The 72,089-nt window shown below is 44.5% G+C and overlaps 1 protein-coding gene across 3 annotated transcripts; it reads left to right on the top strand.

The window, feature by feature from the left end:
* Positions 1 to 23,442: 23,442 nt before the first annotated feature.
* LOC142590676 (uncharacterized) lies at positions 23,443 to 32,563 on the top strand. 3 transcript variants are annotated; one of them, XM_075703085.1, is made up of 4 exons: positions 23,443 to 23,525; positions 26,898 to 26,966; positions 28,021 to 28,101; positions 30,412 to 32,563. In XM_075703085.1, the coding sequence occupies exons 1-4, from the start codon at positions 23,449 to 23,451 to the stop codon at positions 30,440 to 30,442; spliced, it is 258 nt and encodes an 85-aa protein (XP_075559200.1). In that variant the 5' UTR covers positions 23,443 to 23,448; the 3' UTR covers positions 30,443 to 32,563. The 3 variants fall into 3 exon arrangements, 2 of the variants coding, with proteins under 2 accessions (XP_075559200.1, XP_075559198.1); XM_075703083.1 differs by lacking the exon at positions 23,443 to 23,525 and adding an exon at positions 25,464 to 25,939; XR_012830214.1 differs by lacking the exons at positions 23,443 to 23,525; positions 28,021 to 28,101 and having other exon boundaries at positions 26,133 to 26,966.
* The last annotated feature ends 39,526 nt before the right edge of the window (positions 32,564 to 72,089 follow it).

The following is a 72,089-nucleotide window of genomic DNA, read 5'->3' on the forward strand; positions in this document are numbered from 1 at the left end:
GTGGATTTCTACGAAACCACGTGCCCAGCACGCCCATGCTGCTCTTTTCAGCACAAGCGCATCGATTTGTGGTAAACCACTTGTTAAGCATGCACGTGCATCTTCCCGTATACGCGCACGTTGTTTTCCGACAAAACCACAAGTTGAGCATGCACATGCTGCTTTTGGCAGAGCGCGCATGTGGATTTCCACCAAACCACGTGCTAAGGCCGCCCATGCTGCTCTTTTCAGCAAACGCGCTTCGATTTGTGCTAAACAACTTGTTAAGTATGCACATGCATGTTTTCGTAGACGCGGACGTTGTTTTCTGCCCAACCACAAGCTAAGCGTGCACATGCAGCCTTTGGCAGAGCGCGCACGTGGATTTTTACCAAACGACGTGCTAAGCACGGCCATGCTGCTCTTTTCAGCACACGCGCATCGATTTGAGCCAAACCACTTGTTAAGCATGCACATGCATCTTTCCGTAGACGCGCACGTTGTTTTCTGCCTAACCACAAGTTATGCATGCACATGCTGCTTTTGGCAGAGCGCGCACGTGGATTTTTACCAAACGACGTGCTAAGCACGTCCACGCTGCTCTTTTCAGCACACGCGCATCGATTTGTGCCAAACCACTTCTTAAGCATGCACGTGCATCTTTCCGTAGACGCGCACGTTGTTTTCTGCCAAACCACAAGTTATGCATGCACACGCTGCTTTTGGCAGAGCGCGCATGTGGATTTCTGCCAAATAACGTGCTAAGCACGCCCTTGCTGCTCTTTTCAGCACATGCGCCTCGATTTGTGGTAAACCACTTGTTAAGCATGCGCATGCATCTTTCCGTAGACGCGCACGTTGTTTTCGGCCAAACCACAAGTTATGCATACACAAGCTGCTTTTGGTCGAGCGCTCATGTTGATTTCTACGAAACCACGTGCCCAGCACACCCATGCTGCTCTTTTCAGCACCCGCGCATCGATTTGTGGTAAAGCACTTGTTAAGCTTGCACGTGCATCTTCCCGTAGACGCGCACGTTCTTTTCTGACAAAACCACAAGTTGAGCATGCACATGCTGCTTTTGGCAGAGCGCGCATGCGGATTTCTACCAAACCACGTGCTAAGGCCGCCCATGCAGCTCTTTTCAGCAAACGCGCTTCGATTTGTGCTAAACAACTTGTTAAGTATGCACATGCATGTTTTCCTAGACGCGGACGTTGTTTTCTGCCCAACCACAAGCTAAGCGTGCACATGCAGATTTTGGCAAAGCGCGCACGTGGATTTCTACCAAACGACGTGCTAAGCACGCCCATGCTGCTCTTTTCAGCACACGCGCATCGATTTGTGCCAAACCACTTGTTAACCATGCACAACCATCTTTCCGTAGACGCGCACGTTGTTTTCTGCCAAACCACAACTTATGCATGCACACGCTGCTTTTGGCAGAGCGCGCAGGTGGATTTCTACCAAACCATGTGCCAAGCACGCCCATGCTGCTCTTTTCAGCACTCGCGCATCGATATGTGGTAAACCACTTGTTAAGCATGCACATGCATCTTTTGGCAGACGCGCACGTAGTTTTCTGCCAAACCACAAGTTATGCATGCAGATGCTGCTTTTGGTAGAGCGCGCATGTGGATTTCTACCAAACCAAGTGCTAATCACGCCCATGCTGCTCTTTTCAGCACACGCGCATGGATTTGTGGTAAACAACTTCTTGAGCATGCACATACTGCTTTTGCCAGATCGCGCTCGTGGATTTCTAGCAAACCACGTGCTAAGCACGCCCATGCTGCTATTTTCAACACACGCGCATTGATTTGTGGTAAACAACTTGCTAAGAATGCACATGCATCTTGTGGTAGACACGGACGTTGTTTTCTGCCCAACCACAAGCTAAGCGTGCACATGCAGATTTTGGCAAAGCGCGCACGTAGATTTCTACCAAACGACGTGCTAAGCACGCCCATGCTGCTCTTTTCAGCACACGCGCATCGATTTGTGCCAAACCACTTGTTAAACATGCACAACCATCTTTCCGTAGACGCGCACGTTGTTTTCTGCCAAACCACAACTTATGCATGCACATGCTGCTTTTGGCAGAGCGCTTGTGTATTTCTACCAAACCACGTGCCAAGCACGCCCATGCTGCTCTTTTCAGCACCCGCGCATCGATTTGTGGTAAACTACTTGTTAAGCATGCACATGCATCTTTTTGTAGACGCGCACGCAGTTTTCTGCCAAACCACAAGTTATGCATGCACATGCTGCTTTTGGGAGAGTGCGCATGTGGATTTCTACCAAACCACGTGCTAAGCACGCCCGTGCTGCTCTTTTCAGCACACGCGCATCGATTTGTGGTTAACAACTTGTTAAGCATGCACGTGCATCTTTCCGTAGACGCGCACGTTGTTTTCTGCCAAACCACAAGGTATGCATGCACACGCTGCTTTTGGCAGAGCGCGCATGTGGATTTCTGCCAAGTGAGGTGCTAAGCACGCCCTTGCTGCTCTTTTCAGCACATGCCCCTCGATTTGTGGTAAACCACTTGTTAAGCATGCGCATGCATCTTTCCGTAGACGCGCACGTTTTCTGCCAAACCAGAAGTTATGCATACACAAGCTGCTTTTGGCCGAGCGCTCATGTTGATTTCTACGAAACCACGTGCCCAGCACACCCATGCTGCTCTTTTCAGCACCCGCGCATCGATTTGTGATAAAGCACTTGTTAAGCTTGCACGTGCATCTTCCCGTAGACGCGCACGTTCTTTTCTGACAAAACCACAAGTTGAGCATGCACATGCTGCTTTTGGCAGAGCGCGCATGTGGATTTCTACCAAACCACGTGCTAAGCACGCCCATGCTGCTCTTTTCAGCACTCGCGCATCGATATGTGGTAAACCACTTGTTAAGCATGCACATGCATCTTTTGGCAGAAGCGCACGTTGTTTTCTGCAAAACCACAAGTTATGCATGCACATGCTGCTTTTGGCAGAGCGCGCATGTGGATTTCTGCCAAATGACGTGCTAAGCACGCCCTTGCTGCTCTTTTCAGCACATGCCCCTCGATTTGTGGTAAACCCCTTGTTAAGCATGCGCATGCATCTTTCCGTAGACGCGCACGTTGTTTTCTGCCAAACCAGAAGTTATGCATACACAAGCTGCTTTTGGCCGAGCGCTCATGTTGATTTCTACGAAACCACGTGCCCAGCACACCCATGCTGCTCTTTTCAGCACCCGCGCATCCATTTGTGGTAAAGCACTTGTTAAGCTTGCACGTGCATCTTCCCGTAGACGCGCACGTTCTTTTCTGACAAAACCACAAGTTGAGCATGCACATGCTGCTTTTGGCAGAGCGCGCATGTGGATTTCTACCAAACCACGTGCTAAGGCCGCCCATGCTGCTCTTTTCAGCAAACGCGCTTCGATTTGTGCTAAACAACTTGTTAAGTATGCACATGCATGTTTTCGTAGACGCGGACGTTGTTTTCTGCCCAACCACAAGCAAGCGTGCACATGCAGATTTTGGCAGATCGCGCACGTGGATTTCTACCAAACGACGTGCTAAGCACGCCCATGCTGCTCTTTTCAGCACACGCGCATCGATTTGTGCCAAACCACTTGTTAACCATGCACAACCATCTTTCCGTAGACGCGCACGTTGTTTTCTGCCAAACCACAACTTATGCTTGCACATGCTGCTTTTGGGAGAGCGCGTATGTGGATTTCTACCAAACCAAGTGCTAATCACGCCCATGCTGCTCTTTTCAGCACACGCGCATCGATATGTGGTTAACCACTTGTTAAGCATGTACATGCATCTTTTGGCAGACGCGCACGTTGTTTTCTGCAAAACCACAAGTTATGCATGCACATGCTGCTTTTGGCAGAGCGCGCATGTGGATTTCTACCAAACCACGTGCCAAGCACGCCCATGCTGCTCTTTTCAGCACCCGCGCATCGATTTGTGGTAAACCACTTGTTAAGCATGCACATGCATCTTTTAGTAGACGCGCACGCAGTTTTCTGCCAAACCACAAGTTATGCATGCACATGCTGCTTTTGGGAGAGTGCGCATGTGGATTTCTACCAAACCACGTGCTAAGCACGCCCGTGCTGCTCTTTTCAGCACACGCGCATCGATTTGTGGTAAACAACTTGTTAAGCATGCACGTGCATCTTTCCGTAGACGCGCACGTTGTTTTCTGCCAAACCACAACTTATGCTTGCACATGCTGCTTTCGGGAGAGCGCGTATGTGGATTTCTACCAAACCAAGTGCTAATCACGCCCATGCTGCTCTTTTCAGCACACGCGCATGGATTTGTGGTAAACAACTTGTTGAGCATGCACATTAAACTTTCGGTAGATGCTGACGTTGTTTTCTGCCAAACCACAAGTTAAGCATGCACATGCTGCTTTTGCCAGATCGCGCTCGTGGATTTCTAGCAAACCACGTGCTAAGCACGCCCATGCTGCTATTTTCAACACACGCGCATTGATTTGTGGTAAACAACTTGTTAAGAATGCACATGCATCTTGTGGTAGACACGGACGTTGTTTTCTGCCCAAACCACAAGTTAAGCATGCACATGCTGCTTTTATCAGAGCGCTCGCGTGGACTTCTGCCAAATGACGTGCTAAGCACGCCCATGCTGCTCTTTTCAGCACACGCGCATCGATTTGAGGTAAACAACTTGTTAGGCATGCACATGCATCTTTTGGAAGAAGCGGACGTTGTTTTCTGCCAAACCACAAGCTAAGCATGCACATGCAGCCTTTGGCAGAGCGCGCACGTGGATTTCTACCAAACGACGTGCTAAGCACGCCCATGCTGCTCTTTTCAGCACACGCGCATTGATTTGAGGTAAACAACTTGTTAAGCATGCACATGCATCTTTTGGTAGACGCGCACGTTGTTTTCTGCAGAATCCCAAGTTATGCATGCACATGCTACTTTTGGCAGAGCGCGCACGTAGATTTTTACCAAACGACGTGCTAAGCACGCCCAGGCTGCTCTTTTCAGCACACGCGCATCGATTTGTGCCAAACCACTTGTTAAGCATGCGCATGCATCTTACCGTAGACGCGCACGTTGTTTTCTGCCAAACCACAAGGTGTGCATTCACACGCTGCTTTTGGCAGAGCGCGCATGTAGATTTCTGCCAAGTGACGTGCTAAGCACGCCCTTGCTGCTCTTTTCAGCACTTGCGCATCGATTTGTGGTAAACCACTTGTTAAGCATGCGCATGCATCTTTCCGTAGACGCGCACGTTGTTTCCTGCCAAACCTCAAGTTATGCATGCACAAGCTGCTTTTGGCAGAGCGCGCATGTGGATTTCTACGAAACCACGTGCCCAGCACGCCCATGCTGCTCTTTTCAGCACCCGCGCATCGATTTGTGGTAAACCACTTGTTAAGCATTCACATGCATGTTTTGGTGGACGCGCACATAGTTTTCTGCCAAACCACAAGTTATGCATGCACATGCTGCTTTTCGGAGAGCGCGCATGTGGATTTCCACCAAACCACGTACTAAGCACGCCCATGCTGCTCTTTTCCGCACACGCGCATCGATTTGTGGTATGCAACTTGTTACGCATGCGCATGCATCTTTTGGTAGATGCGGACGTTGTTTTCTGCCAAACCACAAGTTAAGCATGCAGATGCAGCTTTTGGCAGAGCGCGCACGTGGATTTCTACCAAACGAGGTGCTAAGGACGCCCATGCTGCTCTTTTCAGCAAACGCGCACCGATTTGTGTTAAACAACTTGTTAAGTATGCACATGCATGCTTTTTTGTAGACGCGGACGTTGTTTTCTGCCAAACCTCAAGCTAAGCGTGCACATGCAGCCTTTGGCAGAGCGCGCACGTGGATTTTTACCAAACGACGTGCTAAGCACGGCCATGCTGCTCTTTTCAGCACACGCGCATCGATTTGAGCAAAACCACTTGTTAAGCATGCACATGCATCTTTCCGTTGACGCGCGCGTTGTTTTCTGCGTAACCACAAGTTATGCATGCACATGCTGCTTTTGGCAGAGCGCGCATGTGGATTTCTGCCAAATAACGTGCTAAGCACGCCCTTGCTTCTCTTTTCAGCACATGCGCCTCGATTTGTGGTAAACCACTTGTTAAGCATGCGCATGCATCTTTCCGTAGACGCGCACTTTGTTTTCTGCCAAACCACAAGTTATGCATACACAAGCTGCTTTTGGCCGAGCGCTCATGTTGATTTCTACGAAACCACGTGCCCAGCACACCCATGCTGCTCTTTTCAGCATGCGCGTATCGATTTGTGCCAAACCACTTGTTAAGCATGCACATGCATCTTTCCGTAGACGCGCACGTTGTTTTCTGCAAAACCACAAGTTATGCATGCACATGCTGCTTTTGGCAGAGCGCGCATGTGGATTTCTGCCAAGCCCCGTGCCAAGCACGCCCATGCTGCTCTTTTAAGCACCCGCGCATCGATTTGTGGTAAACCACTTGTTAAGCATGCACATGCATCTTTTTGTAGACGCGCACGCAGTTTTCTGACAAACCACAAGTTATGCATGCACATGCTGCTTTTGGGAGAGTGCGCATGTGGATTTCTACCAAACCACGTGCTAAGCACGCCCGTGCTGCTCTTTTCAGCACACGCTCATCGATTTGTGGTAAACAACTTGTTAAGCATGCACGTGCATCTTTCCGTAGACGCGCACGTTGTTTGCTGCCAAACCACAAGTTATGCATGCACACGCTGCTTTTGGCAGAGCGCGCATGTGGATTTCTGCCAAATGACGTGCTAAGCACGCCCTTGCTGCTCTTTTCAGCACATGCCCCTCGATTTGTGGTAAACCACTGGCTAAGCATGCGCATGCATCTTTCCGTAGACGCGCACGTTGTTTTCTGCCAAACCAGAAGTTATGCATACACAAGCTGCTTTTGGCCGAGCGCTCATGTTGATTTCTACGAAACCACGTGCCCAGCACACCCATGCTACTCTTTTCAGCACCCGCGCATCGATTTGTGGTAAAGCACTTGTTAAGCATTCACATGCATCTTTTGGTGGACGCGCACATAGTTTTCTGCCAAACCACAAGTTATGCATGCACATGCTGCTTTTCGGAGAGCGCGCATGTGGATTTCCACCAAACCACGTACTAAGCACGCCCATGCTGCTCTTTTCCGCACACGCGCATCGATTTGTGGTATACAACTTGTTACGCATGCGCATGCATCTTTTGGTAGATGCGGACGTTGTTTTCTGCCTAACCACAAGTTATGCATGCACATGCTGCTTTTGGCAGAGCGCGCACGTGGATTTTTACCAAACGACGTGCTAAGCACGTCCACGCTGCTCTTTTCAGCACACGCGCATCGATTTGTGCCAAACCACTTCTTAAGCATGCACGTGCATCTTTCCGTAGACGCGCACGTTGTTTTCTGCCAAACCACAACTTATGCATGCACATGCTGCTTTTGGGAGAGCGCGCATGTGGATTTCTACCAAACCAAGTGCTAATCACGCCCATGCTGCTCTTTTCAGCACACGCGCATGGATTTGTGGTAAACAACTTGTTGAGCATGCACATTAAACTTTCGGTAGACGCTGACGTTGTTTTCTGCCAAACCACAAGTTAAGCATGCACATGCTGCTTTTGCCAGATCGCGCTCGTGGATTTCTAGCAAACCACGTGCTAAGCACGCCCATGCTGCTATTTTCAACACACGCGCATTGATTTGTGGTAAACAACTTGTTAAGAATGCACATGCATCTTGTGGTAGACACGGACGTTGTTTTCTGCCCAAACCACAATTAAGCTTGCACATGCTGCTTTTGGCAGAGCGCACATGTGGATTTCTACCAAACCACGTGCCAAGCACGCCCATGCTGCTCTTTTCAGCATGCGCGTATCGATTTGTGCCAAACCACTTGTTAAGCATGCACATGCATCTTTCCGTAGACGCGCACGTTGTTTTCTGCAAAACCACATGTTATGCATGCACATGCTGCTTTTGGCAGAGCGCGCATGTGGATTTCTACCAAACCACGTGCCAAGCACGCCCATGCTGCTCTTTTCAGCACCCGCGCTTCGATTTGTGGTAAACCACTTGTTAAGCATGCACATGCATCTTTTTGTAGACGCGCACGCAGTTTTCTGCCAAACCACAAGTTATGCATGCACATGCTGCTTTTGGGAGAGTGCGCATGTGGATTTCTACCAAACCACGTGCTAAGCACGCCCGTGCTGCTCTTTTCAGCACACGCGCATCGATTTGTGGTAAACAACTTGTTAAGCATGCACGTGCATCTTTCCGTAGACGCGCACGTTGTTTTCTGCCAAACCACAAGTTATGCATGCACACGCTGCTTTTGGCAGAGCGCGCATGTGGATTTCTGCCAAATGACGTGCTAAGCACGCCCTTGCTGCTCTTTTCAGCACATGCCCCTCGATTTGTGGTAAACTGCTTGTTAAGCATGCGCATGCATCTTTCCGTAGACGCGCACGTTGTTTTCTGCCAAACCAGAAGTTATGCATACACAAGCTGCTTTTGGCCGAGCGCTCATGTTGATTTCTACGAAACCACGTGCCGAGCACAGCCATGCTGCTCTTTTCAGCACCCGCGCATCGATTTGTGGTAAAGCACTTGTTAAGCTTGCACGTGCATCTTCCCGTAGACGCGCACGTTCTTTTCTGACAAAACCACAAGTTGAGCATGCACATGCTGCTTTTGGCAGAGCGCGCATGTGGATTTCTACCAAACCACGTGCTAAGGCCGCCCATGCTGCTCTTTTCAGCAAACGCGCTTCGATTTGTGCTAAACAACTTGTTAAGTATGCACATGCATGTTTTCGTAGACGCGGACGTTGTTTTCTGCCCAACCACAAGCTAAGCGTGCACATGCAGATTTTGGCAGAGCGCACACGTGGATTTCTACCAAACGACGTGCTAAGCACGCCCATGCTGCTCTTTTCAGCACACGCGCATCGATTTGTGCCAAACCACTTGTTAACCATGCACAGCCATCTTTCCGTAGACGCGCACGTTGTTTTCTGCCAAACCATAACTTATGCATGCACATGCTGCTTTTGGCAGAGCGCGTATGTGGATTTCTACCAAACCAAGTGCTAATCACGCCCATGCTGCTCTTTTCAGCACACGCGCATGGATTTGTGGTAAACAACTTGTTGAGCATGCACATTAAACTTTCGGTAGACGCTGACGTTGTTTTCTGCCAAACCACAAGTTAAGCATGCAGATGCAGCTTTTGGCTGAGCGCGCACGTGGATTTCTACCAAACGAGGTGCTAAGGACGCCCATGCTGCTCTTTTCAGCAAACGCGCACCGATTTGTGCTAAACAACTTGTTAAGTATGCAAATGCATGCTTTTTTGTAGACGCGGACGTTGTTTTCTGCCAAACCTCAAGCTAAGCGTGCACATGCAGCCTTTGGCAGAGCGCGCACGTGGATTTTTACCAAACGACGTGCTAAGCACGGCCATGGTGCTCTTTTCAGCACACGCGCATCGATTTGAGCCAAACCACTTGTTAAGCATGCACATGCATCTTTCCGTAGACGCGCGCGTTGTTTTCTGCCTAACCACAAGTTATGCATGCACATGCTGCTTTTGGCAGAGCGCGCACGTGGATTTTTACCAAACGACGTGCTAAGCACGCCCATGCTGCTCTTTTCAGCAAACGCGCACCGATTTGTGCTAAACAACTTGTTAAGTATGCACATGCATGCTTTTTTGTAGACGCGGACGTTGTTTTCTGCCAAACCTCAAGCTAAGCGTGCACATGCAGCCTTTGGCAGAGCGCGCACGTGGATTTTTACCAAACGATGTGCTAAGCACGGCCATGCTGCTCTTTTCGGCACACGCGCATCGATTTGAGCCAAACCACTTGTTAAGCATGCACATGCATCTTTCCGTAGACGCGCGCGTTGTTTTCTGCCTAACCACATGTTATGCATGCACATGCTGCTTTTGCCAGATCGCGCTCGTGGATTTCTAGCAAACCACGTGCAAAGCACGCCCATGCTGCTATTTTTAACACACGCGCATTGATTTGTGGTAAACAACTTGTTAAGAATGCACATGCATCTTGTGGTAGACACGGACGTTGTTTTCTGCCCAAACCACAAGTTAAGCATGCACATGCTGCTTTTATCAGAGCGCTCGCGTGGACTTCTGCCAAATGACGTGCTAAGCACGCCCATGCTGCTCTTTTCAGCACACGCGCATCGATTTGAGGTAAACAACTTGTTAGGCATGCACATGCATCTTTTGGAAGACGCGGACGTTGTTTTCTGCCAAACCACAAGCTAAGCATGCACATGCAGCCTTTGGCAGAGCGCGCACGTGGATTTCTACCAAATGACGTGCTAAGCACGCCCATGCTGCTCTTTTCAGCACGCGCGCATCGATTTGTGGTAAACAACTTGTTAAGCATGCACATGCATCTTTTGGTAGACACGGACGTTGTTTTCTGCCAAACCACAAGTTATGCATGCACATGCTGCTTTTGGCAGAGCGCACATGTGGATTTCTACCAAACCCCGTGCCGAGCACGCCCATGCTGCTCTTTTCAGCATGCGCGTATCGATTTGTGCCAAACCACTTGTTAAGCATGCACATGCATCTTTCCGTAGACGCGCACGTTGTTTTCTGCAATACCACAAGTTATGCATGCACATGCTGCTTTTGGCAGAGCGCGCATGTGGATATCTACCAAACCACGTGCCAAGCACGCCCATGCTGCTCTTTTCAGCACCCGCGCATCGATTTGTGGTAAACCACTTGTTAAGCATGCACATGCATCTTTTTGTAGACGCGCACGCAGTTTTCTGCCAAACCACAAGTTATGCATGCACATGCTGCTTTTGGGAGAGCGCGCATGTGGATTTCTACCAAACCACGTGCTAAGCACGCCCGTGCTGCTCTTTTCAGCACACGCGCATCGATTTGTGATAAACAACTTGTTAAGCATGCACATGCATCTTTTGGTAGACGCGTGCGTTGTTTTCTGCCAAACCACAACTTAAGTATGCACATGCTGCTTTTGGCAGAGCGCGCATGTGGATTTTTGCCAAACGACGTGGTAAGCACGTCCATGCTGCTCTTTTAAGCACACGCGCATCGATTTGTGCCAAACGACTTGTTAAGCATGCACATGCGTCTTTCCGTAGACGCGCACTTTGTTTTCTGCCAAACCAAAAGGTATGCATGCACATGCTGCTTTTGGCAGAGCGCGCACATGGATTTCTGCCAAACGACGTGCTAAGCACGCCCATGCTGCTCTGCTCAGCACACGCGCATCGATTTGCGCCGCATCTGTCCATTGACTGATGCGTGAGACGGGTTCTAAGCTGCATGAGACGGCACCGCAATATATCTTCCAGGAGCTCCCCTGCTCCAAGCAGACCTTGACGGTGTACACGCTAACAATACTTGATCCGTCCACTGTGTCTAGCCATCTCGGCGCCCTTCAGTTGCGGACGAGGCGCATTGCCCTCCTTACAAAACCAGTCGCCGCGACAGCCATGGTAGCGTCGATGGGCTGGGGACTGATATCTGGTCGTCCTGTAGTGCCTAGTTTTTCTGCTGCATCCAGGAGGCGATAGGCGGCGAGGAGAAGCGACGGGCCTGGGGCGAACGAGACTGATGGCATTGATGTGAGGGCGAGTGGCTGTAGCGAAGGTTCGGAGGTGGGGCATCAGCGGCAGTGGGTTCTAGGCGGGTGGCATAGGGAACAGTAGGTCCAAAGGTGCAGGAATAAGCGCAGGCGTATGTCCGAGGAGGCGGTGGCCATTGGTTGCGGCAGTGACAAGCGACGTGGTCAATGCGACAGCAGTGGAAGCAGATCGGCTTGTCATCCGGGGTACACCATTTGGACGGGTTGCGATATGTGGCAGAAAAGGAGTGCCGGGGACAAGGAGGGCCGCTAGAGAACGGGGGAACGCTGGGTTGAGTCGTTGAACACACGGAGTTCAGACCCTTGTTCTCAAATTCCTGTCTGATGACGGCCTCAATCCTGGCAATTGTGGTTGCTGGCGGTTCGGGAGGTGTCGCGGAGAAGGCTGGCCAACAGGTGGCGTCGAGCTGGCGGCGAACAATACGGGTTAGGTCATCACAGGTGGTCGCCTGATGTGGTCAACCCTCGCATGTCGATGGCAGCAGCAGTGTTGGGTAGCTGCGTGATGCGGTGTGTGATACGGCGGCTCTTAGCTTGTTCAAGGCGACGGCATTCATTTATCATGGCGCCGATAGGAAAGACGTTGCCGAAAACAAGAAAATTGAAAGCGTCGTCGGCGATGCCTTTTAGCCACCTTATCTGCTTCAGACATAGTATGGTGTGCTTTGTGGCAAAAAGCCAAGACGTCTAGGATGTATCAAATGTATGGCTCTGTAGATGTCTGGTCACGAGGCGCAAGAGCCTTTCTCGCGGCAACCTTGCGCCCAAAGGGGTCGCTGAACAGTTCTCGTAGCTTTACTTTGAAACTGTCCCCGCTGATTATCTCGTCATACGTTTGGAGTCACATGCGTGGGGTGCCGCCGAGATAAAACATTACATTAGCAAGCATAATTGTTGGATTCCACCTGTTATTAGCACTGGCGCATTCATAGAGCTTGAGCCATTCATCAACGTCCTCTCCCTCCAGGCCACAGAAGAGACCAGGGTCACAATGTTGGGCAACCATGACGATAAGAGCAGTCGGACAAGCTGAAGCCGTTACAGATGCGGTCTCGTCACCGGGAGGCACGGTGACAAGCTCGATGTACCGACCACTTCGGGGTACCGTGACGAGGACGGGGATCGCTAACCTCCACCAGAATGTTGCACAGACACAGATGAAATACACAGGTGAAAGAGGCTATTTACATGCTATTTACACTGGAGCCAGACAGCCAGGCCGACACTCGCTCACGCCATGAGCCCAGACACACTTCATCTCTTCCTCGCGGCGGCCTGTACTACATAGTCTGGTGTGTAGTGTGTGACACTGCGAGGCAGCTGGAGAGAGACAAGAAGCCGACGAGAAAGAATGTGCGCGCAGAGGCGAATTCCGTACTGGATGGAAGACAACGCTGAAGAACGTCCGGCACGTGAGCACGCAGCACAAGAAAAAAATAAAAGGAAAATGCATCCAATCAGAAGAAAACACGGAGCATCCAGGGGCCAATCAGGAAAGGAGAAATCAACCAGAGCGGCAGAAAAGCGAGGTGCGCTGGCAGAAGAAGGGAGAGTTCTAGGAAGCGATGCCAAGGGAAGGTCGGCCACCGGACTGGGAGTTCAAGACCGGCCGGCAGGTTCCGGACCCGAGCCACCAGGACTTCACCCAACAGGGACCTCCTGCCCACCCGTTCCTGGGCTTCGCCACTCTACCCGATCGTGAGCTGCTGCTCGAAACCGGCGAGTTTCTGTGCCCATGGGCAGAACGAGAGCAGTCGGGCTATAGGCCCGTGTTCTACGCCCAGCTGCCTGGCCAGAACGCCATCACCATCTGCCGGCGCCTGCCTTCCCTCTTCAAACCGGATCCACCGCACTCTGGTCGCCTGTTCATCCACCAATCCCATCGACATTGTTGTGAGACATTACATATTTTTCTGTTTTCCAAATCCCCTTCAGCAATGAGAAATTTCGCAGCATCCCCCCTTCAAGTATTTATTGAAGAAAACTTTCAATCAAGAATTCATTCATGCTGATGTAATTATGCAATGAATTACAGAACTTCATTTAAGTTGCTTGAACAATGAATAAATTAAATGGAAACCATTAGTCGGTTGGACTACACCTTAACGTGCAACATAATTGGTGAATGTATATCCATAATTTATTTGCTTCCATGTCAGTTAATTTCATTGTTCTGAGAAATTTTCTAAATTTTTTTTGTGCTTGCATTACTATGACCACAGCTAAAGTAATGCAAGGCGGCAAATTATTCACTGCTGCCGAAAATCTAAATTTTTTTTGCCATTTTTCGGCAGCAATGCAAGTGGAAAACTGCTTAGCAAGATTTGTATCTAGCAAATACGTATGCACTTGGCATCTTCATAACAACAGAGGTGAATCATGCTACACTGAGGCTCAAGGGCTAACTGGACAAACCTAGCTGTGCTAGGCAAGGGTGGACCAGTGCAGGGCACTGGCTCGGGTCAGGCCAGGGAGAAGTGTTCATGCAGTGCTATACTTTTATGCACTGTTTTCAAGTACTGAAACTTCATCCTTAAAAAACTTCTAGGTATTGCAAGCATACTATGCTCTTCTATATTCATCACAGCTGCCTCTCATTTTCACAACTACCCAAGCTTTATAGCTCAAGATAGCTGTAAAAATAAGGTATACTGAAGCATACACTAATGTTTTGTTTACGTGTTCCTGTCGTATGTTGAAAGGCAGCGTTTTGGTTGCAAGGTGACTTTCAGTTGTGTTTTGCCTCGGCACCATGACAATGACGTATTGTTTTCAAAAATTCATTCAACAAGAGAGATAGCAGTTGATGCCACAACGTCACGCTTACCTGTTAAGTAGCCGGAACACTTTTTTACACAAAAGCCCAAGGCGCACAATCACCAGGTCACTACAGATATTGGCAAAGCACTATTTATTTCACACGACTGTTGCACCTTCCTTGCAACTGTTGCAACTTCCTTTCCTTAAATTCTTTTCTTTTTCACACGGAAGGGGTGGTTTGCATAAAATTAAAATTTCCGGATACACAAAAATACGGAGCAGTAAAGGTAAAGCGGCAGATGAGCAATATTCTCGCTCCAACGTTGTGACAAATGAGCTGCTGCAAATGCTTCTTAACAGTCATGCTTTAACGGTGCGAGTGGTGCCTGCATTATGTTTAGAAAAATTTACGATGCACTACCGAGGTTTTGCTTCGTTTAACATGTTAAAGGTAAAGAGCGGGACTCCGCTGTTATACTCTGCGTCGTCGCAAACTACTGAAAGGCGTCACAACGCATCTACAGCGCGTAAATGGATAAAATATGGCTTCAAAAGCTCACCTTAAATGCAAATCGGAGCGCCGAACCTACGCGTCCTGTTGGAAACACGAAGCGAGTGCTCTTCAAAACGCAATAAACAATGGCCACATATTGACTTATCAATAAAGATCGTTATAAAACGCTTCACTGTACTGGCGGTGCCAAAAATACAAACTGTTTGAAGAATTTAAACCATTTAAACTGGGACTGAATCCTTCAATGACACGGACGCCCTGCAACAAACCAATAGAATAACTTCCGAGCGCTGAGAACGAGATTAACGCTTACAAAAAAAAAAAAAGATTGGCATTGCTAGTTTCTGTTTCGGTTTCTAATGCATGAAGCGCCACCTGCTTCCTGCAAAAAGTGCCATGGCAGCTTCCTGTTTACTTTTCGAAGTTGGCGTAACTAACGCAGCTGAGTCTCGAAGCTTTCGTGTGCCGTTATGCATAACGCAATCTCATTGAATAGATGCTGTGAGTATTTGTGGAGCCTCTAGAAAGTTTTGCATCGATACGTGTGTGTCTTTGTATACGCGCCATCTCTGGAGGTAAGCAAACCCTCTCAGCCAGCTTGCGCCGACCTTCGTTGCAAGGGCAATATCTGTAATTTAACTACATGCTATACGGCTGCATCTGACAGCCACTTTCTTATAGGCCTGATGAAAAGTGGTATTGAAACCACTAAATGGGTACTACCGTAACCGTAATCTCTACCGTAATCTACCGTAATCTTAACCTGCGGTTTCGTTTCCTTCAGTTCTAGTTCGATTTCAAAACAAGATCCCATTTGTTGGTACTCATCGTTCATTATATGCTTAGCATGTTGGCTTCGCCCGATTTGTCCAGAATAATATATATATCATCGTCTTAAACAGACACGTCGGTATCGGAGAAGCTCGCAGGTGGGTGTGCCGTTCTCACTGCCTAAAGTACGTATGAACAACGTAGATAATGACACCTAGTGATTCATAAATAACTTGTAGTAAAGAAATGCTGTGTTGCTGCGAAATTTTAGTAATAACAAAGCAAAGATGCGCCTGAAATGTTTTTCAGTGAAGTATTTGTGCACATACTTGGGGACGTATTCTGAAACGTTCCACTTCGGCGATAGTTTGCCTAGGCAACAATTTCGCCTTCAGGCGCGCGCTGAGATGCTAAGATTGCATAACAAAATACAAATTGCATAGCAAAATACAGTGGTGACTACCAGCTGATGCTTTGTGCGGGAATTACAATATATGTAGCAATCAAAATGCAAGAAAAAGTAGCAACAGAAGAAAACAAATTAAACACCTGTGAGTTTATTCAACCATACACTTGTGCATATATATGTGCTCACAGGTAGTTCTATCTTTCTTTTATTGTGTCCGTGTTTTGCTGCACTACCCAGATACCATTCCATGATGACCGACCAATAAGCCTATATTGCCACCCTTGTCGATTTCATTTCTAGTACAACAGGCTTTTTTCAATATGTTCCTCGGAATTCCGGGCATACTGTTGCCCTCATTGCCACGGCTGCTAGCAGCACGTGTGTCCTAAGGTTCTGTATTCATAACAAGCAGCTTCCACAGGATATATAATCGTTGTTTACTGGTTTCGCATCATTCGGGTGTCAGTCACGGAAAAAGAATTTTGAAGATTGTACGTGCTAAACGACTTCAGCAGGCGTGTCTCCACAGAGATTACCTCAGCGTGCACATGTTTGATAAGTATAAGCCGTGCGTCGCAAGGAATCTTCTCTGGAGGCATCTGCACTTAGCTGATCAGGTCACCAAGTTCCTTTGGCAACCTCAAATAAGACTACTACGGGCTCACGTGAACAAGGATTGACAGAAAGCAACAAGTGATGTCTACGTTTCTGAAGGTTTCATCCTTCCCAACAGTGTGTGCAAATTTCTTGGCCTCGGTCTAAAATTTGCCCAAGCTACCAGCTGGACTAAACCGGAACTTCCCTGTCCGTCATAAGTAAAGTGTCCAGAAGAGCCCTGCAAAAAGATGGTGTGAGGATGAACTCGGAAGGTTCAGATACCCTGTTATGATGTAAGCCCCAACCTTCTAAGTTACCTGTAAAATGTGTAGCCTTACCTGAAGAATAATTCCTTGTGTGTCATACCAGCTGACAAAGAGGGTGGTTTTGCAGTTTTTTCCTTTAAATGTTTATTGGAAAAAGCCAGTCAAGCAATTTCTGCAGTGTTCAATGAGCGCAAGGATGTATCACTTATGAAAGCAGCAGCGAAACCAAGTGAAATTTACGGAAAGTTGAATCTCGATAAACTAAGGAAAAGTTCAGATATGTAATTTTTAGTAAGTGCACAAGGAGAATGTTCCTTTTCAGGTCATAATTTCCGAAAGGGGTACCTGGCAGAAGCAAGCTGCCCTGTACCAGGTTTCAAAGCTGAACGTTAGATTGATGACCAGTTTCTTGTAAAATGTTCTGACGAATCCTTGATTTTGTTAGGTTGAACGGCAAAAAGGGCTTCAAGGCCTTCTCAGCTAAGGTCAAAGAATTATATTTTATTTTTATTTATTCAATACTGCCGGCCGCCTTTTGGTAGCCAGGGCAGGAGTGGGTACATGACGCTTTTCATATTAATGGTCCATCAAGAAAACAACAACAGTAACAGTTACGACAGAGAACCACATAGGCACACAGAAGGTTACTGCGAAGCAAAGCAAACAAAATAAGATGCAAACGCGTTACATTGAAATCCAAAAAAGAAAGAAAAGAAAAAGAAAACGAGCTCACAAAGTTTATTGGCTAGAACTGATTCTATATTATTATTCTATCCTGCTCAATGACCTTATTCATTGTGTCGAGGATTGTATTGACAAATATGGCGCCGCAAGGTTTTCACAGGAAGCAGGTTGTTTCAGTAGAAGGGTATTTAGAATTATGGTGTTTTTACATGTCGTCAACCTTTGCACAGTGGAACAATAGGCTGCATCTGCAGAAGAAAGGCATTTGCATAGGGTTGTGTCTGGCTCCCGTCTTTAGCAACCTATATTTAGCACAAATAAATAGGCACATATATGACCACCTCACGGGACTAACAGTTTTTCAGCGAGCTTTTAGATTTGTCAACAATTTTTTAGTGTTCCTGGATTTCCCTAGTAATTGTTTTCTATAAAAATGTCCTGATGTCTAAGATTTTTCGCGAGTGTTTGAGACCTCTTGGAGTGACTTTTGAAGTGCAATACGTTTCAGTTTCGTGACTTTCAGTTCATCTCTACTGATAGTAGGACTTGCTGGGCTTACAGTCCATGAGCTAAGAAACACCTTCTCCAATTTCGTTAAGCCCATCTGAATTTTTCGAATAGAGGCATAACTAACTAATAGGGATGGCTTTCTGCCCACTGCTGCGCATGTGGATGTAGGCCGAAATTTAAAAAAAATGTTTTACCGTTGCAAAAACACGGAGACCGTGTTACACGAGAGATAATCAAAGCGGGAGAAATTCTACGTTTAAAGGATGGTTGAATCAGCACCCCTCTATCGCTCTCACTGATGAGGAGATCATATACCTCGGGCTATTACCATGTTGAATTTTGTGTGGCTTTGTCGTGGCGTTCTAAGCATGGTTGGTGGGCTATTGTGTGACTGTATAAATAGCGATGCTTTCTGAAAAGAAAATAAACAGTTGGAAGTTCAGCGCTCTGTTCTCTCTTCTATCCCTTTTGGTGGCTTTGCGCTGTTAACCTGACTTTGAAGCATAATTTATCAACAAGCCCAATCTTACACCCTTCATGTGTTTCAAAAACGTTCTAATGAAAATCATTTTCCAGCAACAGGCTGCAAATCTTAAGGAGGCCGGTTACCCTAACCATGTGTTGGTGTCAATGGCAGAAAGGCTGCTCAATGAGGAACGTTCGAGACGATGCCTCCGTGCAAATGCAAGAGCTGGCAGCCGTGACCAGGTGAAAACCGCTGTGATTCCGTATATACACCAGATATCACATAGCCTGAAAAAGATAGGAAGCCAAGGTAACGTGCGCGTGTTTTTTCAGCTCCAAATACGCTAAGCACCTTGTGTAAAACCACTAACCCAATGAGGACAAAAAAGCCGGTTTGTGGTAGAATCGCAAAGATGAGTTCGTCGGATGCGCTGTAGGAGTGGTCTATCATATTCCACTGTCATGCGGTAGATGCTACATAGGCCAAACCGGAAGATGCATTAATGAGCACTTAAGTGAGCACAGAAATATAGTGTATGAGGTGACGATTTTCTAGCTTTGTATTGCAATACATGTCAATGTCGCCGTCTTCTAAATGACACCGCTGTTATATACAGGGATAAGCACAAGTGCGCAAGATTAATAGTTGAAACTGGGCCAATCCTCTCGGCCGCTGACCACTGTATCAGCAAACTATCACTATCATTGTCCGTGAGAAAGTTAGATTATTTGCGCATGCCATGAAAGTTGACTGCAGTTGCAATGGATCATTTAGGTTTCTTGGTGTTTTCTTGTTGTGCCGGTTTTAGACAGTGGTGGCTCTACTCATGAGCCATATATACAGTCGACTTCAATTAATTTGATTACCTTTCTGGGGTTTCACTTGCCAAAACCAGTTCTGATTATGAGGCATGCCCGTTAATTCGATCCTGACGGGACCATTGAGAGTGGTTGAATTAAACAAAAGGCATAAAAGAACATTGAAGCATGCCATTGCTTCACTTTGCAGTATTTGCCTTTAAAATTAACTTTGGCCGCGTTTCAGTTTAGCGCTACACCTGCAACCATCAACAGCTACCAACTCGTCCAGTTTACTATTTTTCTTAATGTTAGCTTCACTGCAATACAGCCATGTTATGCATAGAACCATACCAAGCAGGGAAAGGTGCCATTGTTGCAAGACAGCATGTGTTCCCTAATTTACGTACAAGCACATATGCAGTTCACAGTATGAGCACCAAGACGCCTAATAGGTGTATGGGCAGGCCTTCAGAGTTTGATATATTCACACTCTTTTGTTGGCTTTTAACATCTCCTCGTCTTATCGCAGTTTTTTCAACTTACTGCCTTCCTTTTTGCTAGCTTTCCCAAAACACATGATTGTTTTCCACTTCTCTGTGCACGGCACATTTACTTAAAGAACACGTACTAGGCCTCATTAACGGTCTCATATACGAGACATGCATGGAAGGTGAAAAAAGGACTCAAATTACCACTGAAACGTAAGAAACAGCTATGAATGGCTGCCAGCATGCTTATTAGGTGGCTAGGTGCTCCTACTGTGACAGGAGACTGCATGCCTGTATAATCAAAGAGCACGTGCTATGTCTTGTGACAGTGGCCCTTTTCCATTCTTGGTATGCTTCACCAAGTAAGTTGCATATGCTTCAGCGCATGACACAGCTGTATTTGGGCAAATCGGACCAGGGAGGTTCGAATTATCCGACGAAGGCAAATTTTGAGATTGAAATAACAGAAGTTTGGGCTCACAGAAACGTATTTCATTAAATAAAAACAATCATCAGCAAACAACTTTATTTAAAAAGGGTGACTAACTACTTCTATATCATTAATATATATTAAACCTGACAAGAGGCCAAGCATGCTGCTTTGAGGAACACTGGAAGTAACTGGCACTTAATGGGAAGGGCAATCGCTTACGCTGACGAATTGTCTGTGCTTAGTTAAGTATGCAGAGATTCAGCCAATTAAGTATGGCAGAAGATTTGTGATTTCGAGCTTCTCAATTAGTTTAGAGTGTTAAACAAGCTCAAATGCTTTTCTGTCTGCAATACAGGAATATAACATCAATCTGGCCAAGTTTATCAAGAATGCTAGCAAATGCTTGCATGTATAAACCCGTGATCTAATTTCCAATAAATCGTTGAAAGTACCACTTGTGTGTATCTCTTCTCTCGTCTGTCTTGTCTATGGTTTCTGCGCTAAGCACTAAAAAATGTTGTACCAACAATGTTAAAAGTCCACCCTTGCAATGTAAAGTTTCTTTTTTTTCAAAAATATTCCACACTTCTCTGAAATGTGAACATATATGTTATTCAATATTCAATAGGTCAGTTTCGTCAAATATCCATATTTAATTCTATCCAGAAATATTAGAATATGAAAACCCCTACTACATACGGGCCTTGAGTGGAGCAGTATGGCCTTAAATGCGTGTAACCAATGCTACTTACAGGAAACACAAGAGGTGAGTCTGGGGTTTTATGTGCAAAAACCACGACATGATTATGAGACACACCATAGTGGGGGACTCTGGATTAATTTTGACCACCTGGAATTCTTCAATGTGCACTCAATGCATGGTAAACAGGTGTTCTTGCATTTCTTCCCCGTGGAAATGTAGCTGCTGCAGTCGGAATTTGATTCCGCGCCCTTGGGATTAGCAGCACAGAATGTTAAAGGCATTATGGCGGGTTTTGAAACTCTAGAGGTGGAAAAGAAACCGCGGAAAGCTTTAGAAGAGATGTTTTTTTAGATTGTTTGACACATGTAATGCCAGTCACAACCAGGCTTCTGGTCAACTGATAAGTTTGTAAATGAGAGTGACTGAAAGGCAATAGTATCTGCCGCACCTAGATGACATCAGGAACATGTTCACGTTGTCCAAATGATAATTTTTACAGCCTCAATTGAGAAAACAAATCCGTTGGCTGCATAAGGCGAGGCATCCTTACTGCGCGACTAGAAATTACTAAGCAAAGCAAAAAAGTACCTGCTCTATATGTCCGCTCAGGAACTGCAGTTCCCTTTGAGATTGGTCCCCACATGCACATGACTTTCTCCCTAAAGATTCCGGTATGTGTAATTATTGACAGAAAGAAAGATTTGATAACTTCTAATTGTGTGTTCTCCAATTGAATACAAGTCAAATGGTCAACAACTATTTGATTTACATTTGACATTTTGAACATTCGCACAGCACAAGCCATACTCGAGAAGAACACCATCAGTGCAGATTGTGAAACACCTGACGAGTAGGGAAAATAAAGCTTCGTTTTCAGGGCTCTGAAATTATTTTGAGTTTTGTGCAAGTGCACCGTCAGAAGCGTACCTACTGGATATCATGAAGGGTTCAGCATTTAATATATCTGCTCTTACCAACACTAACAACACGAGATATTCCTCTAACAATTCTTTCTTTCCTCAAATAAGCATTAATTGTCAATGTTTACTGCTCTTTTATGGTGATTAAACAATAAATTAAACCACCCCATATTAAAGCCTGCCGCACAACATTAACAATCAAGAGAGATATGAAGAAATATTTACTATCGACACTACTGGCTACAGACTCATTACTATGGACGTATATTATATACAAATTTATTTTACCACTTTCAGCGCTTCTGTATTTGCCTAATGTATCGCTTTTATTCTCTATATCCCATTGTATTTTCCATTTCCATTCTTTCCTTCCTTATTTTTAGAAATTTTAAGTTTTTTGTCGCACACTATATATTTCACTTGTACTTTGCATATTGTAAGCATATTTTTGTTTCTAATTATCTCGTACATTAACCTTGTGTTCTTTGATATGTGTCATCCCTATGTTTCCATAACGTGCCAATTACTACATTTTTATTTATTCATACGCAGCATCTATTTCATTTGCTTGTATTTGTAAGCACCTTCCTTGTATTTGATTACTTGCTTCATTAACTTCGTGTATTCTGATGTGTATCACTGCTATGTTGCCATAATGTATTAATTACAATATTAACTACTAATAGGTCCCACTGACAGTTTTTGTACCTCCGGGACCTCCTTCTGTACCAATGATGAATGATGAAATAAAATTTAGGTATTCTGCATCAATTGTGTAATTATTAGGTATTAAACATCACCATTGCTAGATGTCACAGCGGCACCACTCCCCAGGTTTTGAGCCACCTCTAGCAGAACGAACAAGCGATCTTTTTTCATGAAGTGGATTGGCTTCCAACATGACATCATTAAGAATACACAAAGCAAGCCTCCTCATTAAGCTTATTTCTACACTCTAAAAACTAGGAAGGGTATCGCAGGAGTGAAGCTGCCGGTTCACTCTTCAAAGCGTCGTTTTACTCTCGCAAAATGTCGAGGAGAGTGAAATGCATTGTTCACTCTGTCACCAAGGAGAGAGTGAAACGTTCTTTTCACTCTCCCCTTCAGAGAGAGAGAGTGAAAAGACTCTTGCGACATTAGAAAAGAGAGACTCTTGCGGCAATAGAAAACAAAACGTAGCGTAATCTTCTGCTTCAACTGTAGGTGGCTGGCCCCGAACATGGCAATGTATCATTCGTGCACGCTGAGCAAAGAACACATCATTTTGCTTCTAAGAGAACAGGCCGCCGCAGTTCAACGGAACGCGTAGCGAGCGCTCTACTTTTTCACTCGGAGTTGCTCCACCGCGCGCGCGCGCGCTCAAGGTCGCGGAACAACACAGCACCGGAGAAAGATGACCGTCCGCCGAGCAGCACTGCTGCAGCCAATGCATTTCAGCAGCAAAGGCCAGCCAAGGGAGATCGTATGTTAGCCATCTCGCGTCGCCACGAAAACACGACTGTCGTTCGTCATGCCTTGGATATAACAGCAAATCCTCCACGGTAAGTGAATTCTAACTTAGGTGCACATTGTCCGTATATGTCATGCTATCGCCAGGAAGTCGTCGCTGCGCTTAGCCGACGCGATTGACAAAGGACTAGGCATACGCGCTGTGTCTCTCGATGTCAATCGGAAAAGCCAGTCGTCGCGATAACTGCATGTGATTTTACCACTTTGCCGTTGTCCGTAAGAGCTTTAAAAATCGCAAACGCTGTCAGAACTATGGTATGTTCAATAAGACGCCAGGCGAGAGGACGCTTAAAATGGTTAGTTCACCAGCCCGTGATTCCGAGCCTATGCGGAGCGTGATTAGCGTGCGTTTTGTGTGTTTGAATTTATTCAATTTGGCAGTCTACTGTGTACGGAACGCTGTTGAACTAAGGAATCACATAACAGAAAACGTAATTTTGCTGGCAGCATGCTTTATTTTTATAAATAAACCGCGCGCTTGACGGTGTCTCGCGCAGGGGGAATCTGCGACCACTGAAGTTACGTGCAGCACCAGTGCTAGTTAGAAACTTTGCCGCAGGCATTCAGCTGCATGCTGCAAGAGGTCAGTTGGGCGCGTTATCTTGAACTTACTGAAAACGCATGAGGAATCCATGTTTTATGCTGAAAAAAGTATAAACCCCATATAAGCGATCTTGCGCGCGGCAGCTACAAGCGACGCGACGGAGATGGCTGTCGCGTTCGCTCGTCGCCTACAAGTCGTACTCCGTGCGAGCGACGATTTTGAGCGACGCCTCCCCGGTGTTGCCGGCATGAGGGCTGCAGTCACGCGTGACGCGTGCTTTAGTAATTTACGTTGATGTATTTTACTATAAAAAGTAGCATAAAATATTTCCGGAGGTCTTGCAGTACGTTCTTATCCTTGCACGTATAAAAATTGAATCATTTGCTCGTTCCGCGCGACAATCGGTAGTATTTGAGCGATGTATGTACATCCAGTTCCGGCTTCGCGCTATTGGCTAGTCGCTTATAGCACTTCTGGGCGACGAGAGACGATTTCTAGATTTCCAGAACCGAGCCATCTGTTCAAGCGACGGCCCGTTTTGTCGCTCGAAGCCGTCGCTCGTCGCCGTCGTGCACTAAATCGCTCTCACAGTGTTTATCCCTAAGACTGAACTGTTTTTGCTCATGTTGAAATGGTGTGATTATAGGTCTGGTTTTGTCTCCTGTTGCGGTTTTCGTGCACGGTGCGAAACTGAAAGGATGCTTATGTCTACGAACTCGGTGAATTGTCGAGCAGCTAGTTACGCATCGGCATCGAATATAACGGCTGCTGTGTGGAAAAACAATTGCAGGGGCGCTTTGCATACGCTTATTGTTTGGACATGCCTGTGCATTTGCTAATATGAGTTGGCGTGTGAGAGTTATGTCATATGAACAGCTAAATCAGCCTTCCTCTGGGGGTTACAAGCGTAATGTGTGCATTTTGCTATAGCATGGCAGATCAAGATGTGTTTATCGCTTGAATATTTTTAGTAAAGAAATAAAATATCAAAATAAAATGTTGCTTTAATTCCGTGTTACCAGTCTGTCGTACACAGAACAATAGGTTGGTGTAATAAACTAATAACTGCGGTTTAACTGCAACTTTTACATGCCTACAAGAATCTAAAATGCTAGATTTAAAACTGCAGCAGTAGTCGGGTCTGTCAAAAATGAGCTCCACAGCGCACCTCATGCATGAAAATAAGTTCATGCCTTTTAGTAAGCTTAGATGCAGGCTGCAGTGAACTTGTTATTATTGAAATGTGGGTAAGCTTGCCATAACAAGCCTTGTTGCCCTTTTTTATAGGCACATCCATATATCCATTGAGCTGAAGGACAATATTTTCATCCCTATTGAGCATCATGTTTGCAGCTATAATCCTCAAATTATGGCTTCAGCAGTGGCACAACAAGGGATGGTGCGGGGGGGGGGGGGCCACACTGGGCACGTGCTTAGGATGTGTCACAAGTGGTGTTTGCGATACACCAGACTCATGACAGACCTATGACGTCTGAAAATGACCAATATTCTATTCATTAGCAGGAGTATTCTAACATTCATGAAAAACAAGGATGAACTGTGGTTTATTTGTTTTTTTTGCTTAAATCTAAAAATTGAAGTTAGTTTAGCAGTTGACTGTTGCAGTCACTTGAATGTTTTGCATGCATTTCACTAGGAAGACTAAGAGCTAAGACTTTTTTATTGCCATGGCCTTGACTGTCTTGATGTTGTTTTGCACCATGCCCTTGTGTTGACTTTTGCATACGATATTTTTCAGGCACTCGCTTTATATAACGCAAGAAGGCAGCTGCAGGGACACGAGGATGTGAAAGAGCCAGTGCAGCGCGACTTCACGTAGTGCAGAGGAGCCAATGCCAAAAAATCAACATACATTGGCATGTTATTTGGACAAGAAAACTAGTATGTGGGTATATTGGGTGTACCATTTGACCAAATTTCAACAAAATCAAGATACAGTATGTTACACGAAGATGAAAATTCTCACGTGCTCCAGGCAGTCATCTTAACATGGTATATTTATGTAATGTCTCTGATTGGAAAGTCAAATCAAGTATGCTCTCTGGAGGCAAACACATAGCAGCAAGTGTCATTGAAAAGTTAAAAATGTGTTTTAAGAAAGCTGATTAGTTCTGAGAAGTGACTGCTTTTTGTCTTGCCTCAACAGATATATCCATGTGATAAAAAAATAGTGGTACAATGAAATTGCATATTTGCTTAGCGACATGATACATACTTGCAATGAGCACGGTGCCTGTGTTTACTATAAAAAGCAACAGCCCATGCTTGGTTAGGTTAGGCCCACTACAACATGCAGGCATGGGTGATTGGCGCTTTTTTTATTTCTGTATCGGGAGGTTTATTGACGTGCGTATAGGTGCAGTGGCACGCAGTATGGCTAGTACAAAAAAGGGGGGGGGGGCAGATATATGTAGCTCACTGTACACGACACAGGGCTAAGGAAATCCGTGTTCAGCAACTATGTTAAATGCCATGTACGTAAATTTTACAACACTACTCGTTCGAAGCGCGCACAGGTGCATATTGAAGAAAAGTTTCCAGGGTAGATAATTTAGTTCGTAATTTACACTAATTTTGCTCTAACCACGAGACATAATAATTTGAATATACTGCACGGAAAAACCTAGAGCGAATTGTGTGTCAGTTTCGTGTGTATACATATAATCTTTCCTATGCATCAGGTCTTTTGCGTAATGCATTAACAGTTGACAGCCTATCTTATGATGTGTACTCTGTTTACATTACAGTTGTTTATTAGTTTACTCGTTTGTTTTGCGACTGATGAAATGCCGGCATATATATATTTTCAACATTTGACATAACCCTGTATGTTTTGCAGGGACAACCCAGGACGTGCATTTCTCAGCACCCAGTCAACTGCCAAAAGTGACTCAAACACAGGCCACCAGTAAGTGGACATCAGTTGCAATTTCACATTATGCAGTTGGCGGCTGCCTTGTACGGAGGCTTTTTTTTTTAATGAGATTGCGATGTCGTTCTAATGTGCATTTTGACCACAAAGGTGCGATCATGTCTCACAGAGGCATATATGGTTGCTATTCTCTGCGAGGGACGTGTTCTCGTGTTCGTGAAGCATTTGTGTTTGGCAGTATTGTCGCCCAATGAGTCGGATATAAACACTAACTCGCCATTGCCGGCAAGTAGTTGCGAGAAACGCATTGTGACGCTGTAAAGTTATTTCATTAATTCGAAGGAAAGTTTTGCAGTAGGAAAAAAGGTTGCTATTCCAGGTAAACATGTCTTTTTCTCACAGGTTATTCAGCCAAACTGTGGATGCATGAAATTCGTGACTTATGAATAGATTTTAATTTATTCTTTAGTAATGCTTCTAAAAGAGACTAGAAATAGCATGTGACTACCTCTGCAATCAGCAGACCATACATTTACAGTCATAAGTGGCAGTTCCATGCAGTCTCGCACTTTATATAACCTTTCCTTTCAGCAACATTGGAACTGGTGGCTGCGTTTTCAGAAGGAGAAGTGCACTTGACACTGTATATGTATGTGTGAATTCGGTTTTCTTCGTATGTGTCGGCTCACTGACAAACAGTGCAAAAATCTGTTGTACCATGAGCCTGACGACGCCTTCTGCTGCTAGAAATGCGGCACTTCGTATTTTATAGTACTGCATGACATTTAAATCAAAGCTACCACATAAAATGATCAAGAAAACTAACTGCTGTTATAGCTGTTTTCCTCAAAGAACGCTTGTCCTTTATGGGCTGTGTTAATCTGAGCTCTCCACCGATGTTTCAGTAGTATTATCCCTTAGTGAGTGAGAGATTGGGGCAATTAATCGTGTTAGTGTTTAAGTGGTGTCCTAATTATGTGCATTTGTTCCAACAAAGTTGTCTAGATTACTTTATTGTGTAGTGTAAAGCTTATGAAACCATCAGCAACTGCTGAGTTGCTAACATGCATATGGATTTGTCACTATACAGGTGGAACTCGGCTGTACCACTGCAGTGCTGCGGAAATTGCCTTCACCAACGGCTTTGCAACAGCTGTTTTGCAGCATGTCGGTATGTGTTAATTTATAATTATGTTGGGATGGGCTAGTATTATGGACCACTGCTACTCTGTATTGTGACAGATCCATATGATAAGGGATGTAATGGGCACAGCGAAAACCTTCGAATTTTTTACTATGGTACATAAACAGGCTCTCCTTTTCGTCACTGGAGCAGGAGAGAAGGGCATGCAGGTACTCCTGAATGTACATATATTTCAAAACATGAGAGAGACATATACACACACACACACACAATTAAACTAAAGGCAGGGACGTTCCATCTTTCATCTTGAATTGAATTGTGCAGCGCAAAAATACAACACAGACCACAGAGAAGCACACATGTTAACAGGTTTGATACACACGTTAGTTCAACAGATTTGATACTTCAAGTGTGCTATTTTACACAAAGGGGAAGGGAAAGGGGAGAAAATCTGAAAAAAAAGTGGAGTGGAAAAAAAGGAATCGTGCCAAAAACCATGAGAAGCATCGCGCAGCCAGGATCACCAGCAGGACATCTAAAAAGCACTCTGATAAAATTACATACAGGACAACCTTACGTATAGTTTGTTTCAATCAACTCAGATCACATGCAGCCATTACTGCAATCAAGTTGTTTCCTTATGTCATATGAGGGAATGATGTGGGCCCAAAAAACTGTTTAGAGCTGAAGGATTATGTTCCATTCTAGCCTCATTGCCTGCTTTTTTATCATATTGTTATCAGCTGCTTATGTTAGGGACAAAAAGTAAGAGTACGAACTGTTTCCCGATTCGCCATTCCACACAACATGTCTTTGTGACTATATGTACATGCAGATGATCCATAGTTGAAAAATATTCAGTACAGTAGAATCTCATTACAAGATGCACTTGGTTGTAAGAGGCATCTGAAAATGGTCTGGTTGGTTTTCCAATGTTTGCCACGTTAACAATACTGTATACAAAACACACCTTTGTTACTAAGGATGACTTTTTAAGTATTCACTACTTCGAAGGGACACAACCCAGACACATTCACTTTGTGCACCTTGTGTGCTCCGAAGGGCGTAAAGATCACACAATCCTTACACAAGTCAATCGCGCATGTCTGTTTTAGCATGAACCAGAAAAGGAGGGCAACGGGGACAGTGCAGGGCAGAAAGTGTCGGCAGTTGAAGCTGACGAGCGTCTAAGAGCACCTCAAAGGTACTGCGAGCAACAAGGCTTGCAAAGTGAAGTGTTTAAATTCCAGAAGTTGGGAAGGAAGCTAACACAATCTACAGTCACTAAAAAGCTGTGAATGTCTTCTTTAAAGGGCCCCTAAACTACCGAGGTTGAAATTTAGTTGCGGTGTTGCAGTTCTACACAATAAGGCAATGAACAGGTAGCCACGAGAATTTTTCGAAACGGTGCAGTAATAGTGGAGCTACATGTGTTTGATTATCGAAAAGTAGTCCCCACTCATTTTACTCTTTCATCTGGTACACGCCATATGGACAGTATCGTCTTTTCCTTGCCTAGTACACCTCCAAATGTTACGGGACAGGCCAACACAAACGAGCTCTGTTGCTGCCGCGCTGGCCCGTCGTCCTGTGAGGGGTGGCGCTAATACAACGGAACTATATGGTGACTCGTGTTGAATAGCCTCGTAGGGAGACCCTTCTGTTGGCGTTTCTGTTCTTTGCCCCCATTGGCTGCCCACAATGGCATCGCGCGCAACGCGACGAGGAAGAAGGAGTGTGTGTATTTGCTTGCAGGCCTTGCCGGCAGTCGTACACTTTCGTTCGACCAATCGACAGCACCGGAAACTGGTGACATCATCAGAGACAGCCTGGTGACGTCAGGACAAACTGGGGGGTGCATGATAGGTCCAGAGAGGCGCACGGGGTCATTTTCTTCATATTGTGGTGCTCCGGCAGTGCTACGCACTCTGGCATTTGGCTTCGTCGATCGTGACGGCATTCTGATTTCGATACGCGTGTTTACTTGAAATGTTCAAAAAATGTCGAAGTGGTTTAGGGGCCCTTTAAGCCACCCTGAGCATTTATTCCTTCAGATATGTCAAAACATACTTTAGTGATGATGCATAATAAAGTGATCTAGTCTGGCTCCTCAGTGTCTCAAAATTTTTGGTTTCGAGAGACATGTTTCCCGTGCCTCTTGAATATCTTCTGATGAGGCTTTACTGTAATATACACAAGCAATTGTAACTCCTCCTGCAAGTATTATTCATTAAGCCCGGTCACTTATGTGCAAAGCTTGTGGTCAAGTCTTGATGTCCGTACTTTTTAGAGCTATGTTTATTAATTCATGCTGTTCTTATTGGTTCTTCGATGCAGGAGACAATGCCTACGAAATTATTGGCCCTGATCATGAGAGCCCTCAAGGGGCAAACAACATCTCTGTTGCAGAAGTGAGCCCGGTACCACTTGGAAGTTACCATGACAGATGACACGGCAGCAATAGATACAGAGACTGCCACGTCTACTGCAGCTGCAACAGTGTACGAGGCAAGCAGCAGCGCGTCAGCATCAGCAGCAGTGTCAGAAGGAACCACACCAGGCCTGGTAGAGCAACATGTGTGCTATCACTTGACTTTTTTTGTAGTGGATACAACTCATTTGCTCAACATACAAAAGCTTTTCACCACGACTGTGAGCCAGTGTTATTGTGCAGCAAGTGCAAGACCAAGTTAGGTGTTATAGCACAGTACAAGCATCACTTTAATATATGCAAATGCAAACATATTACAGTTGTTGCCTCCCCAGCCAGCCCACATAGTGACAACAATGTAGAACACATGGTGGGACACACCTCTCCCCCATTACAAGATAGTAGAGACTGTCAGTGTTGTTGCTAGATTGACTGGTCTTTGTAGGCAACTAGAAGGACAACACAGGTGTCATAAGATTGTTGTTGATGTTGTTGTTGAAGAGGTAAAAAAGAAGTTTGATGCAGCTGAAGTGCCAACTGATATTGAGCAAATCAAAAGCAACCACCTGAGAAACCAACACTATCGAAATTTGGGTATCTATGTGCCGCCAACTCTGGTAAGAATGGCATAGGACAGAAGTGTGATGAAAATCACACAGACACTGCTGTTGCATCACTGGCCACAGTGAGCAGCGACTTGTAGGGCAAGAGAGTCAACTGAAACTAACATTATGATATAGTGTCATGCTCCCATGTGACCACTTTTCAAGTTATTTTGCAAGATACAGCTCAACCTCCAGAAACGAGACTGCAACTTGTCTGTAAAAAAGCTTTCACAAAAAATTATTCATAACACTGTTAACATAGCAGTATCTTTTTTTGTGTCGGTTCGAGGTTCCCGGCTGTCCATTAATGCAAAAATTGAGGAAAAAAAGAACATGTGTCGTACTTACACCTTTTTAACAAGTACGAGGGGGACAGAACTTTTCTAGTCATGCATCTTCATCATACTATCAAGTTTTTAAATACCTTTTATAATTATTATTACCAGTTATATCTGAGTGCATTGTATGCATGTAGCAGGTGTAAAATCAGGTCAGTTGGATCAGATGCCTTATCTGCAAGCGAGCCCTATATTCAAGAAATTTGAATTAAAATAGTTACGTTAGAGACGCAGTCTTTCAGCACTCCATTGCCTGTGGTTTAAGCATTGCTCAATACTTTTGTGGGTGGCAATTTCAACCGGCACAGCACTGCGCTTTGCCACAGTCACATTTGTCTTCAAAGCGGTGTTTACCATTTGTGTTGATCTGTTTGTGTATGCAAGAGCAAGTTTTTAATTTGTATTTTTCTGCATTCTTGTGCTTGCACTAAGCTTGTATAAGGCAGTTACAAAATGTGCGTCACTATAACGAACTGTTCTGTTGAGCTTACACTTACAAATAATAGTGTTCAGATGGCCGCACTTCTATGCGGGTGCACCGCTAGCTTTGTGTATGTTCTCATGTTTGTATAAAGCTTATATAAGCTAGTTAGAAAATGTATGTCACTAAGCATTGTGATATTCTTTAAAGAACTACTTGGTTGGTTTTACACTCGTGAATTAGTATTGAGGCGGTGGTATTCCCATGTATGCCCACTGCTAGCTTGTGTCCTCACGTGTTTGTATTAAGTTTCTACAAGGGAGTTACAGCATGTACGTCACTAAGCGCTGTGATATTTTTTAAAGAACTGCTTTGTTGGTTTTACACCTGTGAGTAATAGTACTCGGGTGGCACTAGTCATGTGTAGGTACACAGGGACCATTTGTATACATTATGCTCATGTAAAGCAGTTACAAAGTGTATGTCACTAATTACTGTGATATTTGTTGAATTGCTGTGATGGTTTTACACATGTGAATAATAGTGGTCAGGACACAGTACTTGCGGTGTATAGTTGAATTTATACACTGCCAAGACATGGGCTGTATACGTACCAAAAGAAATGTATGTCATTATATTGTTGTGATTATTACTGTTTGGATTTTATTAAACTGTAATAAAATTGTTTCTTGTATCTGTTGAGGTATGGCAATTTGTCATGCAACCAAACTGAGGACCTGAACTTGTGCATACAAATAAACAGCTAATTTAAGAGTATACTGCTCATATTCTGCTAAACCAGTTTAGCAAATCTTGTACTACAATGCTGGAAAAATGACAGAGCTGACTCGGATGTACAGAAAAAGTTCTGCACTGGCCGAAGGACTGCCCCACACTGGAGTTCGTAATGTTGCGTTTATTGGAGTAGAACAGAAAGTGCACTTCTATTAAAAATGCGACAGTCGGTGCAGAAACATAAGGCAGACGAGCGGATGTGGCACATTTTTTTCAGGGCCCTCCATGCCTACTACTGCATTTCTAGTCCTCCTGTGCTCTGCGTATAAGCCCCTGTTCAGCCAAGGTTTTTACTCCATGACAGTTGTTCTATGGGTTCGTAGCAATATTGAAGAAAAAAATTCAATGGTTTTCAAGGACTTTCGAGGCCCCGACACAGTAACTTCAAGGACCTCGTGCAATGTGTGTAGTAGTTTGGACAGGCAATAACTTGTTCAAGAACACCGTTAACTTTAATGCAAACAAAAGAAAACAAAAAAATCGCATTTCAGTGATTTCAAACATTTGAAAGACTGCTAATTTGCCTTTCACCGCCCACCACTAAACGCACATAAGGAAGCATTTCAAGAAAGCGCTCAGTTTTTCTGCAATAGCCCAATTAACGACTTGGACCTGCAACATTCGCAGTTTTTGAATACTGTTTGGTTTGACAGTGTATGTGGTGTCATCTGTTGCCTCAGCTTTTTTCACCATCAAATAAGCAATAGTCATTTCTAATTTCTTTTTATTGTGTCTGTCGCTCTCAATTTACTCTTCACGGCTTCTCTTCGAATGCCTCAACTGTTGAGCTTCCTGCTTCTGCTCCTCCAAGCACATTTGTCGCCGGTTCCATGTGCATAAAACTGGTATCTGCAGCTCCTTTGTAATTTCAACTTTAAGGATGTCGCTTTCCTTCTATTACCTCCAGAGACAATTTTCTGTGACATGCGAAAGAGTGTCACAGCAGGGAAAAAAAGTGCTTGGCAATGTCTGCTAAGTCTAGCCAAGTGTACAAGTTTAAGGACTTTCCAGTACTTCTAAATATTCAAGGGTTTTCAATGCCTAGAAAATGGCATTTTAGAAATAAAGGATTTTCAAGGATCGCTACAAACCCTGGATTCTAGCACCTAAATAATTTTACAAGCTTATTTTGGCATGGAGTTAGGAAATTCGTGCTTTCTAGCTAACGCTGCACTATCTCTGTACAGTGAAGCCACGAGAGCGCAACTATTTTGGAGTAAAGAAAAATACTGAAAGCTTTTAATACCACTCTTCTTTTTTTCGATGGAGCTTCGTATTGCCTAGTTAAGTTTACGAATATGCCTGGTTTTGGCGGGCGTTTCTTCGACATTTTCTGGAAGAAGCAGATGTCTAGCCCCCGTATTCAGAAATGTATCTTAATACAAAGCTCATGCTTGACTTGATATAAACGACGCCTGGTGCGAACGTCCCCCAAGACGCTCACTGCCTTTCTTTTGGTGCGTTCACGACTTGCGTCGTTTAGATCAAGTCAAGCATGGGCTTCAAGTTATGATGCATTTCTGCATATGGGGGTAAGCGTGCACGATTCCGGGCAACGCACTGTGCCATTGACACCGAGAGAAAACGGGGAAAACAGAGTTAACCACTTATGCTCCTAAACTTTCGCGTACCTGTGGTGTGAGTGTATCGTGGAAGAAGAAAGAGCGCAAACACAAGGACGAAAAAAAACATCAACCACACCAGCGCTTCGTGGTGTGGCATGTTTTTGCGTCGTCCTTGTGTTGCGCTGTTTCTTCTAAAATGCTCAACCAACTAGCCGGCAAGTCCATCCTGTGCATATATAAATTGAACACACGCATGAGTGTAGATGGTCTTCGAAGCTTTTAGAACGAGCATTGCCACAGGATACGAGCAGTGCACACGTAACAAGTGGACACATTAGTCATTTAAACATGCGTGCCAATGCATTTGACGCGGCTATCGGCATAAGCAGTCTCCAAATGTTGGAATGCATGCGCTTCAAAACGCTAACGATCCGCTGCTAATGCAGGACAACAGCTCACAGCGGACTGAACCAAACTCTTAACTAATGCACTTGAAAAGAACGCCTACACGGCAGCGTGAGGCACGTCGAAATGCCTGGTACTGGCGTCGCAGTTGCTCACCAGTATACGCGCGAATTAAATTCACATACGTGGATGGTTGGCGCAACACTTTGTATCCGCGTATTTTGGAGAACATGGACTGGAGAAGCACTCGATCATGAGCTGAACGGCACATTTGTTATTTTCCTGCGGTGACGACAAGCCGTGATCGAATAGTTCTCACGTTGTCGTCTACGTTGTCTTCCTTCGTTAGTCGTAGCAAGGAATGGAAATGATGCAAACGCACACGTATTCCAGTACACAACAGCACAGCACACTGCAGAGAAACCCCACCCACCACAGCAGATTCATCAAATACGTTTGGTATATATATAACCTCCAAAAGAACACGACTGGGCGTGGCGGCGTTGTGGTGTAATGGTTATGATGTGTGTTTTGAATTGTACAAATGCGAGTGTACGCGGGTTGGAATTCACATGATGTATAGAGCATTGTGATTCTTGATCAGTATGTGTAATTCCCTTGACGATTGTATTCTAATTAGATTGTGTGACCCCTGATTATGAAATTTGCGAAGATATTTGCAGATTAAGTGTTAATTCGCTTTTTTTTCTCCTCAGTGGCGTTCGTGACGCATACGCATAGGCTGTTTCAGAGCAGTCACGCCTCACGTTAGGCAGCAAATAGCCAGGAAAAAATGACTTTAAAGTCCTGCATAACTTTCCTCACGCCTATTCTGAAGGCCGCTTGGAATCGGGCCAGTGTCTCTGAGGAGCCGCCTAGGGAACAGTATATCAGCGGCCCTAATTTGATCTGATTTCCTGCCTGCATGCGTGACCAGGACTTGGCTAAGAGGGTATTGGGAAGAGTAGTAGCACTCTGTTCTGAAGGAGTACAAGCACTCTGTTTGGGGGAGTAGAAGTACTCGGTCTGGCGGTGTACTATTAACCCTGCGGGGAGAGTATTAGCACTCTGCGGAAGAGTACTAGCACTCCCTGTGGGAAGAGTATTATCACTCTGCGGAAGAGTACTAGCAATCCCTTGCGGTGGAGTAACAAAACTCTGTCAGGAGGAGTTGACCTACTCTCTCTCAAAGAGGGTCGATCTACTCTCGAAAAGAGTGAAATATGGGACAAGCAGCTACTCCCTCAAAGAGAGTGCCCGGCACTCCCTTAGTTTTTAGAGTGTAGTAGGATATGAAGGCATAGTAATTGATGTACCTGTAAAAGTAAACACACTAATGTAAGACATGTAGATGTTTCTTGAGTCCAATGGTAGACTTGCCTGAGATAGCAGATTGTCTGCCACTGTTGTCTACACACATACTATCGACTAAAAAAGCTTACGGACCACGGGATCTCAGAAAACGCTAAATATCCGAGCAGCCTTTAAAAGTAGCCAGTAAAACCGTACATCACAATGTTCGCATATACTAGTAGAGGCTGGAAATGGGAATACCAGGCTTCGTTTTGAGGCTGCGGAGATATTCAGCTTTTTGTGAGATCCCTTCATTCGTTAACTTTTGGGTAGATAGTACATTTGTATGTGTGTGGTAAGGAAGGTATGAATTAGAGAGTTTCTCCAAACAAGCAGGGCTTTGCTATAGATGTGCCAGGCTGTAGATGTGCAGGCAAAAAGCGAAAAAGAATGCAATAATGTTTAACAATAGGACAGTGACCACAGCAACCAAAGCAAAGCAGCAGAGTGGTACATGTGGTGGCAGAAACTTGCACTGTATCTATTGCACTTATATTCTGGTACTGCAGGTGAGCGCAGAGAGTAAGTTACCGCGAATGCACACTGTACAAAACATAAGCGCTCTATGTAAACTTTGTTTTGAGGCCATCATCATTACAATAACAAAAAAAGCTGCATCTCTAAGTGACACGGGAGCACACTAGGGTCAAGTAAACTGCAAGTAGCCAACAGTACTGTCATTGTACGATGTCGTGTCCAATGAGGCAGGACATAGCCAAGGCCACATAGAATAAAAGTGACACTGGAGAGGAAAGGCTTTAGAGGAGGGTAATTTTTAACCACTTGTAGCTCTTTATATAGCATGGTGACATGAAGCTTTTTTGAGTAACCATTTCGAGGAGAGATACTGTGTATGTGTAGGTAACACACAACTAAAATAGTTTCAGGGACCCTTTGGGTGATGAGGCTAACATTTAGTCTTTTTTTCTTTATGACCCCAAAAGGTTCTTTTACACATGTACAGTTTTTCCGTGAACATTTTTTTCCTTATCAATTTGTGTTGTACCTGTTTTTTCACAAATAAACTTCCAGTTGTGAATAGGTGCTCGTGTGCGTTCCTTACTTTCCTTGTACGATTTTGTTCTGTTTTCTTTAACTTCAGTATTTCCTCAGCGGCAATGCTGATGTCATTGTTATTGATTTCTAGTGCTTTAAGCTAACATGGCCAGTCCTACACAATAGAGAAAGAGTGAAATAAAGAAATGCGCAAGATATGCATGCTGGGATGTGAAGTGGTTGCTTACGATGGGGCAGGGTGGACACCTTAGGGAATGATGGCTGGAACAATGTTATAATTATATTCTTTTTCACACTTTCTCATTGGTCTCAGAGCATTCTGCTTACATTATCATCAGCAGGTCTACCAGTAAATAATAAACAAATTCTGACATTATACCAGCTAATAACTGTCTTGCTCAAGATGGACAACTGAGGTATTTCATGATAGGAGTGTTTGAAAACTTGCATCAATACTGACTGAACGAAATGCTATTTTGCTTCAGCTACCTAGAAAGAACTAGCATTAGCGGAGTTGATCTCTTGATATGTCTTATGGCAAATGAATGGAGGTGCATTTGCGCATTTAGAATGAGAATAGTGGAAAATAATGGGACATTGAAAAGACACTTCAACATTCCGACGGTTGTTACAATTATGAAGGGCATGACAGTTCCCGTAGCATTACTGTTCTGCTTACCATTTAAAGGTTACCAGCTTACTGCTGTGGTTTGGACATTAAACTCTACATTCGACCTCACACTGGGTGTTCTTGTTGCACCTGCCTTGAACCCCACCCTTTCAGTGCATATGAGGTGTGTTGAAAAAGAAACCGAACTTTTGCTTAACAGCATTGCTGCTTATGGTAAAACATCTTAAGTGCTGTCCCCTTCAAAGTAGTCCCCTCTACTGGCAATGCACTCTTCCCATCTTTTCTTCCATTTTTGGAAAGCCTGAATGCAATTTCTGGAATGGCATGCAGGTCTCTTCTCGCATTGTCCTGGATCTTCTCTACGATTTAGAAAGGGTCTAGGTCCGGAGAATATGGTGGGTGGGGCACAAAAGGAGTGTGGTGTTTCGCTAAGTAGCTGCGGACAAGGAGCGACATGTGAGCCAGGGCATTTTCATGATGCGACATTCAAGCCTGATTTTCCCACAATTCAGGCCCCTTACTGCTCACAGAATCTCTCAAACATGCTAGCGTTCCCTGGCAAACTTCTTTGTTTACCATCCAACCATGTGGCACAAATTCCTGATGGGCAATGCCTTTGCAGTCAAAAAACACAACCAACATCACCTTCATTTTTGACCGACTCATGCGTGCTTTTTTTGGACGAAGAGAACCTTTGGCCACCCACTGCGATGACTGCACTTTCGTTTCAACATTGTAGGCATAAACCCATGTCTCATCGCCTGTTATGATGTTCTTAAGAAAGTTTTCATCGTCATTGGCAGCGGCAAGCATTTCCTGGCTGATTTCAACACGGGTCTGCTTCTGTGCACCAGACAACAAACGTGGCACAAATTTTGCACTGACACGACACATCCCAAGTTTGTCAGTCAAAATTTCATGACATGATCCTACGCTGATACCCACTTCATCAGCGACTTTTCGAACAGTCATACAACGATTTGCACGAATCATAGTTCGAATTCTCTCGATGTGGTCATCATCTGTGGATGTGGAAGGTTGTCCAGGCTTGGGATCGTCACCGACCAACATTCTTCCCTCTTCAAAACGCTTGAACCAATCATAGCACTGCGTGCGACTCATATAGTCCTCCCCATATTTTTTATTTATTTATTTATTTATTATTACCTCAAAGGCCCCAGTGTGGGGTATTACATGAGGGATGGGTGACCACTTAAGTGGAATATGGACTCAATGGCAGCCTTGAAATGATGTGGATTGGAGTGGTGCACGGCGTCGGCGGGAAGGTCATTCCAGTCCCGGGCAGTCTTCACAAAGAAAGAATGTAGGTGCGCAGTGGTCCGGGCAGGCGGAGGATACACAGATTTTTCATGACATAATCGGCAAGACTGGTGGTGTGCTGGAATGATGGCTGGAGTACTAGGAGCAGAATGATAAAATTTGTGATAAAGGCACAGTCTGAAAACATGACGCCTTATATCTAGATTGGAAATTCCTGCTTTTAATTTTAGCTGAGAGACACTAGTGTGGTAAGAATAATCAGAATAAATATAGCGAGCTGCACGATTCTGAACTGCTTCTAGAGTGTTAGAAAGGGTGGTTTGGTGTGGGTCCCAAACAGAGCATGCGTATTCTAGCTTAGGTCTGACAAAAGTTAGATAAGTTAGTATCTTTAGGGATGGTGGTACGAAGCGCAAGTTGCGGCGGAAGTAACCAAGCGTGCGATTGGCTTCGTTAGTGATGTTCGTAATATGAGGGGACCAAGAAAGGTTATTTGAGAGTGTAAGGCCTAGGTACTTGCATGACTCCACTGATGATATTTCCGAGTTGCAGAGAACGTACTTAGGAGTATGGTGAATCTTCCGTCGATGAAAAGGTATTAGTAAGGTCTTTGTAGTGTTCAGTGACATTAGCCACATGCTGCACCACAAGGTAACTTTGTCTAGATCATCTTGCAATGCGTGGTTGTCGGTATCACCTAGGATTGGGCGATAAATGACACAATCGTCAGCAAAAAGGCGAATGTTAGATGTGAGATTAGCCGGTAAATCATTAATATATATAAGGAATAGGAGGGGCCCGAGAACTGTGCCTTGGGGTACACCGGAGAGAACAGGGCTTTTAGAGGAGGAGCGGTTGTTAGCATACACAAACTGTTGTCTGTTAGTTAAGAAATTTCGTATCCAGTTCAAAACAAGGGGATTAAGGTGCAAGCGAGAAAGTTTTAGGAGTAGTCGTTGATGCGGAACTTTGTCAAACGCCTTTTCGAAATCTAAAAAGAGGGCATCAACTGGAATGTTTTGATCAAGGTTAGAGCTTATGTCATTTATAAAGAGTGCTAATTGGCTATCACAAGATAAACCTTTACGGAAGCCATACTGGTTAGGGTGGAAGAAACTGACAGATGTTAGGAATGAAGCAATGTGGGGGTAAAGCACATGTTCCATCAATTTCGAACAGACGCTAGTTAGAGAAATTGGGCGGTAGCTACTACATGATGATGAAGGACCTTTCTTTGGGACTGGAATAACCTTACCCACTTTCCAGTCATCCGGCACCACTCCTGATGATAAGGATTGTTGAAAAATGTGACATAATATCTCGCTTGTTACATATTTAGTATTTTTTAAGACTTTAGAATTAATACCATCGATGCCAGGTGAAGACGACAGCTTTAAGGAATCAATGCATTTCCTGATTCCATCAGAACTGAAGGTGATTGCGGGCATGGTATGGTAACTGAAAAGTGGGAATTCAGGAAGTTCACCTTTAGGCTCATTCGTAAACACGGAAGAGAATGCATGATTAAGCGCTTCGGCGATTTCCTGATCAGGAATAGGCTTATTTTTCTCGTCGCACAGAGCAAGTGGTTGCGAACGCTTTGGATTTATAATATTCCAGAATTCTTTTGAGTTATTTCGCAGGATGTTTGGTAGGGTAGTCGAAGAAAAGGAGCGTTTTGCTTGACTAGCAAGGGATAGGTACGTTTTTTCAGCGGTGTAGTATTTCTGCCATGCGCACTCAGAGTTGGAATGCCTAGCAGCGCGGTAAAGCCTTTTCTTTTTATTGTTGAGACGCTTTAGTGTCGTATTAAACCAGGGTGATCAGTGCTTTTCAGTTACAGTGATAGTAGGTATGTAAGTTTTTATCAGCTCATGCATTTTATTTTTGAAAAGAAGCCAGTTAATTTCAACAGAACGTTCTAAGAAACCGGTAAAGAACGAGCTGGCAAATTCCGCTAGTTTCATATTCATATCAGTATAGTTGCCTTTGTCGTAAAGCGTAATAGTCTTTCTAGTTTTAGTGAAGGCAGGGATGTCACTTTGGAGCGAGGTATGTAGCACTGAATGATCGCTAAGGCCAGGTAAGTGCGTCAGTGGTGAAACATTATCGGAGTGAGAAGTAAGGATGAGGTCTAATATGTTAGAAGACTTATCATTGTGCCGCGTGGGGTTACTGACAATTTGTGTTAAGCCAAACGTAAGGCACGTATTAAGAAAATCACTTTCGACATTGTTTTTTGACGTTGTTTCAGCTATATTGAACCAATTGATGGCAGGGAAGTTGAAATCGCCGAACAGCATGATGGGTGATTGGGGATAAAGTACTGTTACGGTGTGAAGCACCTCATGGAAGTCAGCTACGAAAGAGCTGTTTGCGTCGGGTGGACGATAGCATGTACCGATAACAACGGCTGGGCGGGAAGCGTTGCTTATCACAAAGACAATTTCTAAGGGCGTTGTTACTGTTATTTCAGCACACTGAAGACATTCGTGTGCGCATATCAGTACGCCGCCCCCCTTTTTGTGGGATCTGTCGCGTCGGAATATAGAAAAATTTGGAAAATGTGAAAGAATTTCTGCATTATTAATAGACGGATTAAGCCAAGTTTCAGTAAGAAAGACTATGTTCGATGCCGTTGTACTGAGCAGGCTTTGGAGGGCATCAAGTTTGGGAAGAATACTGCGAATATTGGTGCAAAGAAATGAAAGGGAGTTATAGGGATGGTTATTGGGATGGTTGTTGCGACGGTCGGATGCTAGGAACCCGGTGATCGAGCGACTACCTTATCGGAACTATGGTCGTATGTGTAAGTTGTACTTCCCATTAGTAATTTGTCGTGGCGTAGTTTGAAGGGTCTATTTTGCGCTTTGGCAAACTGAACTAGGTGTCTTCTAGCAGTTAGCGTGTTAGAAGAGTAGTCTTCCGAGATCCGATATTCAGTTCCTTTTAGTTTCTTAGCGCATGACAACACGCGTTCTTTTACTTTAAAATGCGCGAATTTGACAATTATAGGTCTATTTCTGTTACTATTAAAGCGACCTAATCTGTGTGCTCTTTCTATGTCTAAATGTTCAACGGTGGTGTTAAGTTGTGTACTGCAGTGTTGAATCACTAGGGCTTCGGACGCAGCCCATCTTTCATTTTCAGTGTCTTTCAAACCAAAAAATACTAGATTTGATCTTCGCGCTCTATCTTCCGAGTCATTAAGTTTAGCCTGAATAGACGCAATCTGATTTGCACTCTGTTCGGCGAGCGTCCTGAGCTCGTCGACCTCTTTTTTTACCGTGATAAGTGTTGAGCAGTCTTCTTCAATCTTAGTTAGTCGTTTTTTTATCTCATCAAAAGACTTGTCGCTCTGGGACAACTTTTGCTTGATCGACTTCATATCATTTAATAATGAAGTTTGGCCAGTACGGATTTCGATCAGTGCTTCCAATATATCATTAGGTTCTTCATTGCCGCGGGTGGTAGGTCCGGGGTTAAGCTCAATGTCACCGGATAAAATTAGAAGTTGCCGAAGAACATGAAAACAGTCGAAAAGAATAGCAAAACAACAACTTGGGTTTGGCAGCACCAACAAAGCAGCATAGCGAGTACGTCGAGACGCGAATAAGGAATAGTGATAGTTTACCTGCGTGACAAATAAGCGTCGAAGCTTAGCGTTCATCGCCATGGCTGTGGTGCTGCCAAACCCATGAAAGGCCGCGCGGGTTCCGAGCGGCCCTATATGGCAGAGGTGCGGAGAGGGTGTAGATGTCTCCCGATTAAACGTGGCCGGTATCACAAGGGCATGCGCAGTCCAGGGCGGAGGCAGGTTAAGCGCAGCCGTGCGCTGGATTTGTTTTGGTGTCCCGAGGGCGCTGGAAGGCGTGTGATCCGGCTGTACAAGCGGTGGTGCAGCAGGAATGGTCGATTGGATGAAGTTACTCGGAACGTCGACGGCATACCCACCGCTTGGTTCTTGCGGCGGCAACACTGGGCAGGAACTCAGCCGGGCTGAGTGCATCGTGCTAAACGGTGGATGGCATGGCCAGCCGGCGAAGAGCACTTCGGCGGTGGGGTTCCAGGACGTGGGGCCGGCAGTTCCATCGGTGACACCAGGAGTTTCCTCGCTGTGATGCTGGAGGTAAGACAGCAGGAACATCTGCGTGACAAATAAGCGTCGAAGCTTAGCGTTCATCGCCATGGCTTTCAGTTGCTTGGCTAAGCAACTGAAATGTCTCTGTGAATGTTTTCCCGAGTTGTAGCAGAACACACACTGTTCTTCCAATTCCTTCATTGTCACTTTGGCACCAATCCTAAGAGCAGCTTGTTCATGTGCTCACTTCAGCGGCTGTAGCTCGCCAACTAACGGTCAGAGCGAAACGCGGCGAATTGCAGTTTGTTGTCTAAACCTGTCCCTATATGCGCTCAGTAGCCGCAGCGCGCTCCCTCTACTGATTGGCACGCTATTTCAAAAGTTCGGTTTCGTTTTGAACCCACCTCGTATATATTACTGCACACACACACACACACACAAACATTGAGCCATAAGTGAGCACTGTGTCTGTCCCCTTTCCTTTTCCAATCAGTTGACACTGCTTTTGTTCTAAATACCTTCTAGGTACTAGGCCATCAAGGAACTGTCTTGCAAGTGCCCTATATTCTCTGTGTTGTACAGTCCAGTTTGTCAGTCCACCTAAATTTAGCATTGTTTATAGATTATGCTTAAGTGCTTCAATATTTTATGTATTCTGTACACTTCTACAGGTCAACACGACCACATATTTCATGTAACTCAAAGTTACTATGCATAAAATGCTCGTTTTATTTGAAGACTAAGCAGTTTAAGTGATAATGCATGCCCTGGCTAGGTAAAGTTAATGAAAAGTGACCAAACATATTTTTCAAAGAAAGGCTATGTATATGTACTACAGGCAATACAAACCTCTATTTGCATGCCGCTGCTATAGGTCCCATGACCAGTGTGACTTGCTTTCTGTAAGCATTGCAGGCTGTACAGAGCTGTCAAGTCAGCTAGTGTTTAGTCTATCTAGCTTGCTTTCCTGGTGCTTTCATGTATACAAACCAGAAGGCCGCCTTCTACAGTATTATGCTGAAGATTATAAATGGTCGCCTGACACTGTGCCTTGCAATGTTCACAGGCGTTCGGCTTACCAGGCGACATCATTTGTGGTGGCAACAGTAGGTGAGAGGTAAATAAAAAATACAGTACACATTAATTTAAAAGCCTTCATCTTCACTACATTGTGCAACATGAGGATGCCTTTCCAAAGGAATGTAGCCAGTGCCATCTGCAAGCACATTGCTCACCAGCTGCAATGGCGTCATATTGACACAGGTGACACGCAAAGACATCATTGTGCTTGAAGTGAGGTGCATGTGAAGCACCACAATCCAATGAAACTGCTTATCTTTTATAAATGTACTGCGTTTTTGCTCCCACTTTGAGGTTGACATGATGAGCCTGAATGCCATCAGCCATCCCATACAAAAACTGTCCCAACTTTCATTCAGATGACTCAACCTAACTGTGATAGGCTAGCAATTTTCTTGTTTGGATATGCTGTTCAGTTTGTGCCTGTTATAGTGCAGGCATACCACCAATTGAGTTAAGCATTGTCAAAATCAAGTACACTACATTGCCTACTTAAGCACATGAACATTTAAGCAACAAAATCTTTTTCTGCTCATGCAGTGACCTACAGATACAAAGGAAGACACAAAGACAGTGCAGACGTGTAGGCAATATCAAGCTTTGATGCAGACATAGTAAGCTGTGGTGAGGAATGAAGTGTAATCTGTGTTTCCACTTCTACATGAATTTTGTGGATGTGCTGGAGGGTCAAGGTTTTATACAGCTACTAATTTATGTATGTGGTCTAATACACCATTGCAAAATGAATGTGTGGCATCAGCAACAGATAGCCAGGCACTATCACAAAAAGAAGCAAAATAATGCTAGAGAATGGTTGTCGAAAGTTGCAGGTTCTGGAGGAGAGACAAAAGGACAAGACTGCATCGATCAATTGGACATGACGGAAGGCATGCACTGTATGTCGAGCAAGAAGCGGATAGAAGGAGTATTAAGGAAACACATGAAGGAGAAGTCTGACAGTGGCAAGTCTGGCAAGGCAAGAGCATCACATAAAACGAAAAATTTGAAGAAAGTAGCAAATGAATGGGGATATCAGATGCCAAGGAGCAAGCATTTTCTACTAGAAATGTTATTGCTGGTGTGCCTTAGCCCTGGTGCTGCAAATGGAAGGTGGAAGAAACAAGTACAGTACAAGTTGAAAAAGTGTTGTGGCAAGAGTGAGCGGCATTAGATCGGTGCCTCATCAAAATCATTGAATTTGCAGTGCGCATCTGCACTCAGCAAAGTGTGGTAACCTGTGCTGCTGGAAGTGTGTGAACTATCTCGAGATGGAATGTACAATTAGCCAGCTCTTCCAGATTCAGAAAAGACTTAAGACCAGAGGAAAATTTCAAAAATTACAAGACGGCAACCTGATTTGACAAATCATATTTTGGATGTTTCCAGTAGAAGCACTTGCACCAACGGAAACTAAGCTGAATTAAAGGTTGGACTTCAGAAAGTGCATCAACACTACACCAACGATAAATGCAATTGCACTACATGGATGACTTGCCTTGTATGAAAACATTGTTTTCACCTTTTGCCCTCCTGTTCGCCACGTAAGCATTGCGGATTAAGACGAAGTCTCACTGTTTGGTGCAATTCATTTGTCACTGGCTGACCACAAATTAATCGCTGTCAATGTAGTGTAATAAGCATTAAAAAGTTCTCTTCAGCTCCTACTTTGTGACTAATGAGCCGGCTGTGCTTACATAGGTACGGATCCACCTCCAGAGGGTCACCACTGAATTGCATCTTTTTTTTTTCTTTACAGGAGCATGGAGGCCTGCATTAATTGTGTTTTTTTCACTGACTGCACATATGTTACCAGGCTTTTTATTAACCTTTAAATCACCCACACTGGCGTACGTTGTCCTCTTCATTTAGTAAAGAGGGGTAAACATTACAAAATGATGCAGCTCAAACAGCTTGAACGTGTATGCGTTTTCTATCCGCAGTGACGGACAAGATGGCTCGAGCGTTGCATAATGCCGTTTGCCTAAAGCCAGCTTCGCTGCAGGGCACCAATGGCGCGCAATGAAGCATGCGCATTGTATTGCGGCAAAGTATACCAAGATTGGAATGCGGCCACTGTGATATACGCGCCCACTTGCCGTCACGTCTCCTGCCGCAGTACAAGCACGGAGACGCCGAACAAATGTACTGGAAGGCATTCAGAGTATTTCGCATGCGGTTGTAGGGATCTGAGCCCTTGTTTCGTCCACATAGAGCGCCCCGTATATGAGCTAGACATCGTAACAGCCGGGTTTATTAACTAGCCAATATCAGTGTTACTGTACAGCTTTCGCAAATGTCTACTGCTATGAAATTGCATGACGACCATTTTTCTTTAGCATACATTTCATCCGTATTCATCCACAGGGCGCAGTGTTTTGCCAGTGTGGCTGTACAGCTCTCAACGATCTACGGCTCAGATTGCATGGCGACGCAAGTTTTAGTACTTACATATACAGAGTACAAGATTTCCATTCCCACGAACTTCCAAGTCTGATGTATTCTCAGTTACATTAAGAACTAATGCATCGGCACGGCAGTTAATTCATAAACTGTTTCCGTTCCCGCGATTCCCCTGAAGTGTGTGGTATGCTGACCTTGATCGACGACACTAATGAACAATGCATCGGCACGACTTAATGCTTTGCCACTAAAGTCATCCGAGAAGACACCTCACTTCAAAACGTATCCCCTTGCGACTATAAAATTTAATATGCTACCGTCGCAACAAAATAGCAACAAACTCACCTCGGACGCGGCTTTTTCGCCATGCCGGCCACGCATCCTGTCGATTCTTGTGCAGCAAGCTCGGCTAGGGACAAACGGAGCAAACGGTTTTCTTCTCCGTAGTACCTAAACGACGAGAAATTTTGAGCACCTGAAGTCCCACATTTCTCTCTCGCAACCACTGCTCCTCGCGCGTGCACAGAAAGAGCGGTGAAATCCAATTTCGATGTGCTCGTCCAGGGTGAGCGGGTTGGCGGAAAGATCTAAGAATGGCGCTACTTCTGAAAAATGGAGTGGTTTTATCAACCACCATAGGAATGATGGGAAGTACAGGCTTTGGAATGGCATTCTGTTGACAGGCGAACTAGTCTACAAGTATTTTTTTGGCAGTTTTAGTTTCGCTCCAAGCGCAATTTAGAAAGCAACGGCATCGTAAACGTTGAAAGAACATGTCTTGAGCGTTTGGACCTTGGTTTTTTAAGTGTGTTAGGTTGGCGCTGTAGCGTTACGTGCTTTATGAAGCTTCAGAACAGGAAAAAGAAGGCACTACTGATACAAGACAGACAGTTGTACTTCTAGTGACTTGACAATCAAATTTTATTGAAGGCTTCATCATGCATTGCTCGTTTATGTGCTCATTGAAATGCGTGTTTTAGGACTTTGAGAACGCAAACTTACTTGCGGTAGGAAAGGTTGCTGCTTCCTTGCTGTACTCTAGTGTCGCAAAATGGGTACGTGCAAAGCCACGCCGTAACGCTTCGGAAGCGGTACGTCAATATAAAATATGATGAAACATACTCGTAAGAGGCCACTAGCGTCCCAGCTAGCACTGCAGCAGATGTGCTTAAAAGTACTTGAAGACGTTCAGCAATCGTGACAGCCGACGCAGCCTTTCGAAAGAGCGAGAGAGTTCGCAAGTGCCTGTCGTCTGCGAGAAAACTCTCGCGTTTGCAGCGAGCAGGCGTCGTAGCAGACGACACTTGTAGCATTTCTTCCCTCAAGGGCGCAACACTTTCTCACAATACAACATATTTATTTCCATAAATATTTGATGAGTATTTTTATATAAGTACATGCACGGTTGTTATTGCTGTTGCAAAAATAAATAAATAATTATTCTCTGGCGTTACATCGGGAACAGAATCGCACAAGAATGCATACCCTGGTGCGTCCTGGTGATAAACCACAGTAAACCATGCTACCATCTCAAAGTCATGCAAAGTTTATGCAGCATGTTGTACATTATGTAACATACTGCATAAATAAAATTTAATTGTATGCTATAATATTTGAGTATAGCTTTGTTTACTGCGCCGCAAGCAAACGCCACTAGTCAAAAGATCGAAGCCAATCTGAAGCCTGTATTTCCTATTATTCCCATGTATGTTGAGGAAGCGCTCATGAGATGCCCCGTAGACACTAGCACCACATTTCCCTCTAGGGTACTTATTTAGAAACTCTATGCCCCTACCTTTGCTTAAATCGCGTGATTTCATGCAGGCGCTTGTGCCGCTGTTTATATGTTGTGACGACGAGCGCGCAAAAGTGTTTCACTCATGTTAGTTTCATCTAAATTTATATTTGCTATTTTTCAAGCTGTAACTTAGTGCTACAATCATGCCAACTGTTGAAGTAGAAGTTTATCGCTTATGATATCGTACGTCTAGTAACTCACGCCAAAAGGTGTATCGTAAATAAATGTGCCGTCTTCTTTATATATAAATGAACTTGCTGCACATTCAAGAACACGAAAATAGCAGACAACAATTTATTGCAGCAAGACAGCATACATGAAAACAGGAAAAAACAGCTAAATGCAAATACGGGTGTCACACGGCGCACTTTTAAACGCGATCAAGCCCAATCCGAGTTGAGTTTTTCAGTCATGATTGGTTCTTTTGCGCAAGCTGCGCGATGGCGCGAATATCAGTCGCGAATTTCAATCCGGATCAGACTTGTTCGCGATCGAAAGTGGTTGTGTGACACTGGTATAATGGAGAATAGTCGGAAATGAATGGAGTGATGGCAATAAGTATGCGCAAGCAAAACACATAGAAGACGGGTTGCAACTATCCAGATAATGCAAACAAAAACTGCAAATACACGACAGCAATTAATTCGCTCAAAATGGGATTGTTTTAGAGGGAAGAAAATATGACGTTTTTTCTTGTACTTCTGCGAAGTAGGGTTAATTAGGGCAGCAAAATTATGTGAATGGTAGCACGCCGAAATAAAATGGCTGCAAAAATAATTGAGCACGCACCAAAATTTCGAATGTGTAAGCCAGGGTGTCCGTCATTAAACAACTGCAATTAAGCACTTTGTGATGGGGGTCTTCACCTGCTGTTTTCGAAGCCTTGCAATCGTCTTCTGATACTTGGAATTTCACCCTTGGGTATGCGTGATGTCCTTTGGCTGTGCATTGTATTTTGAGGAAATGGTGGAAATTCCTGCAATACGTAGAACGACAGACAGAAGGTAAGCAATACTGGAAGCTTCAAAGCTATTGAATGTAGACGCTACGTTCCTTCGTATAAGCAATATTGGAGCCTGCAAAGCTTTATAATGGAGATGCTGCGTTCCTTCATGCAATGCGTATTTCATTTTATTTTTGATTAGGAAGCACTGTTATAAAGGTTAAGAAACAAGGAACTTTCTACGGTAACGAATCCATACACAATTAAAACATGAAAACACCTATTTTCAGCCCAATGCAGAACAGCTAACAGCGGTCAAGCGCACATGGCCTGCTACAGAGGTTGGGAGAGAGCGCATTATTGTCATACTGCAAATATTGCACGTGTACCGCTTTAGAAATACCTACATGTCTTTTGCAGAAATAGAGCACCATTTCTTTTCAACACTCTACGCACGTATCATAAAGCTCTCTGCCCGAACGGCATGTGTTCATAGGCCACATTTCTTAACGAACCATTTTATTTCATTTTCTAACTTCGTCATTGTATCGAACGTGCATCCCAGCTCGGACGTTTCCGCATCGCTGTTATCGCTAGCATCACCGCTCATTGCTGCGCATAAAAAAGAATACGAAATGAAAGTCAGCGTCGCAAATGGGCAGCAGGTGCTCATGGCTGCAAGGCCGCCGTCACTCGTTAATGCGGCTAACAGTGACATAACGAAAGGCGAAGAGAATAAGTCGTTAACAACGCGCAAAAGAACTTGCTGTGGCCTCACCATGAAACGGCGACGAAGCAGACGCTGGCAGAAGAACCCTACAACGATGCTCAGGTGCATTTTAGAGAAAGAGCCCAGCGGAGCGGTCTGACAGGGCTTCGCACATGTTGTGCATTGTTGGGTGGTGCCCAGTCACAGTGGTCGTGCCCCCTGTCAAGCTGCTAGCCGCAGCCACAGCCGCATTTTTCTTGATAGGCTCTGCCACCTAGCGGAATCGGCGAAGCTCCATAGCACGGCCGCGAAACAGCTCGAGTGTCCGCTCTTGCCGTTTACTATGTTACTCTCTGACCACACTCTATACACTCTAAGAACAGTTTACACCCTTTGGCGTGCCCCTTCTGCCACAAAACAATAATCGTCATCTGCCTTGATGCGTTTCCTTTCTCTAACGCTGCGGGCCCGGTACTTTCCAGTAGCGAACGGCATGCGCGTTATCAGCATGATAGCATTCATGATAGGAAAGTAGCGGGCTCGGCGTTTTAAGAAAGGAAACGCATCAAGGCAGATGACGATTTTCGTTGTGTGGCAGAAGGGGCAATCCAAAGGGTGTAAACTGCTCTTTGAGTGTGCGCTCAAACCGCCTATCGCCGCACGCAGCACCGCATGCAGGCGGTTCGTGAGAAACGGGCGGTCATCGCCATCGGTCACAAAATTGCAGTTACGCTGAAACCGTATGATGCGCTGCGGTTCGCATGCACCCTCTGGTTGTCCAAATTGGTAACTAGCTACTGGCAACATGCATCAGCGAGTTGAGAAGTCTCGTGTGCTGGCGACCAGCAAAATTGCGCGCCGTGCCAGGGTTTTGTTATTACGTTTGCTCTGTTAATAGTTTTTTTTATTAGTTAGCTCGAGCGGTTCGCATGCCGGCATCCGCACTTCGGTTTGGGGACGCGACGTCTGTTGAAAGCCAGCAAACATTCGGCAGTGCGCAGAGCAACACTGTTCGAAGCCGGCAACTATCGCCAACAGGAGACGACACTGACATTTTCGTCGATGTAGGTTGAAGCTTCCGCGTCACGGTGAAAACGCGACTCTTGCGCTGTCACATTCTGTGCTGCATGTGTGGCGTTGACGTGGTTACCCACTTTTGGAACACTGTGCAGTCGTCTTACCTGTGCCGCTTTTCTTATTTGTTTATTGCTACCGCATAATGTCGCGACAACATGCGTCACTATGTGCTCGGTTGTGTAGGGCGCGATGGCGCACTTTTTGTAGCTGTGCTAGCGAAAGCTTGTGTTGTGGACAAGCGACGCACCACCGCTCCTCGGCTGGACAAAGCACCAGCGCGGAAGAAACGGGAAGCGACCCCATCCCGAGTCGAGTTCTGAGAATTCTTCGTCGTCACCCTCAGCATCTCGGCTACCGGACAAGGACCGAGAGTTTGCCCCCTCGAACACATATAGCTCTCACCTGCGTCTTTTGTAGAAAATAAACGTAGTCTGTTTTGTTCCACCAACCGATGCGCACTCCTTTCACGGATGGGGCCAGACCCCGTACTTAACACTGGCGATGAGGTAGGAGTTGCGAAGCGGATAAGTTTTCGAAGTTAAGGCCGTGGCTACAGGACGAATGCACGGTGCTGTCAGCCTTTCTCGGGCAAATCATGGGAATCGTGGATCCAGCGCCTCGATTTCACTTCGTGGCGAGTGACCTCATCGGTCGCAGTTTCGAACACTGCGTGCGCGAGCTGATAGCGACGAGGATCCCGAGAGAAGTCAACTTCAATGATTTATTGACACTTCTCGGGCGGCACTTCGACACCAGGACATCCGAGCTTTACAGCCGGTAGGTGTTTAAAAGACCCGACCAACGGCCAGACGAGTCGATCAGCATGCAGCTACGCCGCGGCCCTCGGAGCCTTGACAGCCGACTGCAACTTCGGAGCGCTGCCTTCGGCTACAATATCGACGACGTCACCTTACACCCAAACGACCGCTTCAGCAGCGAACCCAACTATGCCGTGATGCTCCGCGAGAGGTTCGTCCGCGCGTCTGGGACGAACATCTTCCACGGAGACTGTTCGCAGAAAAACCTGACTTTTCAACGCGCTGTGGACTTAGCCCTGTCAGCGGAAAGTGCGTCAAGGCATCAGCGAGATATCAATGGAATGGCAAACTCGGGGGGAAATTAACAGGACGTCGCAAATCAAGCCAGAAGGCAAGCTTACGTCAACACGACATTGCTATCGATGTGACGGCTTGCATGACCCTGAAACGTGCCAATTCAATACAGCCGAGTGCTGTTTCTGCTCCAAGGAAGGTCACATCGAGCGTGCCTGCATTTCAAAGAAAAAGCAAAACACGGAACCACGCTCCGACAACTAGCAGCTACGGGCACACAGTGCCAACTCACCACCTGCCAGCAAATCCTGCTGCAAGCTACACACAGTGAGTGTACGTACACACTGCCCCAAGTTCCTCGTGGACTTGAGAGTGGAGGGAAAGCTAGTCCAGTTTGAGGTGGACACAGGTACGGCATGCTCCCTGATAAGCGAGGACACGGACTGCAGAATGTGGAAGAAACACTGCGTGACTTTCATGCGAGCCGCTCGATTTGCGCACATGATCAGGTAAAGAATTACACGTCCTGGGCTCCGCACAAGTTCGTGCGAACTTGAGATCAAAGGATCTATCTGCTGCTGTTGTTGGTTATGACGGGCACCGTGTGCAACCTCCTAGGAAGAGATTGGTTTTTGGCACTTCACATTCAGGTGAAGGGGATCAACCACGTTGGAGAGCCAGCACTAGAAATTACAGAGCTTCTGGGATGACACCCAGATTTCTTCAAGGAAGACATTGGAAGCAATACAGGTCACTGCAGCACTGCTCACAGTGAACACCACAAAACGACTATTCAGGGTGGAATGCCTCCCGTTCTGAATTTCCGCTGGTGCAGCGGAAATTCAGAACGAGGGAGACAAGGATACCTGGAATTCCAGGGGTGAGCGTTCACCTTGACGACATCATTGTCAACGGGAATAGTGCAAATGAGCACGCACAGTGTCTGAATCAGGTTCTATTCGAGGCTAACTGAGAAAGGCTTACGTCTCAAGAAAGAAAAACGCAGGTTCGGAATTACGTCAGTTGAGTTTCTGGGACATCGAATTGACAGCAATGGTGTTTGCAACGCCGAGGAAAAGGTTGAGGCTGTACTTCAAGCACCCAAACCATCTGACAAGACATCCCTAAGGGCTTTTCTGGGCTTTACTTCATTTGACGACTGCTTTTTGAAGAACGGAGGGATGGTTGTGGTGGGAACTGTATAGGCTCCTAGAGAAAAACACGCCCTGGAAGTGGAAGAGGAACCATCAAGCCAATTTCGAGGCACTTAAGTCGATCATCCATGCATCTACAGCGCTCGCTCACTACGGCGAGACGAAGCCCATTCTGTTGTCCGTGGACGCATCGCCATACGGCGTTGATGCAGTGCTCGCTCGGGAAGATGTTATTTGCCGTGAGGCGACCATTGCATTCGGTTCATGAGCACTGGGAAGTGCCGAAAATAGCTACTTCTATGTGGTGTTGACCGAAGGTGGAAGTCAGACTCCAGCCGTCCTGAAGTACAAAGCCGTTTATTTAACACATACAACCAATATATATATAATGAACAAAAGCGCCCCCTGGGAAATAAATAACTGAAATGAATAACGAAACTGAATATAACATTCTAGCTCAACAAAGAAAGTGTAGCAGTAATCTACGGCATCAGTCATTTTCATAAGTACATAGCTGGCCGGCATGTGACCATAATAACAGATAGCGAGGCATTGATTAGAATCGTGAGTGAAACAAAGAAAGTACCCCGGGTCTTTTCATCAAAGATGAGGCGGTGGTGCCTTAAAGTAGCAACGTTTGATTACAAGTTACTGTACTGGCCTAGCCTACGGCACCAAAATGTGGACACTCTAAGCTACTTCCACTACCGGCACAAGTTGATGAGCCTTATGCCCCGGGAGACGTGCTCATGTTGGCTACCATGCCCAGCTTCGAGCTTTCACGCCGTAAACTAGCACGAATGAGTAGAGAGGAGTCAGTCTTGTCGCAAGTGCTGGAGGCTCTCTGAAACGGTGAAGTTCATAAACTGCCAAAAGAACAGTTTTCATCGTGCAGGAAACTGGAGGCTGAGCTTTCAGCGCAGGAAGGGTGCCTTGTTAGAGGCTCCCAGATGGTAACTCCAACAAAGGCGCAAAATTACCTCCTTAAACTCGCACCTGCAAACCACCACGAAACCCGCCGTGGTTGCTCAGTGGCTATGGTGTTGGGCTGCTGAGCACGAGGTCGCGGGATCGAATCCCGGCCACGGCGGCGGCATTTCGATGGTGGCGAAATGCGAAAACACCCGTGTGCTTAGATTTAGGTGCACGTTAAAGAACCCCAGGTGGTCAAAATTTCCGGAGTCCTCCACTACGGCGTGCCTCATAATCAGAAAGTGGTTTTGGCACGTAAAACCCCAAATATTATTATTGCAAACCACCACATAATTGTGGCCATGAAGGTATGCGCACGAAGGTACATTTGGTGTCCAGGCATTGACGCAGATATCGAACGGCTCGCTAGAAACTGTGCAACTTGTTAACGCCAAAGGGCACCAGTGCCCAAATGGGAACGCACAAGAACGCATTGGGACACAGTTCACGCAGACTTCATTGGTCCCGTAGATGGCGGGAATGCTGGCTTATTGTTGTGGACGCATACAGCAAATGCTTGGAAGTGTGCTCCGTGCGCGTTACACAGTCTGCCACATTAATTGAGGAACTCTGGAGCCTCTTCGCAGCTTTTGGGCTTCTCAAAAAGCTTATGACTGATAACAGACCATCCTTCGTTTCAGTAGAAGTTGAGAGCTTCCTAAAGAAGAATGGGATGACCCACGTAACAAGTGCACCATATCATCCTACAACGAATGGCCAAGCAGAAAGGATGGTTTTTGAAACAAAACATGCATTAGCCGAAAGCAAGGACGGAACATTCGCGTGTAGGCTGGCCCAGTTTTGGCTAAAGCAACACACCACCATCTGCACATCAATGGTCAAAATGCCAGCTGCCCTTGTGTTCGAGCGTAAGCTGGAAACAGCTCTCACGTGCATTGAGCCCCAAGCAAAAGCAAACAAAATCCATACCAACTGCAGCAGGAACACAAAGTCGAGAGTACTCGCTGTCGGACAAGCAGTTTTCTTTCGAAACTGCGGAGGGAATGGTTTTGGAAAAGCTAAGCCACAGATCGTGGCTCATTAAAAGCCCTAACAGATTAGTGCGATGGCAACATGACCACATCAAGCCCGGTTCTTTGAGACAACCCACAGAAGATTCGGCGACAGAGGATAAGGGCTGTACAGTAACCGCGAGCAGTGTCCCGCTCCCACTTATGTTTGGGATAAAAGCAGATAACTCCACGTCGTCAGGCGCCACTTTCTCAGGCACACTGGAGCCTTCGCAATCATCGGTGGCCAAACCAGAGATTGGCACTGCCCCTGAGATTGTGCCAAACACGACTGCAGAGTCATGCCCGAACCGGGAACGATGCCCCCCGGATCACTACGGCGACTCCATCTAAGGGAGGAAAGTGTTGTGTACCAGCGACCCACCACCACTCCTTGGCTGGACAAAGCACCAGTGCAGGCGAAACAGGAAGCGACCCCACCCCGAGTCGAGTTCCAAGAACTCTCCATCACCCCCAGCGTGTCGGCCACTGGACAGGGACCGAGAGTTTGCCCCTTCGTACAAATGCGGCTCTCGTCTGCGTCTCTTGTAGAAAATAAACTCCCTCTGTTTTCTACCACAAACCAATGCGCATTCCTTTCACTAATGAGGCCAGACCGTGTACGTAATAGCATGCAGCGTGCAGCTTGCATACACGAACACGCAGGTGTATCTAAGCCAATGAGCAAGGGATCTGTCGCAGCAACAGCGTAGGACGCTGAAGCGCCGTAGCGTTATCTATTAACATACTCCTATACTGATGGTTCTATCATCACGCAATACAGCTGTGTTGATTGACAAGTCACTTCATCACCGAGCACGCGTGTGAATCATCAAGAATGGCGTGTTTATTCAGGTGCACTTTGCTGCTGATGTCGTTTTAGTAGCTGTCAATAGTGAGCCTACAATTGATTACATGATGTAATATGCCATCGTACTTCGGAACAATGATGTAACGCCGAATGAACGTACAGGAGCGCTGTGCGACACACACAGAGCTAGCATTTGTTCCTTCTGTGTTACGTCATTGTTTCAAAGTGCACTGCCATATTAAGTCATGACTAACCAAAGAGCCCACCAGTAAGTCTTAAGCAATTGATTACAATTATGACAGAAATAAAAGTGATATGTACATATCATAGTTACTTCTTCAGGCAGAGATGCTTGTCAGATATGTTTTCAAGAGAAGGATGTTTGCATAAAAACAAATATTAATTCATATTGCTGAAAGGACACCCCATATAGGCATGCATTCACGTAATGTTTTCATTTCTTGTTAGTGCTAAAATGTCCCTGGAAATAGTAGTGTTATGTCATTCATGCCTTAAGGGATGAAAGAGGTCTACAGGGGCACACAAGGCAGCAACGCCCATGCATAAAGGCCTGGGTGGCCAGTCTGCTGCCCCTTGACTATTTATCCATACCTCTACCAGCATTTAAACAATGTACAGCCTATGGTCAAAGTGCATACAGGCATGCTTGCTCTCTCAGCAATGGTGACAATCAAGGATGATTGTCTTGAGACCGTTTGCTGCTGTCAACATCATTTATTCATGCATTCTCTTTGTATTCTTTTCTCTAGACAACAAGTAAGCTTGCACAGTAAGTAAGCTATAGCAAAGTAATGTTATGTGATTGCGTTGGGCATGGCCCAAATGTTCCATTCATGTATGACAACCTAGCTAGCGAATGCACAGCCACATTAAAAAGAGAAGTGCATAGGCTAGCAAACAGGTGCACAGTAACTGTACTTCATCTCAAAGCCAACCAAGAGTATCAAACAACTATAGAGGTTTAAATTAAGGGGGCGCAAGCGTTGAGGCCCCGTAGTACTTGTGGCCTCAACGATTGCATTCCCCTTATCTAAAACTAATAAATCTAAATCTAATAAGCTTTGCAATGAGTGCAGTGATCTTGCATGTGAAATGGTTGACGTAGGAAGTCGTTTTATATTTGCCTTTCTTAATCAGTAACATCCTAAACAGGTACACGACAATGAAATGAAATGCTGGCTCATATGGAGCACAAAACACAAGCAGGGGAGAACATTTGCCATGCCTGCTGCAACACCAATTCCAACATGCAGTAGCTTGTAGGCAAAGAATGCATGTTCATTGTGTCAGTGCAACTTGCACCTACCTCTAATTATAGCACAGAATGTCTGCATTGTAGACATTAGTTCATTAACACCGTGTGCATGGCAGCACAAGAAAGTAAGGGAATGTTTATTGCCATTATTTATTTTCATAGCCAACAGAAAGTTTCTTGGGAGGAGCTTTATGACGAATTCATAATATGTTCTGTGTAAATCTGCAATGCGGACATGTTCTATTATCCAATCACTTAAGTAGTCGAATGAATGCACATAGCCCCACAAGCACTGTGAAACGGAATGCAGAAATTTGTAGTTAAGAAGCCATAGCAACTCGCACTTTGTGCTGAACATAAAATAGAAAAAAATGCATAGTGGCAAATTGGGTGCACATTCTCATCTGTCATACAAATCCATAGATTACAAGTGATTTTTAACTTATTCTCATATTGCTTACAGTTGCGCAAACCTTACTACAGCATCCACTGTGGAGTAAAATAATCTTGCAAGTCACAGCTACTTGTTCACTCTATTAATATATATTAGCCACCAGGCTTTCCTGTATTTCTTCAAGCATGCTACCATAGCATGGTGGTGCTCAATCACCTCCTGCCATTCCACTGAAATAAACATGGTATATATTTGTTACCAAAATATTCTCTCAAGCATACCTGTTTATCAATCTTTAAGCCTCTGAGAAGTAAGGATGGATGTTCAGCCATGCTGTTGTGGCATTTCATAGGTTCTAACCCACCGTCATATTTCTAAACAAGCAATGATGAAATGATATAGTCAAGCCATACCATTAGGACAATGAATAAAGGGAAAATCAGACATCCACCCGTTCGTAGCAATTGCTACAAAGGAAACCCATACGGGTTCCTCGAAAGAAAAGCGTCCGAGTTGAAGAAAAATGCATCCTGGTCCGGGACTCGAACCCGGGATACTGCCTTTCCGAGCAGCCGCTCTACAATCTGAGCTAACCAGACAGCTAGCAGATGGCAGGGCGTTTATACAAATTTACAGCGCACATTTTCCCTTCAAAAAGATTAAGCAATCCAAAAAAATAAGAAAACCCTGGATTACACAGGAACTTTTTAAAATGATAAAACACAAAGACAAACTGTACCATAGATTTCTTACAACACGCTCGCCTGAAACGCTGACACTGTTTAAAAAGCAGAGAAACAAACTAAATACGGAACTTAGACGCGCTAAGAATGCTTATTATGAGCATCTGTTTGCCAACGCCACTGGTAAACATCCTGAAAGCTTGTGGAGCATTATCAATAAGGTTCTTGGCCGCGAAAAGCATGCTACCTCACAAGACAAGATAATCTATAATAACAATGAAATTTCAGGTTTAGCACTCGCAAACCATTTCAATAAGTACTTTGCAAGTATAACCGTGCCACAGCAAACTCGGCCTGATACGTCATCGTTTCTTTCCGTTTCTAACAGCTTATTTTTCAATCCCACTAGTGAATTTGAGGTATTTAGCGCTATCATGAACCTTAAAAATAGTAAAGCTCTTGACATTGATGATATCCAAATCAAACCTATCCAGTATGTTTTAGAATACATCACTCCCGCTTTAACGCATATTTTTAATCTAGCTTTACAGTCTGGGGGTGTTTCCAGAAAAGATGAAAATGAGTAGGGTAACTGTACTTTTTGAAGGACGCAACAGAAACGACGTGTCAAATTACAGACCCATCTCAATCATTCCAGTATTTTCCAAAGAATTAGAAAACATTATTTTTTCTCGCTTATCAAACTTTTTCGACAGACAAAACATTCTATCTTGTGCTCTGTTGGGCTTTCGTAAAGGTAGGTCAACAGAAACTGCTTTGCTCACACTCAAGGAGCATGCACTAAACAACATAGAAAGAAATCTCTTCACATTGGCACTATTCATTGATTTCAGTAAGGCATTCGATTGTATAAATCATAAACTTTGGCTATGGAAATTATCACAGAATGGCATTATAGGTACTCCTTTAGCATTATTTGAGTCTTACCTTACTAATCGAAAACAATCAGTATGTATAAAACACGACAAGTCAAGTTTTGTTCCTTTACTAAATGGCGTGCTACAAGGGAGCGTACTAGGTCCTATGCTTTTTAACCTTCACATTAACGACATTGCTAATATTGATACAACTGTAAAATTTATCGCGTATGCCGATGACACTAATCTTCTCATTTCTGATCCGAATTCACGATATAATGGAAAATGTAACTATCTACTCAATAAGCTATCTGAATGGTCAGTCGATAATTGCCTAAAAGTAAACCCTACGAAAACTAAAGTAATGTTATTTCGCGCAAAAAATAAAGTTATTACTAGTAATCAAACCTTAGTGTGTGCGGGTAAAGAACTGCAAATTGTGGATGAACATAAAATATTAGGCGTCACTTTTTCCTCGCACCTTACTTGGGATAAGCATATTGAAAATATCTGCACAAAAATGTCTGCTATCACAGGCGTTCTGTCTCGATGTCGGCGTCTTCTTCCAACCAAAGCAAAACTGAACATTTATTATGGTTTATTTTTTCCCATTTAAGTTACTGTAGCTTAGTGTGGGCGACTACAGGAAAGACAAACCTTATGAAAACCCTTTCTTTGCAAAAGAAAATGATTCGGTACATTGACAACATGGGTTATCTTGAGGCAACGCGGCCAGCGTGCTTAAAACATAAAATTATAAAAGTAGAATATTTCTACATGTTTCGCCTTCTAAATTCATTTTATTTCTCAAATAATGCCTTCAAAAATTTCCTAGTGTCTACTGCATCTTTGGCACCAAAATTCAATTCTTCCAATACAGAAATAGTGATACATGGTATGTCCTGTGGTTTCGTAATAAATATAGCCTACAGTCATTAAAACATAATCTGCCACATATTTTAAATAAATATAAAGGTACATATACCTCTTCATCGAAGGAACTGCGAATGAATTTTGTAAACATGTGATCAGTGATTGTTTATCGTTCTTTCAGAGACAACTGTACGTGTTACTGATTTTGTAACCCATGCACATGTATTTGTATCTTCTGGTGTATCGAATGTTTTTTTTTTCATTTTTAGTCTGTATTATCTACTCTCTATATCAGAGCGACTTCAATTAGTTTTGTTAGTAACCCTTACACACATACTTCTACTTTTCTGATGTATCAATTATGTTTTTTCTCTTAGTCTTTATATTATTTTCGGTCTTGTTATTGTGCATTTATGTAATTAACTTATTGTGAGTGTCTAACAATGTTACAATTCTGATGCAACCACCATGTATGCCTTGTAATGGGCCATCGGCGTAGTCAAGCTGTTTTCAACAGCTTTTAGCCTTTGGTATCCACCAGAACACTTGTAATTCTGGAAATAAATTGAATTGAATTGAAAGTCAAACTTGTCGACAACACGAAGCAAAGGCAGGAGTTTGACTTAGCAGTTCCGCGGAAACCCGCAAGGTGGAGAGAGAAGTAATGAATAAAGGGAAAATCAGACATCCACCCATTCGTAGCAATTGCTACAAAGGAAACCTGTGCGGGTTCCTCGAAAGAAAAGCCTCGGAGTTGAAGAAAAATTCATCCTGGTCCGGGACTCGAACCCGGGACCACCGCCTTTCCGGGGCAGCCGCTCTACCATCTGAGCTAACCAGGCGGCTAGCAGATGGCAGGGCGAAGTCGAATTTGTCGACAACACGAAGCAAAGGCTGGAGTTTGACGTAGTAGTTCTGCGGAAACCCGCAAGGTGGAGAGAGAAGTAATGAATAAAGGGAAAATCAGACATTCCTTTGTAGCAATTGCTACGAACGGGTGGATGTCTCATTTTCCCTTTATTCATTACTTCTCTCTCCACCTTGCGGGTTTCCGCAGAACTACTACGTCAAACCATTAGTACAACTGACGTATTGCTTCCCCAGGGGGTCTCACTGCCACTTCCACAATTTCGTAAATACTTAGACATGTTGACAACTTAGACATGTTGAAGTTAACTTCACAGCCTGTGTTTTAACACGAGAAATAAGGCTGATTAACCCAACAGCCTTTATATCATTCTCTCAATCACTTGAAATACTAATTAGCACATGGCATGTAGTCATATTATATTCTGTTTGTATGTTTGGTAAATTGCACAAATCATTTTTTTCGCCCTTGCAGCCCAGCTGATGCTGTCTTTCTTTATAACAATTAAGAAACAACCTTACTTGGTGCATTGCTGTGATAACTATAACTAGCTTCACAGTAGCACTGCAAATCTACCATCAGACCACATTGTAGGCATGCTTATATAGGTACTAGAGGCTGGCCACAATCAGCACAATCTTGAAATCTAGATGAACAGGTCGTGAATTCATGTGCATGAAATAAATATCTGTTCCATTGAGAGGCTGTGTACTTGTGTGCCATATAGTTACCGATTCACTACACTTATGACAGAAGAACAGAATACACAAAACAACAAAATCAAGTTCTCTCTGAAAAGCAGCTTTTTGCCTCTATTAGGTATATGCACCAAAGTGAGACTTCAGAAACCACAAATATGGGTTGGGCGCATATTTGTGCATTGTATAAGAAGTAGAGGTGGGCGAATGCTAATTTTTTCAAGCACAAATTGAACAAAAATAGTAAGCATCAAATATTGAATAGTGACACGACAACGTTAGTACTTGTAGTAGCAATTTTTATTTCCATAGATTTAGGCACTACCTTTTAACCAACTAATGCAAAAGTTAGCTAACTATTGGGGACAAAGGATAAGTTTTAAATGCAAGGCTACTAATTGTTATATTAAAAAAACAACTTGAATAGTCTATCAACAACTTTAAAGCCTCGTTGCATAGAAGCTTTCCAAGAAATAATGGCTGCTCTATGAAGAGCTTCCAAAAATGCACAATAAGTTGTTACCAAAAAACATGAAAGTTGTAGAAAAAATAAACTTAATGAAGGACCAATGTTTTGCGGACACATGTAAAAGGACTTGTTGCAAGGAAAACAACACAGACTTGTCGCATAAAAATAAATCTGCTAGATCAAGAGATGTGTGGTTGGTTGGCGGTTATGAAAAAAAGCCTAAGGGAAAGTATTGTGCCAATATGGCTAAAAGATAATTTCGTCATCGTGCTAGCCTGCTAGCCTTTGGGAGGCCACATACACTTGCTCACATGCAAGTACATGGTACATATTCCTTGTTAAAAAACTTCCAATTTCTATATTGACACAAAAGCCTCCTCTGATCACGGAAAAAGAATAGGATTGTCATATAGTATACATAACATTTAGAACATCATGGTACTATTTTTCACATTACACAAATACTCGTGAAAGGCAAAACTGCAAGAAACAGCATAACACTGGCATAATCCGTAACTGATTATGTCAATGAGTTTGCCATTTCATGTGGCAAAGTTGCATAGGGCAGATGGGATGCGATATCTGTGATTCGCAGATGCGTTATTGTATCTGGGTACAAGTATTATACAATTGATCATTCCGAGAATAAAGAAATAACAGGCATTGATTACCAGTATGTCATCATGTCACTGCTATCTGAAAAGTGATTATCATTTCAAGCGAAAGTTGCATTGAGCATCATATTTATGTGCCCGTATATGTGTATCCCATGAACCGTTGCTTTAAGTTATGACCAGTGTCATGTCATTGCTGTATGTAATTGTGGTTTTAGATAGTACACCTATAAATATTTTGATCAGCATCCTAGTACACTTCCATGTATTTGCACACAGGCTTCCTGTCGCAACACCCTGTTCGCACCCACGATAAATACTGGAGTCAGTAAAATGGAGCTTTAGATTATGTCCTAAACAGCTTTCATTCCAGCAAATAGGCGCCGAGCAGACGCTGTGCCACAAGTGAACATTTATGGGGGCGTTGGTCTTTGCTGCTTATTAAGGTGGCTGCAAGGTAAATGGAGGGAAAGTGTACAGGTGAAGCAAAGCTCCGCTGTCGCATGCACGTAAACAATGCTTATGGTTATGGCATCGAAACATTTTTTGCGTCAATCCTCCAACCATGGAGCATGTACTGACAGGATGGAAAGCAGACACCGAGCAGACGGCGCAGCGCGATGAACACATATTGAGGGGCATTCAGCCTTCCTATTAGCTAAGGAGCCCAGCAGCTTCTTCAGTGCTGCAAGGTACTACTGAGATGGAGTACAGCTCACAGAACACATTGTTAGCGTGAAAGGTTGGTGTCGTGTTCCAACGCTTCCATGAACGAAGAGGCAGACTGAACTTGAAACATGTTTTATTGCATGGCAGCAACTTAATGTGACAGAATGACAGCCAAGAAATATAAGGACAAAAAGCACACCACAGTTGGCGGCAAGCGATTATATACACATAGTGGGCGAGGCTGACGCGATTGGAATATGGCCCGCGTGACAGAAAGGGAAACGCTATCACACAGATATGCGACAGTTGGGCAGTGGCAGAGAAGGTGCTTTGCTGTGTCGTCACACGTGCAAAAAATTGCATAAGGAGCATTTGCATAGCTTACATGACAGGAGATTACACCTAGCACAAAATAAATAATTGCATTACAATGTGTTCTGTGAGCTGTACTCCATCTCAGTAGTTCCTTGCAGCACTGGAGAAGCTGCTGGGCTCCTTAGCTAATTGGAAGGCTGAATGCCCCTCAAGATGGGTTTATAGAGCTTTGTCATCTGCTCGGTGTCTGCAGTGGTACAACTTCCAAGCTGTTCCCTAGCCTCCCCTCTTCATAAAGTGTAAAATGTGCAGAGACAGCTGTGGAAACAAACATGTACAAAGCAAGGAATCTGCTTTGATACAATACCTATATTGAGATGCATAAGAGCATAAGCGACCAGCGATGCTTCTGCAATGTTTATTACTTCAGAGCACCTGCAAGTTACAGAAAAAATTCACAGACGATTTCGATACTCCCTAATACGAAATTTGAGTGCAGCTCTACACGTGTTGTCATTTCGCTGGTGTGGACAATCAGTCACGTGCGGCATGTTGCAAACGGAGCGAAGTGTGGAGCCACTGCCTTGCTAATCTGGAGATCACGTGAGCCAGCGCATGGGTGACACGTGGGCGTGATTCCCAAAAGCCACCGCCAACAAACCTCCCAGACATAGCGTGCTACGCTGGCACCATCTCGTAGCTACCGTCACTGCACTTCACTTTTATTCGCACGCTTTTGACATACCCTCCTCTGCTTACTGCGTCATGGTTCTGCTGCACCTTCCTCTTTGCTTTCCTCCTCGTGCCTCTTCTCACTTGCCTCGTTTTTATCTCCCACTGCTTGCTGCGTTCGCCCTCATCTTTTGCTGAGCTCGTTGGCTCAGTTAAATGAGCGAAAGAGTGGTCCTCACAGCACGACAAAAGCTAAAGGGAAACCAGCGATAGGAATACCCTGAATGCATGCACTATAAACCACGTTAAAGGATTGATTGAATGCACGATAGACATGGTCTACAAGATACCTTTGACACATGGGGCTGATTATGTGGGTCAAACAGACAGGTGCGTAAATGATTGACTGTGCGAACTTCGACACAACTGCATTCTGATGCAAGCACCCAGAGACCTTGCCATATATTGCGCTTCATGCCATATCTTCCACAGGATGGGGATCTGATCTTGCTCAAATGTAGTAACTAAAGAAAAACAGGTCATGGAAGCCTACAACATCAAGATGACCCCATGTGCCATCTATATCGCTCAGCAAAGAGATTAGCTTAATGGCTAACAATAGATGGCATGGCTCGACTGGGAGGAGCATCCCTGCACATGCGAGTAGGCTATATGAAGGTCTCATTTTCCCAAAAATAAAATGGTTGTTAATTTGCACTCGGGTGAAGTGCATTGTTTTTTAAGTCCTGTCCCTTCGTAACTTTGCGCAACAGTGTTATGTCGAACCAACTAGCCCACAGGGAAATTTTCTTTCATTATACGTAATATGCTCTGAGTGCACATTAATGTGTCTTGTTTGCAATGCACATGTGAAAGACGGCACAAAAAAGGTGCAATAATAGAGGTTAGCAAATAGGGATTTTTTGGACCGAATAGAATAGTGCCAGAAGCAAATTTAATCGAATACTTTTGCAAAAGCGAATAGCCATTACCATAATTAATACAAACTGATGTTTACATACCGGTATATTTAAGTTAGGAAGTTTCTATCATATAGTAGCTTATTAAGCATTGTATTTGGAAAACACAAATTGAGCATTACGAGCAAACAAGTACTTTATTCGCATGCACAGGGTTCTTCAGGGGATGCAAATGACCACTGTAGAGCCTGTAAAGTGTGGCTACTTGGGTGACCTAACCTGCTCCACTACGCAAGTTCTCATGTTTCATGGCTATAGTATGACTGTCGTGGTGAAAATTTACCATACTTTTCTCTGATTTATTGTTTATGTGGGTGCGGTTGGCATATTGAAATGCTCGAAAGGTATGAAAAAAATTTTACCAATTACAAAAAGTGACCACCAAATGGAACAGGACACTATTCGGTGCATAACTACAAAGTTGCAAATATTCGCATATCCCTATGCAATACCAACAGCTTCAAATTATGGTTTCTACACTTACATAAACACTACATGCTCCAGCAGCCAACAGAACATCATATATTGACAAAACGGTGTTTAACTGGGCAAGTTGGTTTATTTTTCAAGGATTGTAGCAGCAGAACTTAAGAAACACGGACACAGAATGGACGACTAGACGCGGATGCAGCTGCATTGTCAACTGATTTCTTAATTGAAATTACCACTCTTATTTATTTCGTCGCCATATCTCTTATCTGTCTGAGGCTGTCTCAAAAAGGTGACTTCCTTTCTTGTCAAGGCGACTGACGGTGTGCTTACACATTGCACTCCTGTTTTACTTATCTCAAATGCCTCAAGAATCTCCCAAGTTAGCCTACATCGTTCCTTTTCAGGACTTGCATTTCACGAAATTAGGGGCTGCACATGCTTACTTAGCTATCTTGTCCCTCCTTGTACATTTCGCAACGTTTGCCGTGCAAGACCAGATTGCTGCCAAGGGTCCCTGAAAGTGATGATGCGTGCGCTCTTGTTCGATCATTAAGGCATCTTCCTGTTTGCCCTATGCATTGTTTTCCACAGGACAGCGCGATGGCGTACACTACTCCTTTGATGCAATCGCAGTCGAATCGAAATGAACAAGGGACAAGATAGCGAAGTAAGCATCTGCACCCCCTAATTTCATGAAATGCAAGTCCTGGAAAGGAAGGATGTACGCTAACTCGGGAGATTCTTGAGGCATTTGAGATAAGTAAAACAGGAGCTCAGTGTGTAAGCACACAGTCAGTGGCGTTGACAAGGAAGGAAGTCACCTTTTTGAGACAGCCTCAGACAGATAAGAGACATGGCAACGAAATAAATAAGTGTGGTGATTTCAATTAAGAAATCAGTTGACAGTGCAGCTGCATCCTCGTCTAGTCGTTCATTCCGTGTCCTTGTTCCTTATGTTCTGCTGCTACAATCCTGGAATCATATATGGACCATACCAGTTGTGTTGTCATCTTCATGCCTTGTTACATGCATATGGCTTTTTATCAAAAAACGCGAATTGTCAAGAATCAGAAGGAAGAATCTAATTTTCACACATTATGTGCATATCGTGCCGTGCCACTGGTGTTGGCACTAACACTGTGTACTCAGATACTAACAAGAAACCAGCAGCTGAATTTCTTGCACATGCAAGGCGCTCAATCCCTCAGTATAAGACTGTATACTTTGCTTAATCTAGAAATACGCGTCAGGATTTCTGCTGTTCACACCAATGTCCACATGACAAAAATAAATAGTGCCCGAAATTTGCGTTCATGAGAACAGTGCATATATGCGCGCCCACATTTCACGAGAGCGCTTGTACTCATGCAATCTTTAAGCTGTTTCTTATATTGCCCTCATTGATTACAAACACCTTCATAGCACAGAAATAACTTCTGAAAAACACACAAGATACGTCAACGAGGAAGAAAGGGCCGGAACCAAAACTCGCCCGCAACGCTTATGCACGGTTCACTACAGAACATATGCATATTGCATGAAACGAACACTTATACGCCTAGCACCACTGCGACACATTGCCCACATTGGTAAGAACCCTAGGGCTCGAACGTTCTGTACGTGTTCGCGGTCCCCAATGCGCATCGCAGCCCGCAAAACAGCTTACACGAAGCAAGACACAAACAGCACATTACGAATGAGTGCGATGACACGACAGTGACGCTCATCGCTACACATCGTGTCATCAGTTCTGAACACTGCACAAACTTACAATCTTCGTATCGATGAAACGCGCACACACAACACCTACGAACACCATATGTTGAGGAGGGCGATCGCAATCTTTTCATTTTGGTGCGTACCGAACTAGTGTCATGCTTAGAATTCAGGTGTATGCGATGGCCTTCGCCTTTGTAATGCACATGCAAAAAACGGCAAAACATACAAAATCGGTGGCTTCATTCCTTCCGACCCTTGCGCAAGCACAACACACATCCGTCTGTTTGCTTTGGCTATCGCACGGACTGAAGAGGTCAGGAAGAGTACAACTACTTGTTGCGTTAGACAAGTAGCTTTGCAGGTGCTGAATAGCTTTTGCAATGATCACAATAAACCACACAAAAAACAAACTGCCGCTGCAGCCTAGCGGTCTAGGCCTCGCGCTCCGCTTCGAACCAGCGCCAATGTTATGCGGTCGCCGCACGGAGGCGAAAGTTCACGACCGCCTCTCGTGACGTCACGTCGGCCATTACTGGCGAACCGCCCGCGTTCGTTGCGGCTTGCCGCGATGGGCTGCTCGAGCGTAAATCGGCCCTAATGGGCCAGGTGCTCCAACCGGGCGTGGAAGTGTCTTTTTCAGGGAAGTGTGTCTTGCGATGTTCTGAGACTCGTTGCACTGCAAAAGATTTGTGGCAACGGCCTTCACGTATTGGAACTCCGGATAGTGTCAACTGGAACCCCCTTGTATGCACACTGCGCACACCGCAATGTGATTGGACGAACGATGGGGCGAGGGGGACGTTGGGGAGGCCATTAGCTACGTGTGGGGCCGTTGGAGGGGATTCGGTGGAGATTCGGCTAAGAGAAAGAAGACCAAAATTCTAACTTTTGACTCGTAGTTTGATGTCCGTGTAAATAGTTTCCATTCAATCACTTGCCTAGTCTATCTTATTGAAGTTAACCCCTTTGCAATCAGCGTCACAGCCTTGCCTACTGCAATGTAACTTCGTGACATCCACAACATCTTCAAGTTTCCCTCACTGACATTGAGGTTAACATCAACTCCAGCCATTACTGAATTCCTTGCATATTGCAAGTTACCGAAACTGAAAAATAAATCAGAATACACAGATTCTTTTTTGTTACGCAAAAATAAAAATTGCTGCTCCTCATTACTCTTTCAAAGTACTGCGTAGCCTGTCGGAACGCTATGGTGCGTATGAACGCGTGGCCTAAAGGGTCAGTTTCAAAGTAAAATGGTCCACAGTTCAATTCCTGGCTGAACCACTAGCGAAGACTTTCGCGTGACATCACTTTATTATGCTCGCTTTTCTTGTGACCGGTGACATGACATGAAATAGTTGCACCTACATAGCTTCTTAAACATATGAATCGGCTCAGCGGCTGTCGAACAGTGTGCATGGCCCCGTGTGGCACGTCACTAAGAAACCGATTGAACACTTACCGTACATGCCCGTAAATGACGCGACCACGAATATAACGTGAGAGGGGACTTTCGGTCTCTCTCTCTCTCTCTCTCTCTCTCTCTCTCTATATATATATATATATATATATATATATATATATATATATATATATATATATATATATTGCCACGTGGTAGTAACGGTTAAGAAGGCAGCAAACTTTATTGGGCGAACTTGTGCCCTCGAAAACAGGCTACACTCAAAGAACAACGGTAGCGGCGAACACACTCGGCGATCGTCGAAACTCTGATCAGCGGGTCAAGCGCGTCGGCTTTTATACAGCAGTCGTCGAACGTTTCAGACTAATCGTTGGCACCCGCGTGCCTTCCACAAAGTTCTACACCATTCGCGCCAGGCGATGAAATCAGATAACACAAGGTTCGGCAACAACAGACAGCGGATAGAAGCATAGATAACTTTCCAGAAATTTCGGATACATGCAGGCGCGTCCCGCGCTGTGCGATAACATTTGTTAGGTGGCGAAACGTGGTCGCCCGATAAAGATAAGTACACGTGTCGATAGCCCCCTCTTAAAAAGCATCGACCAAATGCTGCAAACTAACGAAAGCAATAAAGAAAAGCACTCGTAGCAAATAAAACAACAAAATAAGGAAGTTCGGCAGCGTCCGTAAAAGGATTTAAGGCACACCACGTGGACCACTTCAAATCGTGCGCGGCGCCGCTGTGAATGCGAAATGTCGTCTGGCACGACCTCATAGTCCAGTGCGCCAATACGTCGGATGACCTTGTAGGGTCCGAAATAGCGTCGCAGTAGTTTCTCACCGAGTCCTCTTCGGCGTATCGCGTTCCATACCCAAACACAGTCTCCGGGCGGGTACTCGACGAAGCGTCGTCGGAGGTTGTAGTGTCTTCTGTTGGTCCTCTCCTGGTTCTTGATCCGCAGGCGGGCGAGCTGTCGGGCTTCTTCGGCGTGCTGGAGATAGGTAGCGACGTCAAGATTCTCCTCGTCAGTGACGTGCGGCAGCATGGCGTCGAGCGTCGTCGTCGGGTTCCTGCCGTAAACCAGCTTAAACGGCGTGATCTGTGTTGTTTCTTGCACCGCCGTGTTGTATGCGAATGTTACGTATGGCAGGACGGCATCCCAGGTCTTGTGTTCGACGTCGACGTACATTGAAATGAAATGAAATTGTTTATTTGCCATCCTGTACATTTACAGATGGAGATAAAAAGCTGTCCGTCAACAGCTTGACGTGTCCACAATCCCTGTTTCTGTAGGGAGGCAGCATAACGTATGCGCACATACATATACATACATATATACAGCTGTATACATAGCTTCAATGACATGTTACTCACTCACACTTTGCTTCATGTCAACAAAAAATGGAATAACACATACATAACGCCACCAGATATTACATCGAAACCGTATACATCAGTTTCAGTTCCTTGGATGACGACGTGAAAAAATCAAATCGGACCGAATTATAGTAATTTAACAGTGTTGGTATTATGTATTTATGGCATTGTTTTCCATAGCAAAGGGCCATGTTCGGCCTGCAAACTCTCAATCCGTTGAATAAACGTTTTTCATCCATAGTTTCAACGTGGTGTTGGTACTAACCAATCCTCAAAGTGTCTTTAACATAATTTGTAGATTTTCCCTAAAGTTGGGCTAGAATACGCAGGTTGCTGATATTTCGATGGATTTCCAGTTTATATACATGACTCAGACGATATTTGTAGAGATTGTGAGCTGGGATGACACCAGAATTATTAAAGAGGGTATTGTCGATGCTGTGTAGGAAGCGTTATATGCGTTGCGGACATACTTCTTTTGTAACAGGTGAATATCTTCTAGATTGGTGGATGTTGTATAACGCCATACTAATTGGCAATGGTTTAAATATGATTGGAAAAGTGAATTGTACAACAAGAGTTTAATACGCGTGGAAAGAATGTATCTCATACGGCCTACTACATCAGTTATTCTACTTATTTTGCTTAGAGCGTGTTGCACGTGATTGTCCCAAGACATGTTCGCTGAAAAGAAGACACCCAGACATTTGAAAGTCTCGACTATTTCAATAGTCTTTGAGTTTAATACAATGTCTTGATGGGGAGGTATTTGCTTGTTTTTCGGTCTGGATATAACTGTGTTTGTTTTGTTTGCATTTATCTTCAGTAAATTCACTCTCCACCATTCCTCTAAGGATTTCATTGCATTGTTGCATTGTTCTATAAGAACTTGAATATTATTACCAGTGAAGAAAATACTCGTGTCGTCCGCGTAGATAATAAGCCTTGCCTGAGAGTTAGTATTGACGATATCATTCAGATATATATTAAAAAGCAAAGGCCCTAAAGTACGTCCCTGTGGCGCTCCACAATGGACAGCTCTAGCCTTAGAAGTAAAGGTATCGATTTTCACAATTTGGTGTTCTGTCAGATAAGTAGGATTTGACAAGAGATAGGGCCTGTCCTCGTATTCCATAATAGTTTAATTTCTCCAATAACTAAGTCAACTAAGTCAAAGGCCTTAGATAAGTCTACGAAAATACCAACAACTATAGCTTTCTTTTCAAACTCTGTTAATATATATTCTTTTTCCTCTACTAATGCTAACTCGACTGACTTTTTCTTACGAAAACCAAACTGGTGTGGTGTTAACAGGTTACGTTTTTCAATAAAATTTGTCATCCTCGAATGCAAAATTTTTTCAAGCACCTTTGAAAAGATTGGCAAAATAGATACCGGCCTGCAATTTCCCAAATAATTACGATCTCCTTTTTTATATAGAACGGTTACTTTCGCAGACTGCATCTTCACTGGAAAAATTGCCGATTCCAAACACATGTTAAAAATATGGGTGAGTATTGGGGGGCAATGATTTCAACAACATGTTTAATTGGGCACACTTGAGAAACGTCAATGTTACAACTACTGCTATTGTTTAAGCTTTTTATAACTGACACAATTTCATTCGGTGTGACGGGCTGAAGGTATATTGTGTTCTCATTGTTAGTGCAAACATATTTACTAGCATGACAGGTCGTAGCCTGAGTACTAGCCATATCTGGCCGTTTTGAGAACCTTGT

The sequence above is a fragment of the Dermacentor variabilis genome, chromosome 8 (genome assembly GCF_050947875.1).
Source record: "Dermacentor variabilis isolate Ectoservices chromosome 8, ASM5094787v1, whole genome shotgun sequence".
Classification (NCBI taxonomy): domain Eukaryota; kingdom Metazoa; phylum Arthropoda; class Arachnida; order Ixodida; family Ixodidae; genus Dermacentor; species Dermacentor variabilis.

Bases quoted from the DNA above. Each gene is read 5' to 3' on its own strand.
- LOC142590676 (XM_075703083.1), top strand. From the start codon at position 25,891: ATGCCAAAAAATCAACATACATTGGCATGTTATTTGGACAAGAAAACT. The intron at 25,940-26,897 runs GTATGTGGGTAT...TATGTTTTGCAG, and splicing joins TTATTTGGACAAGAAAACTA to GGACAACCCAGGACGTGCAT. The intron at 26,967-28,020 runs GTAAGTGGACAT...GTCACTATACAG, and splicing joins GACTCAAACACAGGCCACCA to GTGGAACTCGGCTGTACCAC.